Source organism: Leptodactylus fuscus, chromosome 7 (genome assembly GCF_031893055.1).
Source record: "Leptodactylus fuscus isolate aLepFus1 chromosome 7, aLepFus1.hap2, whole genome shotgun sequence".
Taxonomy (NCBI): domain Eukaryota; kingdom Metazoa; phylum Chordata; class Amphibia; order Anura; family Leptodactylidae; genus Leptodactylus; species Leptodactylus fuscus.
In genome coordinates, this window is record NC_134271.1 from 11,092,175 (window position 1) to 11,164,263 (window position 72,089).

A 72,089-nucleotide genomic window follows, 5' to 3' on the forward strand; every position below is an offset into this window, starting at 1 on the left:
AAAGGATATTTTACACAATTTTCACAATTTGCTAAAATATTCTTAGGTCTCTGCAGACCCCACAGTAAAATAAGCGGAGGTCGAGGGGAGGTGCGGAAACATAACAAATACTGATACTAAACTTCCCTCACCTCTACTGAGCTATCTAGTGTCCTTTCTCAGGTGTCTTCTGGCCTCTTCTGGCCTACAGGGTGACGTCAGCCCATGGGCAGAATGCCGAGGCATGTGATCGGATCTCAGCAGTCACTTGGGGTTTGTCTATATCATGATGGTCGTGACGTCACCAGGAGAAGTAAAGGAAGTTGAGTATGATTATATTTCCGCACCATCTCAGGGGTCCTGAACTCATACCTCCCAACTTTCGAAGAGCCGAAACAGGGACAAAATATGCGGCAAAACTTAACCCCGCCCACTTTTATGTTGACTCCACCCATTCTCATTAATTTTTCATGTGCCCCCACACAGTATAATCCTCATACAGTCACCTGTAAATTATATGTCCCCCCTCAATCTCTCCCCCAGTTTCATATAACCCCTTCATCTGTCCTCAGTTTCATGTCCCCCCATCTCTGCCCCCAGTTTCATGTCCCCTCATCTCTGCCCCAGTTTCATGTCCCCCCCATCTCTGCCCCCAGTTTCATGTCCCCCCATTTCTGACCACAGTTTCATGCTTTTCTCCCCCCTTCATCTGCCCCAGTGTCATGCCGTGTCTCCCCTTCATCTGCCCCAGTGTCATGCCGTTCTCCCCCCCTTCATCTGCCCCAGTGTCATGCCGTTCCCCCTTCATCTGCTCCAGTGTCATACCGTTCCCCCCTTCATCTGCCCCAGTGTCATGCCGTTCTCCCCCCCTTCATCTGCCCAAGAGTCATGCCGTTCTCCCCCCTTCATCTGCCCCATTGTCATGCCGTTCTCCCCTTCATCTGCTCCAGTGTCATGCCGTTCCCCCCCTTCATCTGCCCCAGTGTCATGCCATTCTCCCCCCTTCATCTGCCCCAGTGTCATGCCGTTTTCCCCCCCTTCATCTGCCACAGTGTCATGCCGTTCTCCCCCCTTCATCTGCCCCAGTTTCATGCCGTTCCCCCCCTTCATCTGCCACAGTGTCATGCCGTTCCCCCCTTCATCTGCCCCAGTTTCATAGGCCCCCTATACTATGTTCCCCTCAATGTTTAACACAATCAAATACTTATACTCACCTTCCAACGCTCCCCCGCAGCTCTCTCCGCTCTCTTACTCCACTCGCACAGACATCATCACATAACGCCTACACATGCTCCTCCGTCCTCCAGACGCCAATGAGTTGAAACCGGGACATACCTCCCGCCAACCAGTACTGTGGGACAGGACACCGAATCCATGAATGTCCCACAGAAATCGGTACGGTTGGGAGGTATGTGAACTGACCCCGGTAGTACAATTTCCAATTCAGACTAAGCAAAACTGGTGGTCAAACCTCGCTATATTTGTGAAATGAATCTCGCAACATTCACCCATCTGTCCTTGTGTTATTCAATAGCACTCTAAGGGTTAAAGGGAGTCTACTATTACAGTGACCGTATCTAAATTGTGTCCCTGTTCAAATGGTTTACACAGACCCTGTAAGTAGGACACATACTGTGCATTTCTCCAACCCTCCCCTAGTTGGCGGTATAGTACTGTGCATAAGTTCATAGCCTGCTGTTATACCATCTCACCTCTCGATGGCAGCATCCTCACACATTTGGTTGTGTTTCGTTTTAAGCAAAATTTCTGTAATATTAATAAAAAATAATAATAATCTCAGGTCGGTGAATGTATAAAATAAATAAAATGCTAAAATCGTCAAGGCTGATGAGGTTCACAGAAATTTCTATTTTTATTAGACACACATAGACTGATATCGTATTTGATGGAAAGTCGTGAATATGATAATGACCTGCAATAAATCCAAAAAAAAGTCACATCCAGACATGACCAAGGTTAGGGCAGACACATCAGTTGTTGTCAGCAGGGCAGGCATTTGGCTTACAGATTATGTTGATGGCCGTCTGTACTTTATACTGTAGCTCTGCTCACAGGCTCTTTGCTGAGTATGGAAGCCGTAGACATTGTCAGCCATTTTGGAGATTATGAAGAGCTGTCTGTGGCCACCTGGTCAATGATGCGCTGGGGTCTGTATACTGGTTTGGGTCTGGACTGCAGTTAGTATTCTAGTCTGTATACATGTGAGTCTGGTGTTAGTAGGCTAGAGAGTAATGGTCTGGGGTCAGTATACATGAAGGTCTGCATACCTGCCAACCATCCCGATTTCTGCAGGACATTCACAATTTCGGTGTCCTGTCCCGCGGTCCCGGTCGGCGGGAGGTATGTCCCAATGAATCTGGACATGACATCTGGGGGCAGAGATGGGGGACATGAATCTGGGGGCAGAGATGGAGGGGACATGAATCTGGGGGCAGAGATGGGGGGACATGAATCTGGGGGCAGAGATGTGGGGACATGAATCTGGGGGCAGAGATGGGGGGACATGAATCTGGGGGCAGAGATGGAGGGGACATGAATCTGGGGGCAGAGATGGCGGGACATGAATCTGGGGGCAGAGATGGAGGGACATGAATCTGGGGGCAGAGATGTGGGGACATGAATCTGGGGGCAGAGATGGAGGGACATGAATCTGGGGGCAGAGATGTGGGGACATGAATCTGGGGGCAGAGATGGGGGACATGAATCTGGGGGCAGAGATGGAGGGGACATGAATCTGGGGGCAGAGATGGCGGGACATGAATCTGGGGGCAGAGATGGGGACATGAATCTGGGGGCAGAGATGGAGGGGACATGAATCTGGGGGCAGAGATGGTGGGACATGAATCTGGGGGCAGAGATGGGGACATGAAACTGGGGGCAGAGATGGAGGGACATGAATCTGGGGGCAGAGATGGGGACATGAAACTGGGCGCAGAGATGGCGGGACATGAATCTGGGGGCAGAGATGGAGAGGACATGAAACTGTGGGCAGAGATGGGGGACATGAATCTGGGGGCAGAGATGGGGGACATGAATCTGGGGGCAGAGATGGGGGGACATGAATCTGGGAGCAGAGGTGGGGGAACATGAATCTGGGGGCAGAGATGGGGTCATGAAACTGGGGGCAGAGATGGGGGGACATGAATCTGGGGGCAGAGATGGAGGGGACATGAATCTGGGGGCAGAGATGGAGAGGACATGAAACTGTGGGCAGAGATGGGGGACATGAATCTGGGGGAAGAGATGGGGGACATGAATCTGGGGGCAGAGATGGGGGGGACATGAATCTGGGAGCAGAGGTGGGGGAACATGAATCTGGGGGCAGAGATGGAGAGGACATGAATCTGGGGGCAGAGATGGGGTCATGAAACTGGGGGCAGAGATGGGGGGACATGAATCTGGGGGCAGAGATGGAGGGGACATGAATCTGGGAGCAGAGGTGGGGGGACATGAATCTGGGGGCAGAGATGGAGGGGACATGAATCTGGGGGCAGAGATGAGGAGGACATGAATCTGGGGACAGAGATGGGGGGACATGAATCTGTACACATAAAGGTCTGCATACCTCCCAACCGTCCCGATTTCCGCAGGACATTCACGATTTTGGTGTCCTGTCCCGCGGTCCCGGTCGGCGGGAGGTATGTCCCAATTTCAACTCAGATCTGCGTCCGGAGGAAAACTGGGGGCAGAGGAAGGGGGGGGGGGACGGCATGAATCTGGGGGCAGAGATGCGGGGACATGAATCTGGGGGCAGAGATGGGGGGGACATGAATCTGGGGGCAGAGATGGGGGGGACATGAATCTGGGGGCAGAGATGCGGGGACATGAATCTGGGGGCAGAGATGGGGGGGACATGAATCTGGGGACGGAGATGGGGGGACATGAATCTGGGGTAGAGATGGAGGGGGGACATGAATCTGGGGACGGAGATGGAGGGACGTGAATCTGGGGGCAGAGATGGAGGGGGACATGAATCTGGGGGCAGAGATGGAGGGGACATGAATCTGGGGGCAGAGATGGAGAGGACATGAATCTGGGGGCAGAGATGGAGGGGACATGAATTTAGGTGCAGAGATGGAGGGACATGAATCTGGGGGCAGAGATGTGGGGACATGAATCTGGGGGCAGAGATGGAGGGACATGAATCTGGGGGCAGAGATGTGGGGACATGAATCTGGGGGCAGAGATGGGGGACATGAATCTGGGGGCAGAGATGGAGGGGACATGAATCTGGGGGCAGAGATGGCGGGTCATGAAACTGGGGGAAGAGATGGGGACATGAATCTGGGGGCAGAGATGGCGGGTCATGAAACTGGGGGAAGAGATGGGGACATGAAACTGGGGGCAGAGATAGAGGGACATGAATCTGGGGGAAGAGATGGGGACATGAAACTGGGCGCAGAGATGGCGGGACATGAATCTGGGGGCAGAGATGGAGGGGACATGAATCTGGGGGAAGAGATGGGGACATGAAACTGGGCGCAGAGATGGCGGGACATGAATCTGGGGGCAGAGATGGAGAGGACATGAAACTGTGGGCAGAGATGGGGGACATGAATCTGGGGGCAGAGATGGGGGGACATGAATCTGGGAGCAGAGATGGGGGACATGAATCTGGGGACAGAGATGGGGGGACATGAATCTGGGAGCAGAGATGGGGGACATGAATCTGGGGACAGAGATGGGGGACATGAATCTGGGGGCAGAGATGGAGGGACATGAATCTGGGGGCAGAGGTGGGGGGACATGAATCTGGGGGCAGAGATGGAGGGGACATGAATCTGGGGGCAGAGATGGGGGGACATGAATCTGGGGACAGAGATGGGGGGACATGAATCTGGGAGCAGAGATGGGGGACATGAATCTGGGGACAGAGATGGGGGGACATGAATCTGTATACATAAAGGTCTGCATACCTCCCAACCGTCCCGATTTCCGCAGGACATTCACGATTCTGGGGGCAGAGGAAGGGGGAAGGGGGGAACGGCATGAATCTGGGGGCAGCGATGGGGGGACATGAATTTGGGGGCAGCGATGGGGGGACATGAATCTGGGGGCAGAGATAGAGGGGGACATATAATTTACAGGTGACTGTAGGAGGATTATACTGTGTGCGGGCACATGAAAAATGAATGAGAATGGGCGGAGTCAATATAAAAGTGGGCGGGGCTTTGTCCTTCTTTTAGTTCTTAAAAAGTTGGGAAGTTTGGGTCTGGTCTAGAATCTGTATACTAGAGGTTAATGGTCTGGGGTCTGTATACATAAGGGTCTTGTCTGGGGTCCATGTTCTTTTTGGTGTGGGCTGAAGGGTGACAGCTACCTGACAGCCCACGTGGCTTTTCTGATTGTCTTCATTCATCCAATGGCTTCAGGAATGTAGATATATGATATATTATTATTATTATTATTATTATTATTAATTATTATTATTATGTCTTCCTAGTTCTGACCAATTCTGTAACAGGGAACAGCAGATTCCCATCATTCAGCTCCATCGCCTATAAAAAAAATGTTTTGTTTTTCTCAATAAAGCTTTACTACTTCAAGTTCCCGCGTGTCTGGGAGTTGTAGTCCAGAGTCCGCCCACAAGAGCGCTCTGCGCGGAAGCTCTGACTACAACTCCCGGCATGCACCGCGCGGGTCTCATGTTCCGCGTCTCTGCCAGTCCGATCGCTTAGAGTTCACTTTTGCTGGCGATTAGATTTTAGTTTCATCCATAAATCGTCCGGTTTTGCGGGTTGGTCGGCTGTGGTCGGCGGCCGGGATGGAGTCGGATCCTCTCCTGGTGTCTGGGGAGAGGAGCTGGTGTGTAGACCCGGACTTCAGTAACCAGGACCGGCAGCAGAAAGCCAGGACCGGCTCGTATTCATCCATAGCGTCCTCAGGAGAAGCCAGGGGCCCCATCAGTGAGGAGCCCAATGGTGAGACTGACCACTAGGGGGAACTGACACTAACCATTGTGGGTGGGGGGTATTGCCTCTGATCACTTGTGGGGTGGTGGGGGGGTATTGCTTCTGACCATTGGGAGGGGGGGACAACTGCCTCTGACCACAGGGTGTGGTGGGGGTAATGCCTCTGACTACTGCATGGGGGGGATACTGCCTCTGGTCACTCGGAGGGGGCTACTATGCACACCCTGTGTGTTATGTAGGTGTGGCGCTGTTTGTGGCAGATTGCAGCCGTGTTCTGACCACAATCTTCTATCTCTCACCATCAGTGCTCTCTCCCCTTCACAAGACGCCCCTACCCATCACACATATAGGAACTTGCGTGCTATTGACACCCAGCACCTCTCAGATACTCTACAGTCCTCCCTGTCCCCCATCTCTTCAATCTCCTGTCCCAATCTGGCCACCAGTCACTATAATGAAACCCTCAAAAATGCATTGGATGAGGTTGCTCCCCCCTCCACTCGTAAAGTCCCACATAGGAGGCAGCAGCCCTGGCACACGCCACAGACACGATTTCTTCAGCGCTGCTCTAGGTGTGCCGAACGTCTCTGGAGAAAATCACGCTCACCTGCAGATTTCCTCCACTTCAAGTTTATGCTTAAAACATATAGTTCTGCCCTTCACCTCGCCAAACAAGACTATTTCACCGCCCTCATCTCTTCTCTCTCCAGCAACCCTAAAAGGCTTTTTGAAACCTTTCACTCCTTACTCACACCCAAGGTGCAGACGCCATTCACAGACCTTAGTGCTGATGACCTGGCCATGTATTTCCATGATAAAATTGATAAGATCCGTCAGGAAATTACTGCCCAAGCCCCAGGTGGCATTGACTCCCACACCTACGATAGTACTGTTCCCCTCACCAGCCGCACTTCAGACTGCCCATTCTCATCTTTTGAACCTGTCACAGAAGAGGAAGTCTCCCAGCTACTTTCTTCATCTCGCCCCACAACCTGCAGTAGTGACCCCTTCCCCTCACACCTTCTCCAATCTCTGTCCCCTGCTGTCACTATTTACCTTACTAAAATATTTAACCTCTCTCTCTCTTCTGGAATCTTCCCATCCTCCTTCAAGCATGCTGTTATAACCCCGCTACTGAAAAAACCCTCCCTGGACCCGTCCTGTGCTGCTAACTATCGACCTGTCTCTAACCTCCCCTTCATCTCTAAACTTTTGGAACGCCTGGTTTATTCTCGGTTAATCCGTTATCTCTCTGCTAACTCTCTGCTTGACCCCTTACAATCTGGTTTCCGCGCTCTGCACTCTACTGAAACGGCTCTCACAAAAGTCTCTAATGATCTACTAAAGGCTAAATCCAATGGTGACTTCTCTCTTCTTATTCTTCTGGACCTCTCTGCAGCTTTTGACACTGTTGACCATCATCTCCTCCTCACTATTCTCCGCTCAGTCGGCCTCATGGACACTGCGCTCTCCTGGTTCTCCTCTTATCTCTCAGACCGCACTTTCAGTGTATCATTTGCGGGCTCTGTTTCCTCCCCTCTTTCCCTTGCTGTTGGGGTTCCTCAGGGCTCAGTCCTAGGCCCCCTGCTCTTTTCTCTCTACACAGCCCCCATTGGACAAACCATCACCAGATTTGGCTTCAGGTACCATCTTTATGCTGATGACACCCAATTATACACATCTTCCCGTGACATCACCCCTGCACTCATACAGAACACCAGTGACTGTCTCTCTGCTGTCTCTAATATCATGTCCTCGCTCTATCTGAAACTAAATCTCTCTAAGACTGAACTACTACTGTTTCCACCATCTAACAGATCTGTCCCTGATATATCCATTGCAGTCTCAGGCCTTACTATAACTCCTAGGCAGCAGGCCCGCTGCCTCGGGGTCATATTTGACGCAGACCTTTCCTTCACCCCTCATATTGAATCACTCGCACGTTCAAGTCACCTCCACCTCAAAAACATCTCCAGAATACACCCTTTCCTTACCAGAGATACACTAAAGACACTTATTGTCTCTCTGATTCATTCTCGCCTTGACTACTGTTACTCCTTACTAATCGGTCTTCCCCTCACTAAACTCTCCCCTCTACAATCTATTCTGAATGCAGCGGCCAGGCTCATCTATCAGGCTAGACGCTATAGCGAGGCCTCTGGTCTGTGCCAGTCACTACATTGGCTGCCTATTCATTATAGAATAAAATATAAAGTTCTCCCCCTCCCCCACAAGGCTCTCCATAATGCCGCACCTCCCTACATTTCTTCCCTCATCTCTCTCTACCGCCCAACCCGTGTTCTCCGCTCACTCAATGACCTAACACTTACATCCTCTATTATCAGAACCTCCCCCGCTCGTATACAAGACTTCTCCCCAGCTGCACCACTTCTCTGGAATCCTCTACCCCGGACAATCAGATTAACTCCCAACTTCTACAGTTTCAAACGCAAACTAAAGACGCATCTTTTCAGACAAGCCTATCACAATTCCTAATGCACAAAATTGTCTGAACACTGTATAAGCAATGCCGCCCCTGCTACCTCTTGTGTCACCCCCTCTACCTCATAGATTGTAAGCTCTTTTGAGCAGGGCCCTCAGTCCCATTGTGTGAAATGACGTTCTTTGTTATGTATGTCTGTATCTGAACCCTATAAATTGTACAGTGCTGCGGAATATGTTGGCGCTATGTAAATAAAATGTATTATTATTATTATTCTTCGTATCTCACTGAATCCAAGTGCTATCTGCCCATGGCCGCCCTGACAGTAGAAGGTGCGGAGGGGCCGTCCTGTATAACGGGGCTCCTGTATGACCACGATAACTCTGAGCACCCCCTGGTTATTAACCCTATGTGCTCCTCTGTAGTAACCGGTGGGGATTGTCCTTTGTGCGATTACCTGCACATATATTAATGTATAAAGTCTCGAGGATGAGTAACAGGCCGGTGACAATGATGGGAGTCGCAGTCACTGCCGGCCGTGTCTCACAGGATTCGGATGTAACACTTCTGAGGACTCAGCGGGCGGCCATATAACAAGGCGTTACAGGGATCACTCATAGGTTACTTCGCTACAATGTAACAGAGTGGAACTCCGGCTGTAGACATCACTGAGGATGGACTGGATACAAATGTAGCAAAGTCTCAGCTGTGGCGTGTTGGCTATATGCAGAACTTTCTAACCGTGCGATGTGCATGAGGTCCTAAAGCAGCAGCGGTGTGCATGAGGTCCTAAAGCCGCAGCAATGTGCATGAGGTCCTAAAGCAGCAGCGATGTGCATGAGGTCCTAAAGCAGCAGCAATGTGCATGAGGTCCTAAAGCAGCAGCGATGTGCATGAGGTCCTAAAGCCGCAGCAATGTGCATGAGGTCCTAAAGCAGCAGCGGTGTGCATGAGGTCCTAAAGCAGCAGCGGTGTGCATGAGGTCCTAAAGCAGCAGCGGTGTGCATGAGGTCCTAAAGCAGCAGCAATGTGCATGAGGTCCTAAAGCAGCAGCGATGTGCATGAGGTCCTAAAGCGGCAGTGGTGTGCATGAGGTCCTTATGTCTTGTTACCATTCACTGACAGCAGGAAGTAATCCAGTAGACAGTGCTGCACTAGTGTTCCGTGTAATAGACGTGTCGCTGGTATGTTTGGTCAACTCAACAAACAGGAAACTGAAACCAGAGAGAAATAACCTATAACATTCTATATCTCCAGGGACTGTGGATGAAAACCTGTATGTGAACCAAGCCGTAGTGTTCATAGAAGACGCCATCCAGGTAAGGAGACAAATCACTGGTGACCTTCAGAGCTGAAATCTACTGGCATACCTTGTCTGTCTGTACCTGCACAGAACTGCCTCAGGCTGGCTTCACACTTGTGCTCGGTTTCCATTCCGGGATTCCGTCCCACGTTCTACTTGAAAAATACGGAGAGAAAAGTCCTGCAAGTCATACTTTTCTTTCCACATTTTTCGGGAATAAACCTGGCGGACCCCGTTATAGTGTATAGGGTCTGCAGGATAAGTAATGTAATGTATGTACACAGTGACTGCACCAGCAGAATAGTGAGCGCAGCTCTGGAGTATAATACAGGATAAGTAATGTAATGTATGTACACAGTGACTGCACCAGCAGAATAGTGAGCGCAGCTCTGGAGTATAATACAGGATAAGTAATGTAATGTATGTACACAGTGACTGCACCAGCAGAATAGTGAGCGCAGCTCTGGAGTATAATACAGGATAAGTAATGTAATGTATGTACACAGTGACTGCACCAGCAGAATAGTGAGCGCAGCTCTGGAGTATAATACAGGATAAGTAATGTAATGTGTGTACACAGTGACTGTACCAGCAGAATAGTGAGCGCAGCTCTGGAGTATAATACAGGATAAGTAATGTAATGTGTGTACACAGTGACTGTACCAGCAGAATAGTGAGCGCAGCTCTGGAGTATAATACAGGATAAGTAATGTAATGTATGTACACAGTGACTGTACCAGCAGAATAGTGAGCGCAGCTCTGGAGTATAATACAGGATAAGTAATGTAATGTATGTACACAGTGACTGTACCAGCAGAATAGTGAGCGCAGCTCTGGAGTATAATACAGGATAAGTAATGTAATGTATGTACACAGTGACTGCACCAGCAGAATAGTGAGCGCAGCTCTGGAGTATAATACAGGATAAGTAATGTAATGTATGTACACAGTGACTGTACCAGCAGAATAGTGAGCGCAGCTCTGGAGTATAATACAGGATAAGTAATGTAATGTATGTACACAGTGACTGCACCAGCAGAATAGTGAGCGCAGCTCTGGAGTATAATACAGGATAAGTAATGTAATGTATGTACACAGTGACTGTACCAGCAGATAGTGAGCGCAGCTCTGGTGTATAATACAGGATAAGTAATGTAATGTATGTACACAGTGACTGCACCAGCAGAATAGTGAGCGCAGCTCTGGGGTATAATACAGGATAAGTAATGTAATGTATGTACACAGTGACTGCAGCAGCAGAATAGTGAGCGCAGCTCTGGAGTATAATACAGGATAAGTAATGTAATGTATGTACACAGTGACTGCACCAGCAGAATAGTGAGCGCAGCTCTGGAGTATAATACAGGATAAGTAATGTAATGTATGTACACAGTGACTGCACCAGCAGAATAGTGAGCGCAGCTCTGGAGTATAATACAGGATAAGTAATGTAATGTATGTACACAGTGACTGTACCAGCAGAATAGTGAGCGCAGCTCTGGAGTATAATACAGGATAAGTAATGTAATGTATGTACACAGTGACTGCACCAGCAGAATAGTGAGCGCAGCTCTGGAGTATAATACAGGATAAGTAATGTAATGTATGTACACAGTGACTGCACCAGCAGAATAGTGAGCGCAGCTCTGGAGTATAATACAGGATAAGTAATGTAATGTATGTACACAGTGACTGCACCAGCAGATAGTGAGCGCAGCTCTGGAGTATAATACAGGATAAGTAATGTAATGTATGTACACATTGAGTGTACCAGCAGATAGTGAGCGCAGCTCTGGAGTATAATACAGGATAAGTAATGTAATTTACTTAGTTTTAAAGCGGTTGTTTGGGCACAGTAAGTTACCCTGTAACCCACTTTTGGGCCCTCCCTCTGAATGGAGTGACTGGTCAGATAACTTGCATTCATTACATTGTCACCAGAGCGCGGTGTTTCGGCTGACCCCTATGTCTCCTGTGTTACTCTTTCGTGCTTTATATATCCCCGTAAGGCGCAGGATACCAATATTTACTCATCTGATGTGCAGCCCCTTATGTTTTCCATATTCCTGTGATGACATCATTCACGTCGCCCCCTGGGGTCTTTTCTGTACCAAAATATTCCAGTAAACAACAAGAACAACTTGTGACTGCAGATGTGACAGGACGGGGGTTTATTTCAGTCTTTCCCACAGTTTTGTTGAGTTTATCGGACAAAGATCTTTTGTTGTGGGTGAATTGAGGTCTTCAGCTAAACCTCATACACGTCGGTCAGCTGGTCCTGCCATATCCCGGCTGGTCATCCTCCTTATTCCTTACCGTGACTACAGACGGTCGTGTGTAACTTTGTATCTGGCCTTGATTGAAATGTTTCTGTTGCTTGTGCGGCTCCATTGTTACAGACTACAAATGTAACCTCTGTAGTCGGATCCTGTAGTCCTGTAATAATTTGCCTCCTGTGTTCCCAGTTGGCTGTAGGTTAGTATACGGGGATGATGGAGACCTATAGGCCCCCCATAATGTAATATAATGTACTCACCTTTGTGTTTTCAGTACCGCTCCATAGACCATCGCGTTGACCAGAACTCCCTGCAGCTCTATCGATGGTATTACGCCGACCTGTGCCAATGGTGAGCAGCGGAACGTCATCATGGGGGATCATACTTTGCAGCAAAAAGGAAGTTAAAGGGGTTTTTCCAATCTTAATAATTGATGGCCTACCCTTAGATCAGCAGGGGTGCATCACCTGGCACCTCACCGATCAGCTGTTTTGGTGATCACTGCGGCATCTTCACTATTTACCAAGCACAGCGCCATACAGTATTTAGTGGCTGTGCTTTGTATTGCAGCTCAGGATATTCGCTTGGATGGGACTGAGCTGCGAATGTGAAGGCACCTGGCCAGCTGATCTGCAGGGGTCCTGGTTGTCAGACACTTGCTGATGACTTTTTGTAAGGATAGGTTATTCAATGTAAAAGTCCTGGAAAACGTCTTTAAAGGGGATGTCCCAAAATCAGTCATCACCTATTCTATGTGTAAGTAATAAGTGTTCGTCCACTGGGACCACCAATCACAAGAATGGGTAGTCTATGGGACTGTACTGTAGTCTGCGCACCCAAGTGACCAATGCGTCGTTCAAACAGGGCGTGTTGTGATCAAAGACGTATTGCCTAATTGTCGTGATTGTGACCATCCCCTTTAATTAAGGCTGTTCTTTCTTCTTAAGGATCTTAAACCTGACGATATTTGTGAACCTGGCCTTGGCCTTTGTGGAGGAGCCATCCTCCCTGACCGCGACCTCAGACGTTCGCTACCGCGCGGCTGCCTGGGAGCCTCCGTGTGGACTGACGGAGAGCGTAGAGGGCGTCACGTTTCTGCTGTTTATTGTGGATCTGTCTGTGAAGGTAAGAGTGGAGACAGCAGGAGACCCCCGCCACGTGCCCGCTGCAGGAAAGCCTCGCCCGTCCCTTTAAGACTGAGCCTGGCCCCTTGTCTTCTACCACCAATAAATTAAAGGGGTTTTCGAGGACTAAACATATTGATGACATATATCATCCGTATCAGATGGCAGAGGTCTCGCACAGTTTCAGCACTCTGGAGGACACTTCATTGAGTCCCAGGTGCAGCGCCGTATAGTATATAGTGGCTATGCCTGATATTACAGCTCAGTCCCATTCCCAGATGGGGTCCTATAAGAATCCCTTCCACCTCACAGTCCATGTCCCATCACATCCATCTTATGACCTATTTGCAGCCCAGTCCCATTCAAGGAAATTGTTCTGAGCTGCAATACCAAACACAGCCATTATACATCCTATGGCGCCGTTCTCTTCTGACATCTGGTCAGTGGGGGTGTTGTGTGCCAGACCCCTGCTGATCTGCTATTGATGATCTGAGACGGGTCTCCCCTTCTTCTAGTAACACCAAAGCTTTGGCCGTTGACCTGATGACACAAGCCTGACATGGTGCACGGACCCCCTATGATTGGGGTTGGGGGGTTGCAGCTCACGTACCTTCCACTGACTTCTCACTGACCTATAGTTAGAGGTGGAAAGTCCCTTTAAATGTTGTAACTTTGTATTCAAGGAAGTAAAGTGAGAAAAAGAAGAAGGGAATGTTGTGTATTTATCGTAGTATAAAAAAATTATTTATTTTTTTTAATTTTTTAGAGTTACTTGTTTGGTTGGACGGAGTTCATGAAGAACAAATGGCTGCTCGGTTACCTGCTGGTCCTGGCGGTTTCCATCACGGATTGGACGGTGTCCCTGTGCCTCATGTGTAGAGAGGTAATGTATCGCCAGGGCGCTGTGACATGACGTGTCTACTCCTCATACCAGAGCTCCGCGCGGGGACAAGGGTGCGGCACGAAGAAGAGTCAAGTGTAAACTGGTTCCAAATTCTTAGAGACACTTGTAGGGTCAAGGAAACGGAAGAGAAACTACTGGATACATTGACTGCACTCTTAAAGGGGCTTTCCAGGATGGACCATCAATATATGTGGTGGAAACCCCCTTTAGTCCAAGTGGTTGACACCCCCCACCCGAAATAAGAGTCCGCCCGATCAAAAATGTTCACTATTTTGATTAAAGGGGTTGTCCAGGTTTAGGACATAACGGGTGCTGGAAGCGGCGCCATATAGCTGATCGGCCTGGGGACCAACTCTCGGGATAGCTTAATCTCGCCGCCCCTTTAACTCTGCAAGGACAGGTACGCTCGTGCAGAGTTAATTGCCAGTCGGCCGGACGTGTGTCATTGATGGGCGGTCACCAGGGTGCAGCTCAGAGGACAAGACTGACATAAAGCCGCCCGGCCCGTCTGCACGTAATAATCACCTGATTTTATTTCTTAAGGGGGTGAGAATCCGCCGCCTGCTGCGCCCCTTCTTTCTTCTCCAAAACTCCTCTTTGATGAAAAAGACTCTGAAATGCATCAAGAGGACCCTACCGGAGATGGGCAGGTAGGAAGCTGTCAGGGGGCATTCGGGGGGGCAGGGTGGGGCATTCGGGGGGGCAGGGTGGGGCATTGCACTTGTCTGAGGAAATTTGACTTATGACCCAGCTTTCCCAGAATCGGATATATCCAAGGAATGTTTAAAGCTAATATTTAATCTAAAATGAAGTTTGCAAACACTCTGGTTACAAATCTCTACCTAAACCCGTGCAGACTATATCACCTGGCCATGAGTGACTATAGGTCAGCAAGAAGATGGTGCAGAGGAACACATGGCGGCGGGATCAGACTACACAGAGTATATCCAGTGTAGTGGCCGCTTTAGGTGCATTTTGATCATCAGTAAATCTGCCCCCTTGTGGTTGTGTTTGCTGTTTGTGTCTAATACCCGGCTTTGTTTCCTGACAGTGTCCTGCTGCTCCTGGCTTTGCACCTCTGTCTCTTCACCATGTTTGGTATGCTGCTGTTTGCTCATGCAAAGGTAACTACATTACTAATGAGAGGGGGGGGCTTCACCTCTGTCCTATCAACTGTTCCCCACCTGCCACCACCGCTAGACAGCCTGTGCCCCACCTGCCACCGACACTAGACAGCCTGTGCTCCACCTGCCACCACCACTAGACAGCCTGTGCTCCACCTGCCACCACCACTAGACAGCCTGTGCTCCACCTACCACCGACACTAGACAGCCTGTGCTCCACCTACCACCGACACTAGACAGCCTGTGCTCCACCTACCACCGACACTAGACAGCCTGTGCCCCACCTGCCACCGACACTAGACAGCCTGTGCCCCACCTGCCACCGACACTAGACAGCCTGTGCCCCACCTGCCACCGACACTAGACAGCCTGTGCCCCACCTACCACCGACACTAGACAGCCTGTGCCCCACCTACCACCGACACTAGACAGCCTGTGCCCCACCTACCACCGACACTAGACAGCCTGTGCTCCACCTGCCACCGCCACTAGAAAGCCTGTGCCCCACCTGCCACCGCCACTAGAAAGCCTGTGCCCCACCTGCCACCACCACTAGACAGCCTGTGCCCCACCTACCACCGACACTAGACAGCCTGTGCCCCACGTGCCACCACCACTAGACAGCCTGTGCCCCACCTACCACCGACACTAGACAGCCTGTGCCCCACGTGCCACCACCACTAGACAGCCTGTGCCCCACCTACCACTGACACTAGACAGCCTGTGCCCCACCTGCCACCGACACTAGACAGCCTGTGCCCCACCTACCACCGACACTAGACAGCCTGTGCCCCACCTGCCACCGACACTAGACAGCCCGCTGCTGCCACCGCCACTAGACAGCCTGTGCTCCACCTGCCACCGCCACTAGACAGCCTGTGCCCCACCTGCCACCGACACTAGACAGCCCGCTGCTGCCACCACCACTAGACAGCCTGTGCCCCACCTGCCACCGACACTAGACAGCCTGTGCCCCACCTGCCACCGACACTAGACAGCCTGTGCCCCACCTGCCACCGACACTAGACAGCCTGTGCCCCACCTACCACCGACACTAGACAGCCCGCTGCTGCCACCACCACTAGACAGCCTGTGCCCCACCTGCCACCGACACTAGACAGCCTGTGCCCCACCTACCACTGACACTAGACAGCCTGTGCCCCACCTGCCACCGACACTAGACAGCCTGTGCCCCACCTACCACCGACACTAGACAGCCCGCTGCTGCCACCACCACTAGACAGCCTGTGCCCCACCTGCCACCGACACTAGACAGCCTGTGCCCCACCTACCACTGACACTAGACAGCCTGTGCCCCACCTGCCACCGACACTAGACAGCCCGCTGCTGCCACCACCACTAGACAGCCTGTGCTCCACCTGCCACCGCCACTAGACAGCCTGTGCCCCACCTGCCACTAGACAGCCCGCTGCTGCCACCACCACTGGCCTCCTTAGCTCATGACCTCTGTGCTCCATGCTGATGGGAGTTGTAGTTCTGTCCCTACAAGCCGTATAATTAGATGATAATGACGGCCTTCGCTCCTCGTGACTCATCTCTGTGGTTACGTGACGTTGCGTTACTTGATGACTTGCAGATTCTCTTGGTTCTTTCCTGTGCTCCATGTTCTCGGCTCTGACGTTCCCTATAATGTGTTTTATCTGCGCCTCGTGGTGCCAGTGTGGCAGTGCGAGTGTTAATCATGGTGCCCACCTCCTCCTCATCTCTGCCGCTTGGTGCCATTGGTAACGTTTACGCACCCCATAGCCTTAGATCACCAGCTCCTTGGAACGTAAGACGAGGACCCGCCACTGAGTCGAGTAGGCCGGATTATCAGAATCTCTCACGTTTCTTCTGGTCGCCCCTGGAAACCGACAACGTTGGTGTCAGAGTTGAACTACAAGGTCACATGTCTGACAACAAAGTGGAGAGAGTTCGCGGTCTGTTGCCGGGGGCAACCAGCAGAAATTTGAAGGTTTCTCTGAAGATCTCCGCATTGGTAGACGTGCTCCTCAGGGTTATATGTTCTTCACCAACACTTGCTCTTCTTTCTGTGTAGGTTGACAACCTTCTGCTCTCCTCTGTTGTCAGGACTAAGCTCTCCTCTATGTAAGCACCTCTCTCTTTTTTTTTTTCTTTCGTTTCTGGGGTTTCGGCCTTTGGTCTCGTTTCCTCTTCTCCTGGGCCTGATCCACGCGGTGTCACTATTTGCCGTCCATGTCTTTGCTATGTCTGTATTTGCTTCTAGGGGTCTAAGGTGGACGACGAGTGGTTGAGATACTTTCGCAACCTGCCGGACTCCCTGACCTCGCTCCTGGTGCTGCTGACCACCGCCAACAACCCTGATGGTGAGCTGAGGGGTCTTAGAAGGAGCCACGTAGGGTATATGGCTAACACAACGTCGTCATGTCCTAGTCCTGACTATAACCAGCGGTTTTTTTAGAGTTTGGGGTGGGATATATTTTGGGGTACCTGCAATCCAGTAGATTGGATTGTGCTCTAAGCCAGCAGATTTGGCGGAAATCGCTTCCTGTGATGCTGATTGGCTGAAAGCTACTGACAGGCCACTCCCACAAAGCTCCTCCCTAAGTGCCTTTCATGTTGTGGCCCTGGGAGCTGTATAGGGCCAGATTTCATGTATTTAAAGGGGTGTGTGATGGACCCATGTTATGTTACCCTCATTCACTGCAGGGTAGCCAATAGGAAAAGTGTTCGGCCCTGATGGTCAGGAGAGGAGTAGAGACTGCAGAAAAAGGGGCAATATTGTCAGAGGGGGAAGGAGACTGATTCTGTGAAGAGTCTCTGCAGTACCTGACAGTATAACGGAGGATATTCTTACTACAGGGGACGTGAGAAGGGGCTATAGTGTCAGCTGTCAGAGGGGGAAGGAGACTGATTATGTGCAGAGTCTCTGCAGTACATGGTGGTATAGCTTAGAGTATTCTTATTGAAGTAAAGTAAGAAGGGGCCATATTGTCAGCTGTCAGAGGGGGAAGGAGACTGAATCTGTGCTGAGTCTCTGCAGTACATGACAGTATAGCTGAGGATATTCTTACTACAAGGGACGTGAGAAGGGGCTATATTGTCAGCTGTCAGAGGGGGAAGGAGACTGATTCTGTGCAGAGTCTCGGCAGTACATGGCAGTATAGCTAAGAATACTTTGAATACAGGGGAAGTAAGAAAGGACTATTCTCAGAGGGGGAAGGAGACTGATTCTGTGCAGAATCTCTGCAGTACATGGTGGTACAGCTGAGAATATTCTTATTGAAGGAAAGTAAGAAGGGGCCATATTGTCAGCTGTCAGAGGGGGAAGGAGACCGATTCTGTTCAGAGACTCTGTAGTACTTGGCTGTATAGCTAAGAAGACTCCTACTGCAGGGAATAAGGAGGGGGCATATTGTCAGGTGTCAGAGGGGTACAATTGTACAGAACGTTTATACTGACCCGCAGCTTTCTTGTCCTCCCACGGCAGTGATGATTCCCGCCTATTCATTCCACCGGCTGTACTCCCTCTTCTTCATCATATTCACAGTCATAGGTAAGTCGTCTGTTTTGATTTCAGCTGTGTCAGTAAATCCTGATTTCTTATCTTCCGTCCATCAATGCCAATCACAAGTCTGTTCTGTGTTACAGGGAGTCTCATTCTGATGAATTTGCTGACGGCCATCATATACAATCAGTTCCGCGGTTATTTAATGGTGAGCTGGTGACTTTGTGTTTTCTTCTCTCACGTGGTCATTTTGTAGATTTAAAAGTAACGTGGTGTTTTTTCCTGCAGAAACAGAGCCACACGTGTCAGGTTGTGTGTGATATTGCAGCTCAGCCACATTTACTTCAGTGGTGCAATACCATAGTCAGCCTGTGAGCAGGTGGGGCGCTGTTGTTGGAAGAAAGCAGCCATGTTTGTATAATATTGGGTTAGTTTGTGATTGTTTTTTCTTACTTATCTCCAGAAATCTGTCCAGGCGTCTCTGCTCAGAAGAAGATTAGGAATTCGAGCAGCGTTTGAAGTACTTTCCTTTTATAGGGAAATCTCATCCGGCGGCCGTGACCAGGCGTAAGTGGATATGTGTCTGTCCGCCTGTCTCTCGTATTCTTCTGACCATGTTATTTAGGTGGTGATAGAAAAACAGAACTCCCTTCTAAGGGCTGAGACTCTTCCGAGATGGAGCCCAAAATAAAATGGGAACACCTAAGTCTATACTGTAGGGGTGAATGGACGCCTCAAAATCTAGTTCATGGGGCAATTTAGGAGGCGGCTTATCTCCATTGTCTATGCTATGCCTCCTCTCTGTTGTCTAGTTGTGCCCCTTCTTCTCATTCTTGTCGCCTGTGCCCCTTCTTATCCTTCTCATCGCCTGTTCCCCTTCTTCTCCTTGTCGCCTGTGCCCCTTCTTCTCCTTGTCGCCTGTGCCCCTTCTTCTCCTTGTCGCCTGTGCCCCTTCTTCTCCTTGTCGCCTGTTCCCCTTCTTCTCCTTGTCGCCTGTTCCCCTTCTTCTCCTTGTCGCCTGTTCCCCTTCTTCTCCTTGTCGCCTGTTCCCCTTCTTCTCCTTGTCGCCTGTTCCCCTTCTTCTCCTTGTCGCCTGTGCCCCTTCTTCTCCTTGTCGCCTGTGCCACTTCTTCTCCTTGTCGCCTGTGCCCCTTCTTCTCCTTGTCGCCTGTGCCCCTTCTTCTCCTTGTCGCCTGTGCCCCTTCTTCTCCTTGTCGCCTGTGCCCCTTCTTCTCCTTGTCGCCTGTGCCCCTTCTTCTCCTTGTCGCCTGTGCCCCTTCTTCTCCTTGTCGCCTGTTCCCCTTCTTCTCCTTGTCGCCTGTTCGCCTTCTTCTCCTTGTCGCCTGTTCCCCTTCTTCTCCTTGTCGCCTGTTCCCCTTCTTCTCCTTGTCGCCTGTTCCCCTTCTTCTCCTTGTCGCCTGTTCCCCTTCTTCTCCTTGTCGCCTGTTCCCCTTCTTATCCTTGTCGCCTGTGCCCCTTCTTCTTCTCCTTATCACCTGTGCCCCTTCTTCTCATTCTTGTCGCCTGTGCCCCTTCCTCTTATCCTTGTCGCCTGTGCCCCTTCCTCTTATCCTTGTCGCCTGTGCCCCTTCCTCTTATCCTTGTCGCCTGTGCCCTTTCTTCTTCTCCTTGTTGCCTGTGCCTCTTGTCCATCTTTGCTCCCCCCCCCGTCATTGTCCTTTTTCCTAAAATTCGTCCACCTGCTTTAAATGTAACTGCTCAGAATTTACAGCATGTGGGGAATTTCAGCCAATCTGCGCCATGTTTTGGTCACTTATACACCACATTGAGAAGTGGCCACCAGTAACAGACTCCTCACTATCCATGGTCAGGCCGTCACTGCTCACTGTCGTGTCCGCTGACCTTCTCTTTCCTTCAGGGCTTGTGTTGACAGCGAAACGTTCATTAAAGTCTTAGAGAAGGTCAAGATGGACGGTTACTGCAAGCTGGCGATCATCGCGGTAAGGGCCGCTCGTGTTTTTACTTCCATTTTGGATTTCGGCTATTTCCGTCTCGTAGATCGCTGTAATCTTTGGTGATTCTTTACAGCAAGCAAAACGCGTCAGCGGCGTCATCCCTGCCGAGATCTTCCAGAAGCTGTTTGACGAGCTGGACAAGGATCCCATCCGGCAGGTATACGAATTATTCTATCTGATTCTGGGAAAGCTGTGTGAGTGGCAATATGTCATTACAGTGACCTCCTACAGTGTCACCAAGCTTTACCAGACTCCTGAATGGCAGATAGTGGCATTGTCTCGCGGTTCGTCCTCTTCTGTGTTGCGCAGGAGCTGTGAGAGCGAGGCCTTGACTTTTGCATGAAGCAGAAGACATATGAATGTACTTTCAGAAACAGCGCCACTCTTATCTGTGGTTGTGTCTGGCAATGCAACACCAAATAGCACTGAGCTGCAGTACCGGCCACCGCCTGTAGTGCTATATGTAATACCGCCGCCTCTTTAACGCTCTGTGTTGCGTCCCCTTTTTCCTAGCACCCGCCCCGACCCGTCTATCAGTCCAGGTGCCTTCAGATCTTACAAATCATTGGCAGCCATCGATACTTTGACTACCTGGGGAACGTGGTGGCTTTGGCCAATCTCATCTCCATCTGTGTAAGTAAAAGCGGACACTTATAGGTCTTGTGACAACCCTAGGCTTAGGCCCGTGACCTTAAATTTGGGAACGTGGTCTTCAAGGTGTTTGATGTCTTCACAGGTCGTCTTAATGGTTGATGCGGAGAAATCCGGGGGCGATCGAGATGATTTCTTCTTGGGCGTACGTATCTGTAGGGTGAGCGCAGAGGCTGCAGAGAGTACAGGGCTGATCCTTACAGGTTCCTATTGTTCTCTGCAGGCTATAAACTGTTTCTTCATCCTCTACTACGTCCTGGAGATGGCCTTGAAGGTTTTCTCCCTGGGGATTAAGAACTACATCTCCTACCCAAGCAACATTTTCGATGGCATCCTCACATTCATCCTCCTGGTAGGTTACTTACCCCTCTCGGTATTTTTATAGTACGTAAATCCGATGATTGCCAACAAGCCGGCATCTTGGACAAATCACAGCGCAAATTCTATTACAAAGTTGGATAATTTCATTATCTAGTCAATCGGTGACTTTATTTGCATAGGAATTGACATCCCCTTTAAGAGGGTTGTCGCGTGCTATGATCTGCTTGCTGCATCTCCTGACTACTCGCCAAGCACAGCGCCGTACATTGCATAGTGGCCATGCTTGGTATTGCAGCTCCATGCATTACAATGGCCATTTGACCACAGGCCTGAGTAGGGGAAGTGGCGCTCAATATCGTAGTCCTGGAGTAGCCCTTTAAATAGGATCTAGTAACAGATAATAACCAGTCTCTGTTGTCTTTAGGTTTTGGAAATTGCCACCTTTGCGATATACAGCTTCCCGCACCCCGGCTGGTAAGTTCTACTTGATGAACTGCTTTGCCATAAGTCATCACTGCTGCAAAATTCCCATTAAGATGCATTGGGGTCACTGCGAATGTCAACCCCTTAGAGCACCTGTTGGGTGATGGGTCATAGCTATAGTCCTAGATCTCAGTAGTGTAGCCCTGTAATGGAGGGGGGAGACCCGCTGATATGGTGTTTCTGTTGCAGGAAGCCGGACGTGCAGGGGCTGATGTCTCTCTGGGAAATGGTCCGTCTGGTCAACATGTTCATAGTCTTCCGATTCCTCAGGATCATCCCTAATATGAAGGTGAGTGTGAGGCCGGCGTGGTGGCGGTGCCGCCATCTCTTGTTCACTTCTATTAAAGGGGATGTCCGGGAGTTGGTGTGCGCCACCGATGTCTGGTCCGTTAGTCCTGCGCCGTACGAGACCACTGAGACCAATCAGCAAAGGAACCGCGGACATCACTTACATACGACACTGGTTCCTTTCCTCAGCGGTCACGTTCGGCGCTAGTCTCACAACAGACACTGGACCAAGACGTCTTCTGATGGACACGCTCTGCAAAATCACGCATGTCCTCCTGAGTGTCTTCCTTCCCATCGGTCATGTGAACCATTATCATGGAGCATCCTCCAGCTTCTCAGGCTTTGGTGACTGGTCCAAGGTTTTGTAGGGCCGCGGGTCTGACTATATCCATCTGTAGTAACTCTATTCTCCCTCTTTTGTAGGTGATGGCGCTTGTGGCGGGCACTGTGCTGGATCTGGTGAAGAACTTGCGAGCGTTTGCCGGCATCCTGGTGGTAATTTGAGTGCCTGTGTATGTTCTAGTATTGCCTATATCCTCCACTAGGGGGAGCTCACTATATACTGTCTTATTAGTGACTTCAGCTATGCAGTGAGCGCCCTCTAGTGTATATAGAGGTATGACACTATAATTGCAGCTCTGACCCCTCCATATACCTTCTACAGAGGTTTTCCTGTTACAAAGCTCCAGATCCTCTGCTGCGGGTCACATATAGTAGAGTAAGATGGCAGAGCCGTCCTAGTAGAACTGATGCTTCATATATTCCTGGGCTGTACGTGACACCCGTAAGACCCAGATGACTAAACAAGAGGAAGATGAGACCCCACGGACTGTTATACCCCAAATCAACCCCTCCCCCCCCCCCATACCCACCACTCCAACTCGCCCCCCCCCCCCCCTTCACTTTACTAGCTTTGGCAATGCCAAATATCTATATGGGCGTGCCAATAAAGCCGATTTGATTTGATATGCAGTCATACCTGTACCCAGTGACTTCACCTTATATTTCGGCCATTCTCAGCGTTCCCCCCTCCCCCCCGTACGTGGTATTTTTTCCGTGCCCTGATATTCGTTTCCTCTCTTTAGGTCGTCTACTATGTATTTGCTATTATCGGTATCGACCTGTTTAAGGGAGTCATTCCGAACCCTAGAAATACGAGGTAGGTGCGGGGGTGCATCACGTATCATTGATTTATAGCGTATTAAGGGGTTAACCCCATAATGTAACACAACGCTATAGGATATACCATTATGGATCCATAAGGGGCTGACCTGTGTGCCCCCCTCCCCCATCAATATTGAGTATAAAGTGGTCACGGGTGTAGATTTGGTGCTGCTTCCCCTGCATGGCTTTGCCTGCACAGTGGTTGTCCTGCCATGACCTGGGGAGGGCGCTGTGCGGTGAATGGAGGCAGCTGCAATACTCTGCAATACTCTGCATGGATGACTGGCTGGGAATGGAGGGGAGCCCAGGGATAGAGGGTAAAAGAGACAGAAAGAGGCCTCTGCAGCTATTAGTGAGTTTTCTATCTCGCCCCAAGTGCTTGATTCCTATCACTATCTGCTGCTGAGAGTTACGGAGCAGAATCTCCTGTTTTCTCCATGTGCCGTCTATAGGTTACATCATAGCATCCAGTCTCATTTTTTTAACCTCTTCCTGCCTGTAATTTCAGTTCCTTTGACGAGGGCTCCAGCAATGAGTCGCTGCTATGTGGATCCTACGAGCAACTGGAATATTGGCCTAACAACTTTGATGACTTTGCGGTACGTTCTGTGCAACCTTTAGGCGGTGTCCTGCTCGTCAGGATATAGGTTTGACATATCGACCGTTCTGTGTTTGCAGGCGGCCCTGGTGACCTTATGGAACGTGATGGTGGTGAATAACTGGCAGGTGTTCCTGGAGGCCTACGCCAGATACTCCAGTCCGTAAGTCCTCGATATGTCTTACAAGGGGGGCAATAAATCTGCATCATGTTAAGATCTTAAAGGGATTGTCTCAAATTAGAAATAAAAAATAGCGCCACTTTTGTCTGTTGGCAACATAGGGTATTGCAGCTCATCCCCATTGATATGAATGTGGTTGAGCTGCAGTACCAGGCCTAGCTTATGAATAAGAGGGGCGCTGTTGAACAACCCCTTTAAGGGATTGGAGATCCTGCAGCAAAATCTGTATGTTAAGAGGCTGCAATCTGTGATGTAGTTCACCGCAAATCTGCAGTGTATGAACTCTGCTCAAGGGTTAATGAGCAGCAGCGTCAGGACTGAGGGCTTTACTTGTTGTCCCATCAAGGACCCCTGTCTAGATCTTGATTTTACAGGCAGTTCTCCATGAGAAAATAAGAATGCAAATGATGTCCCTCTGTTATTCCTCCTGGAAATGTAAGAACAAATTGACAACTAGTTTTTACCAGTTGGGGGGAGGGTGTTTTGACGCACTCTTACACCCCTCAATAATGGCTGCCGCACTGCAAGGACGTTCCCAGGTTTCAATTTATTCATACATTTCCAGGAGGAATAACTGAGGGAATGCACAAGTCGGCCTTCTAAGAAAAGATGATTCAGAATCTTAGTAAAGTAGACCTGTCAGAGCAGATGGGTCTCCTTTACTGCAATGATCTTGAGGATGACAGACTGCTTATGTTCCTCTGTACACACGCTTGGCACGCGAGCAGGGTGGACTTTCTATAGAACGGCTCCGCACCCTGTTCAATATGCAGAAGTGCCTTTACATTGTGTAAGTTGTGTATCCACTTCCAGGAGGAGCGACTGCAGAATTGTGACTTGTATTTCCTCTGGTAATTGATTAAACAAGGTTACAATGTATCAGGTCAGTGTCCCATTGTCATACAGTCTGCGGTGTCTGCTGGACCCTGAATTTCCTCTGGAGGGTCCGTTGGATATTTAGCGCCCCCTGCCCTGTCTCTAGTGTGCTGACAGTCATCTGATGGTGATTGGTCTGCTCATATTTTTCCCCGTAGATGGTCAAAGTTGTACTTCGTGGCCTGGTGGATCGTCTCATCGGTGATCTGGGTCAATCTGTTTGTCGCGCTGATCCTTGAGGTGAGTGACTGTAGCCTGGGTGGGTCTGTTTAGTAATTCAGCGACCCCCAGCGTGCATCCTGGTGTCCAAGGTAGTGAAGGGGTTAATGTCATGGTCATGGGCAATAAAGGGGGTTAATGCAAGGACCTCTAGTGGTATAGGACAGTGGAAGGGTTAACTTCACTACTAGGGTTGTGAAGGGGTTAATGTCATGGCTCCTGTTGGTCATGGGCAATTAAGGGGTTAATGTGAGGACCTCTAGTGGTATAGGGCAGTGCAGACATCAATGCAAGCATTCCTGGTGGTCTAGGGCAGTGGAGGTGTTAACTTCAGTGCTAGGGCTGTGAAGGGGTTAATGTAAGGACTCCCAGCGGTCTAGGGCTGTAAAGTGGTTCATGTGATGACTTTTGGTAGTCTTGGGCGGTGGAGTGGATAATGTAGGCTATTTGGTGGTCTACAGAAATGAGGGGGTTAATGTAAGGTCTCCTGGTGGTCTAGGACAGGGAAGGGGTTCATGTCATGATTCCTGGTGGTCTCGGGCAGTGTAGCGGTTAATTTAGGATATCTTGTGGTCTCCAGCAATGGAGGGGTTAATGTAAGGATTCCTGGTGGTCTAGGGCAGTGAAGGGGTTAATGTTGGACCCTAAACTAGCAGTCGTAAGGTCGGAGTCCTTGTCACCCTTCACAATGTATTGTATAGGAGGAGACGCTCTGCGGGCCGGAACGTGGATACAATATCGGCCTCTGTTCGCCCTTCTGTAGAATTTTTTTTTTTTTTCACTTTCAGATTTTTTTTTTTTTGTTTTTTTTTACATTTCTGTTTATACTTTAGAACTTTATCCACAAATGGGATCGCAGTTATCGCAACTCGGAGGCGCTGTCTCCATCTCAGCAAGTAGAGTACCACATGACGGTCCAGCTCATGTTCCGGTGAGTTACATTGTGGCAGGTGGGGGCGCTCTCCGCTATAGATAATCCCATCTTGTTAGAAGGATCCCCTGATGATCGGTGAGTCTCGTTATGGAGATCTCTCCGGATCACCTCTGTTGTGTGATCAGTTTCCCTGCAGCGCCTCCAAAGGGTTAATGAGAGTGTTACCGGTAGGGCGCCAGCCAATCGCTCCAGGAGCCCACCTGACAACTGGTGATGTATCCGCAAGATAGGTGATCAGTGGGGAGCTGACACCCAGACCCCACAAGGATCAGCTGATACAGTGGGCAGGGCTATTACTTAAGTAGGAGGAGCCTGCACACTCTCCCCATCCACCATAATGGCTTCTGGTAGGACAACTGATTCATGGGGGGGGTGAGTCTGAATGTTGGACCCCCACAGATCACATACTGATGCCCTGTCCTCTGGATAGATTATCAGTATGAAAAATCCATTTGGGGCTAGAAAACCCCTTTAAGGCCCAAACAGTCTCAGCCCTTACAGGGTTAAAGGGGTTGGTGGCCGCCTCCTTCTTACGATTCATCACTAGATAGGCGACCAGTATCCGGTTGGTGGGGAGGGGCCAATATCAGGACCCCACTTCAATCAGCAGATTAGACCATCTCCGGATGCCAGACGTTACTGCTGTGGGCGGGGCAAGTAATAGGCACAGAGCTGCAGTACCCTGGGCTACCACTATAGATTGGATGGGGCTGCAACTCTGTGCCTATTACTTATATAGGAGCAGAAACGGCTGGGTCAGCTGATCGGTGTGGGTTCTGAGTGTTGCACCCCCACTGATCAGATACTGAGGACCTATGTTGTGTTTAATAGAAGACTCGTGTCCGACCATGTGGTAAATACGATGCAGATTTTGGGCGCCTCATTCATGTGATTCATCCCACTCAACAGGGGCAACCTGGAGGAGCCGACAGACGAGGAGCTCCTGGAGCGCCTTCACCATCACCCTCATCTCCACCTCTCCAGATGACGCTCGCCCTGGACGGGTCACTTGACATAAGTGGATCTGGACAATCGGGAATAAACCACTCAAAGCTGCCAAACCAAACCTGCTGCTGAGTCTACACAAGGTCCAAAGACTGCTCCGTCTTGTAGGCTCCAAACCAAGACGTGACGTTCTGTTGAGAGTTCTATCTTACATTTAGTCTCAGCATCCATTCTGTTACTTTGTCGCGATTACACTCTAAAGGGATTGTTAAAGTGTGGCTACTTCCTTCGAAAACAGTGCCATGCCTGTGCTCAGGTTGTGTGTGGTACTGCAACTCTGTCCCATTCATCTCAAAGGAGCTGCAATACTGGGTACAACCAATGGGCAGCGCTGTTCTTACAAGAAGGCAGCCATGTTTTTGTAGTTTTGGACAATCCCTTTAATCTACAATAGGTGATAGACATATTGTGGGTTTGCAGTGAATCGCAATCATCCCGGTGCGGTAGAACGGATACTTGTGAGCTGGTCGTGTTAAAGGTAACATTCCTTCCTGGTGAAAAGGTGGAGACACATTGGTATGGATTTAAAGGGAGTGTCACCAGCCCCCCAGCATATCAACCCAGCTTAGTAGATAGATAGGTTAGGGTCTCCTGAATCTAATGGCGTTTTCCCCTGGTGAATCGTTGTCTTTGTTGCTGAGATATCGCTGTTTTTGTCATATGCAAATGAGCTCTTTGCAGCAATGGCGTCACTCAAGAGGTAACTTGCAACGACGATAACTTGCCAGCAGAGGCACCGATTCACGAGGGGAAAACGCCGTTTGATTCAGGTGACCCTAACCTAGCCATCTGCGGGTCTGATTTGATATGTTGTGTCCTGGTGACACACTCCCTTTAAGCTGGCCATAGAAATTACATTTTGGTTGCCAGATGAGCCAACAATGTAAAATCTATGGGGACTGGTGAATGGGGATAAGTGACCCAACTGTCTGTTTTCGAGATGAGCAGCCTCATCCTGAACTTTGGTCTAAACTGATACTTTGCAATGCCTGAGGGCACCACCCCTGTTTACAGGTTGTTTGTTGTACTGCAGCTAAGCCCCATTGGTTCCACGGAGCTGAGCTGCAATACCAGATGCAACCTGACAACATAAATGGCGCTGTTTCTGGAAGAGAGCAACCACGTTTTCCTTATTTCTCACTGTCCCTAAAACAATATTTTTGTCTTAATTTTTTTTTTTGTTAGATTTTATGCCTTCAGATTTTGTCGGATCCTCCAGATTTTATACTTTAGTATTTTACTGCCTACACTTTATGGAGTTAAAGGGATTGTCAGGGGTGTAGGGAGAGAGCTCATGCACCCCAGCACCAGCCGTGCCATATTTTCCCTATGTATAGAATCTTATATATTCAGTTTGACTGCCTTCAAAACAGCGCCACACCTGTGTGCAGGATGGTTGTGGTATTGCAGCTTTGTCACATTCGCTTCAATGGAGCGGCGCTGTAATAACAGACATAACCCATGCACTGCCAAGCATTCGTTCTGCCACTCCATGCATTATCTACGGTAGTGCGGGAGATATATCTGAGTGAATGAACCGGCAGAACACATTCTGGGCCCCTGCTCTATCAGAACGGGGTAACCGAACCTTTGTTCTCAGGATCGTGGGGGTCTGACTTCACGGACCCCTAGGAAGCTTTCCCCTACCCTGTTGATAGGGAAGAGCCTCTAAAAGGTTCCTTTAAAGTGGGATATGCTTAGTGCAGGGCTTTAGGGGGCGGTGGTTGAAACAAGGATATAAAGAAAAGCCTCCCTGTTAAGCTCCACCCCCGAGGAACCCCACATTAAAAATAACACCAGTTTTTCAGCTCTATTCACATGTTCCTGGGGAAGAGATTGCAGATTTTGTTTGTTCTTGTTTTTTGCACTTTATTCAACACTTTTCTTAATTTTAACCCTTCTTAAAAATTCGAGGTTCACGCCGGGGGAAGTTCGGTGATAGAAAAGTGTTGTGTCCTCCTAAGTTATTGCACAGTGAGGGCTGCCATGATGATTGTATACTGTTACACGGATGGATGGAGGAGAGAATTCTTTAACTTTTTGGATATGCACTTTTTATTTTTAAAGGAAAAGAGAAATAAATATTTTCAACAATTTTTTTTTTTTTTTTTTTGTGTATTGTGATGTGTTACCGGATATCAGAAAGATTGTTGTCAGCTCGTCCTTATGTCTGAGGATCCTGCAGGCTACAACCATATCAGTCTTGGTTTAGTGAGACTGTACTCGTGCCTGGGACTGCCGCCGATCAGCTGTAAGCTAGCAGCAAGTGTTCAGTTTCCCTACAGTGCCACCACAGGAGAAGTGAAGTATTACATAGTGTCCAATGAAATCAGTGTGCTGTGTCATGGAGACTGAGCTACAGTACTACGGCGCTGCCAACGATGGATCCTTCATTTACAGTGACAACTTGGCAATGCTGATCAGTGGAGGTGCTGGGTGTCGGACCCCTACCGATCAGATATCGATGACCTCTCCTGAGGATAGGGTGTCAATATAATGTGATGTCTTAGCCATGATGCAGGTTAAGTGCAATTTCATTATGGGCCTGGCAGGGGGCAGAATAGCCTGGATGTGCAGAGTGCACGCACTCAGGTAACCTCGGAGCACCTGTCAGGTTACAGCTTATCTCCCCGGCCCTGCGATTGTATCTTCACCTGCTCCTTGTAGATCCGTGTATACAGCTGCCAGGACATAAACAGCAGCAGCGGCGACCTTTGGGACTTTCATTGTGTGCCAGGCCGCAGCTATTTCCTTTGCACCTGCCTCAGTTATTTGTCCTAAGTTGTTCCCTCAATGCCAAGAAGGTGCCCTAAAGGTCAGTATTACTATTGCTAATGGTGATGGTCATCATATCGTAGAGGACGTCAGGGGGATGGGGCACTTTTACCAAAAACTTCAAAAAACAGTGCCACCACTGTCCAGTGGTTGGCTGTGGTATTGCAACTTGATCTAATTCACTTTAATGGAGCTAAGGTGCAATACCAGACACAACCTGTGAACGAGTGTGGCGCTGTCTCTTTAAAAAAAAAAAACAACAACCCCTTCTTGGAATACCTCCTCCAACGCAACGCCGCTGCCCCCCACTAATTTCTGTGTACAATTTCTACCCGATACAGTAACCAACAGTGTTCCCGAAAACTCCCCCGGTGTGTGCGTTCTTGTATTACGCCGCCACTAGACGGCCCGGTGTCCTGTATCCCACCTACAGTAATTGCTGTTTTTTCCGTGAAAAGACCGGGACAATGACTTTACTGAAGAAAGCCGGAACAAAGCTCCAAGGTGTTAAGACGGCAGAAGAAAAGGCGCAGATCAAAGTGACCGACAAAATGCCAAAAAAAAGGGAGCAGATTGTTCTTTAAACCTCGACACCTCGAGCCAAGCGCGCCATTATAGTCAGATTAGGCGAAAACTGAAAAGACTGCAATCCTGGGTGTAATTCAATCAATGCTGGCGGCGGCCGCTGCGACACCGCCACCTGCACGCCCCCAATTTCTTGTGAAACTTTGCAGGTTCATAGTTACTAGTTAAGGTGGGTCGGTAAGATCGTGGGGCAGGTTTTTAATTCTGAGCCGGCAGAGGGTGCACCTCCCTAAAAATGAGACGGACTGTGCACCTGCCGGAAAAATCTACGGCATCTTGTAGATTTTGGGGATCAATTATGCTAAATCTGATGGGGTAAATGGCCACACCCTCTTTTTAGGGAAGTGGTGCATTTTTTTGGCGCAAAAGCATTCAGGTGTAATAAATCTACCCCATGAAGCCTCTCTACGTAACTGCAACATTGGCGCAAATTGTACAAAATTTTTTGAAAGTGGCGCATGTGGCGGGATACATTTGGACACATCGATACATCAGTTTTTGGAGTCCCATAATTTTGAATGTCTTAGCCACGCCCCTTTTACTGGACGCTTTTTGAAAAGTAAATATCGATGTATCGGTTGTGACTTTGTTACATTTGACTGGTGGGCGTGGTCTGCATGGAAACAGAGATTGTTTTATATTCCTCCATTTGTGTATTGGGGCCTAAGGAACCCCAGCCTGACTGTACTGTGCTATGAATAAAAGAGGATAACACACATAGGACCACTAGGGGGCAGTAAAGCTCTGATGAATGAAACTTCTAGACTGGATATGTCACCTAGTGTGATAGAAAGCAGGAGGCGGAGTCAGGCAGATGGTGCATTCTACACACCAACAACAGGGGGCCCCTGAGTACACAAATCAGGATCTGCCTCTGACCTTACCTGATAGTGATGTCATAGATAGATAGAGAGAGAGAGATAGATAGATAGATAGATAGATAGATAGATAGATAGATAGATAGATAGAAGATAGATTGATAGATAGATAGATAGATAGATAGATAGATAGATAGGAGATAGATAGATAGAGAGATAGATAGATAGATAGATAGATAGATAGATAGATAGATAGATAGGAGATAGATAGATAGATAGGAGATAGATTGATAGATAGATAGATAGATAGATAGATAGATAGATAGGCGATAGATAGATAGAGAGATAGGAGAGCGATAGATAGATAGATAGATAGATAGATAGATAGATAGGAGATCGATAGATAGGAGATCGATAGATAGATAGATAGGAGATCGATAGATAGATAGATAGGAGATAGATAGATAGGCGATAGATAGATAGATAGATAGGAGATAGATAGATAGATAGATAGATAGAAGATAGATTGATAGATAGATAGATAGATAGATAGATAGATAGGAGATAGATAGATAGAGAGATAGATAGATAGATAGATAGATAGGAGATAGATAGATAGATAGGAGATAGATAGATAGATAGATAGATAGGCGATAGATAGATAGAGAGATAGGAGAGCGATAGATAGATAGATAGATAGATAGATAGATAGATAGATAGATAGATAGATAGGAGATAGATAGATAGATAGATAGATAGATAGATAGGAGATCGATAGATAGATAGATAGGAGATCGATAGATAGGAGATCGATAGATAGGAGATAGATAGATAGATAGATAGGAGATCGATAGATAGATAGATAGGAGATAGATAGATAGGCGATAGATAGATAGATAGATAGATAGATAGGAGATAGATAGATAGATAGATAGATAGATAGATAGATAGATAGGAGATCGATAGATAGGAGATCGATAGATAGATAGATAGGAGATAGATAGATAGGCGATAGATAGATAGATAGATAGATAGGAGATCGATAGATAGATAGATAGATAGATAGATAGATAGATAGGAGATCGATAGATAGGAGATAGATAGATAGATAGATAGATAGATAGATAGATAGATAGATAGGAGATCGATAGATAGGAGATCGATAGATAGATCCGTACAAAGTATATAAAGAGATCATGAGAGAGATAAATTGATCGACAGATTTAGACAGATAATGAGATACAAACATATGAGAAAGACTGACAGATATAAGGTAGATTAATACAGAAATCATAACCTGCGGATATAGTTAGAACATTCCTTTGATCCATCATGTTCTGACTTCTAGATATCACGTTTTATTACATTTCTCACATTTCATATTATAGTATCTTACCAAAGGCAGAGATTGACAGCAGCAGAGCTAGATAGATAGCTAAGGATGACATAGATAGATAGATAGATAGATAGATAGATAGATAGATAGATAGATAGATAGGAGATAGAGATAGGAGATAGATAGATAGATAGATAGATAGATAGATAGATAGATAGATAGATAGATAGATAGGAGATAGAGAGAGATAGGAGATAGAGAGATAGGAGATAGATAGATAGATAGATAGATAGATAGATAGATAGGAGATAGATAGATAGATAGATAGATAGATAGATAGGAGATAGAGAGATAGATAGATAGATAGATAGATAGATAGATAGATAGATAGCCAAACAAATATAAGATAGAATATTAGATACAGCATAACCTGCAGATATAGTAAGACTAAGAACACGTCTTTGATCCATCACGTTTTGACCTTCTCGCTTCACGTTTTCTGACATTTCTCACGTTCCATATTTCGGTATATCATTTGGCTGTAGCAGTTTTAGCTTCAGAGCTGCAGATCTAATACAGGCTGCAGAATTCAAAGGATTCCGCCTCTGGGTTCTTCACCGTCATTGCTCGTATAGTCCGGTCATTACTTGTGGAAATGGTATTTAACATATAGAAATATAGAAAGGAAAATATCTCGTCAACAGAAAAATATTTCCACCAGGCAATGAGCTCCAGGGTGATATGTATGTGCCCCCCACAAATAGCTCAGATCAGTATCACCACATCTCCTATGTAGCCACAGCCATGTATTCCTATTCCAATAGCAAGAGAAGGGGTTGTACACAGTGACTGTACCAACAGAATAGTGAGCGCAGCTCTGGAGTATAATACAGGATAAGTAATGTAATGTATGTACACAGTGACTGTACCAACAGAATAGTGAGCGCAGCTCTGGAGTATAATACAGGATAAGTAATGTAATGTATGTACACAGTGACTGTACCAACAGAATAGTGAGCGCAGCTCTGGAGTATAATACAGGATAAGTAATGTAATGTATGTACACAGTGACTGTACCAGCAGAATAGTGAGCGCAGCTCTGGAGTATAATACAGGATAAGTAATGTAATGTATGTACACAGTGACTGTACCAGCAGAATAGTGAGCGCAGCTCTGGAGTATAATACAGGATAAGTAATGTAATGTATGTACACAGTGACTGTACCAGCAGAATAGTGAGCGCAGCTCTGGAGTATAATACAGGATAAGTAATGTAATGTATGTACACAGTGACTGTACCAGCAGAATAGTGAGCGCAGCTCTGGAGTATAATACAGGACAAGTAATGTAATGTATGTACACAGTGACTGTACCAGCTGAATAGTGAGTGCAGCTCTGGAGTATAATACAGGATAAGTAATGTAATGTATGTACACAGTGACTGCAGCAGCAGAATATAACTTTCTCTATAGAGTGACTTTATACACGGTCGGTACAGGTAGGTATACAGTGACATCTTCTCACAGGTGACTCGGCCATAACCTATAGGACAATCCTTTACAATGACAGATATATTTGCGGGCAGGGTCGTGATGAAATAGTTCAGCTCTTGGTAATGTGCTCGTTCTGACATTCAGTAAATAGTGTAATATATAGGTTGGAGGTGATATATAATGTCATTTCTTATATTGAGCTATGTGAACAATGTGTGCGGCGGCCCCTTTAATAGGAGCGCTGCTCTTGTCACTCTGAACAATTATATCTGGTATTTGCACAGGATTAACATTTTACTGCCGGTCTCCCTCGAGACGTTGCGGCTCCTGCCAGGCTCAAGGTGCAGCTTTCGGAGGGACACCTCCAGGTCTTGTAAGTCAACGGGTTTCCTTATGCGATAACCATCGATAGGCCGGACCTGGCAAGGAGTGAAGGAGTTTTCTTCTTTCAGTAGCATACCTTGAAATGCTGAGATGGGAGAGATCAATGTGAATGCGTTTTTTGGCAAAGGGCGAAGATATTGTCTCAGCAGTGTGGGAAAATGTTTAATGCGCGAACATTTCCTTAAAATAAGATTACAAAGGAACATTATAGGTCATAGAATGAAAGCTTCCATGTTGGGCTGGTACTTCCCCGTAGCACCCATTATACCGCCACCTGACATATTGGTTCCCATGTCACTCTGGCCAGAGCTTTACTGCAACCCCATAACAGGCGGGTTATTTACTATCACCCATTATCACTCCGTAGAATCGTAATTATCATTGGATGGTGGTGCAAAAAAGAGATCAAATTATCGGTGGCAAAACAGGTAAATGGAAATGTTGCCAAAGTGACAAAGTATACAGAGATCCTGTATTATACTCCAGAGCTGCGCTCACTATTCTGCTGGTGCAGTCACTGTGTACATACATTACATTACTTATCCTGTATTATACTCACTATTCTGCTGGTACAGTCACTGTGTACATACATTACATTACTTATCCTGTATTATACTCCAGAGCTGCGCTCACTATTCTGCTGGTGCAGTCACTGTGTACATACATTACATTACTTATCCTGTATTATACTCCAGAGCTGCGCTCACTATTCTGCTGGTGCAGTCACTGTGTACATACATTACATTACTTATCCTGTATTATACTCACTATTCTGCTGGTACAGTCACTGTGTACATACATTACATTACTTATCCTGTATTATACTCCAGAGCTGCGCTCACTATTCTGCTGGTGCAGTCACTGTGTACATACATTACATTACTTATCCTGTATTATACTCCAGAGCTGCGCTCACTATTCTGCTTGTACAGTCACTGTGTACATACATTACATTACTTATCCTGTATTATACTCCAGAGCTGCGCTCACTATTCTGCTGGTGCAGTCACTGTGTACATACATTACATTACTTATCCTGTATTATACTCCAGAGCTGCGCTCACTATTCTGCTTGTACAGTCACTGTGTACATACATTACATTACTTATCCTGTATTATACTCCAGAGCTGCGCTCACTATTCTGCTGGTGCAGTCACTGTGTACATACATTACATTACTTATCCTGTATTATACTCCAGAGCTGCGCTCACTATTCTGCTGGTACAGTCACTGTGTACATACATTACATTACTTATCCTGTATTATACTCCAGAGCTGCGCTCACTATTCTGCTGGTGCAGTCACTGTGTACATACATTACATTACTTATCCTGTATTATACTCCAGAGCTGCGCTCACTATTCTGTTGGTACAGTCACTGTGTACATACATTACATTACTTATCCTGTATTATACTCCAGAGCTGCGCTCACTATTCTGCTTGTACAGTCACTGTGTACATACATTACATTACTTATCCTGTATTATACTCCAGAGCTGCGCTCACTATTCTGCTGGTGCAGTCACTGTGTACATACATTACATTACTTATCCTGTATTATACTCCAGAGCTGCGCTCACTATTCTGTTGGTACAGTCACTGTGTACATACATTACATTACTTATCCTGTATTATACCCCAGAGCTGCGCTCACTATTCTGCTGGTGCAGTCACTGTGTACATACATTACATTACTTATCCTGTATTATACTCCAGAGCTGCGCTCACTATTCTGCTGGTGCAGTCACTGTGTACATACATTACATTACTTATCCTGTATTATACTCCAGAGCTGCGCTCACTATTCTGCTGGTGCAGTCACTGTGTACATACATTACATTACTTATCCTGTATTATACCCCAGAGCTGCGCTCACTATTCTGCTGGTACAGTCACTGTGTACATACATTACATTACTTATCCTGTATTATACTCCAGAGCTGCGCTCACTATTCTGCTGGTACAGTCACTGTGTACATACATTACATTACTTATCCTGTATTATACTCCAGAGCTGCACTCACTATTCTGCTGGTACAGTCACTGTGTACATACATTACATTACTTATCCTGTATTATATTTTGTGCTACAATCTGCAGAATTCTAAAATTGTTGTTAAATTTGCAGCGAAAGTTGCCAAATCTGTAAGAGGATCCCACACCCTTACCATACCTTACCGTGTAGACCTCTGCCTCTACGTTGTATATTACATCTCAGACCATGAAACTAACATCCAAGATCTCATGCAGACCTTGAGCCACTAGAGGGCGCCTTATCACTGGTCATATAAGTGTCTTCTCCACAATCACTCCTGAGAACCCAAAGATCTTAGTATTGGAGGTGACAACATTACTGCCCCCCCCCCCCCCCCTTCATGGTAACCTACAACCAGTCTGGTGTCTTTCTAGTCTGTATCCATGATGTCACATAGGTCTGCCCCAGTTATGGATGAGACCGGTACCAGTGCAGATTTCAGGACATCGACTGGCACTGGATTCTGCCACCCGACGGTTCACTGTTGCCTTTGATGCTAAAGCCAAATTAGAGGGGGGGCATCGCCATGTCTGTGCCAAGTATAATGGGTGCAATGACAGGCTCTTTGTCTCCTTAGACGTGTGCCAGGCCTATAATTGGCAGGGTCTCTGGATGGCTGGAGATCTGGGCGGGGGAGGGTTCATATCATCATTGCCAATCATCATCAATCACTATCAATCATCATCAATCACTATCAATCATCATCAATCACTATCAATTCTCAGTCATCATTTCTGCCTATCCAGTTTCCATATGTTCTGGCGTTATCGTTATCGTGTTTAGTCATTGACGCCGCCCACGTGACCGCTGGGAACCAATCAGAGACCTGATGATGTCAGCGAGAGAGCCAAACGACGCCTACAACGCCCGGGGATGCCGCAACCGAGCCCAGAAAAGGTAAGTAGGTGTTTTTTATTTCCATTTTTTTTACACCCCCTCCCCGTCCTCTGCATGTTATAATCTGGGGTATGAACAGACCGTGCGGTATAACAATCGCGAGAAATATTCGAGAAACAAATCTTATAAGGGTCGACTATCCCTCATCCTAGGGGACCAGGGATCACTGGAGGTGGGTAGGGAGCGGGAGATGATCCTTCCATAGCCCCAAAAATTCCCGTCGAAAGTTGCCCGGACGCACGGGGCACGGTAGTTGTTATTGTCCCAGCTGACCAGCAGCAGAATAACACTTTGCCCTCGGAGGACGTCTCGCCCGTCAACTTTTTGTAAAACTTTCTTAAAGTGATTTTTTTTTTCCCCCCCGAAAACAAAGCAATTTTTTTTTTCTTCTCCTCCACACTTCATAATGCCGGTCCACAAGCTGCCGGCGCTCTCAGATCTGGCTTTTGTGCCAAGCCTCACACAGTGAGTTTCTGCCACAACCAACAAGCTGTCAACATTTTCTTAGCTGCAAGCTTTGTGCCTTTGTTCGGTGGGCCCGCACGAGCCTTGCAGCTGGTGTTAGAAGCCACTGGAGCAGCCTGTGATCAATCGTCTGTGAAATTCCCCCTGAACAGCCATGTATTCCTCATTTCTCATCCCTAATGACGCCCGGATTCCAGTCTATTCACTGGCAGTAAAACTTTACAAGGGCTGTGTGTTGGGGCACACTGGGGCCACAAGAATAGCACGACTAATGGCTTAAAAAGCAACTGTGAACGTTAAAAATGATGGCACGCCTGGGGTCCCCCGCATAGGCTCCTTTTACGTCCCGGATAAAGCTGATTTGATTATTTTAATACAAATGCAATGGTGACAATGAGGGAACAGTTGTTAAATATAAGAATCCAATGGAGACTTGTATTTTCATGCTGAAAGTGATTCTTGGCTTCTTTGTAGCCCCTTTCGGGGGCTTTCAGATACAAAGTAACATAAATTATGGCGCTATAGGAGGAGGGGGGGTCCAGGACGGTGACCATAATGGGGGCTGCCCTATAGACACTTGTAGGAGCGAAACTTTAGTGCTCTTTGGACGTCATTGCTTGGGTCCATATTGGAGTCCGGAGCTGTTGCCATTGTTAGGACACACTCCTCCATAGTATATATTGAGGCCAACCAGGCTCCAGTGCTCGTTGTCCAGTGGGGGGTGTGCGCACCGGATTCTTCCAACATTGTGGGATATCCAGATCCCACTAACCACTGAGGCCGTACAAACGGAGACTTCGGCGCAGCCTTAGACTCCATTCCCATCAGCATTTGGGTTTCCGTTTCGGGGACTACCCGAACAGAAACCTATACGCATTAAAAAGCGGTTACCTAAGGAAACCACATGGACCCCATAGAATATAATGGGGTCCGTGTGGTTTCCATTCAGTTTCCGCACGAAACCACACAGACCCCATTATAGTCTATGGGTGTAAGCCCAGGTAACCCGAACGCAGATGTTTCCCAGGCCTTAGTTGTAAACTTCCTCTTCGAAGCCTTGGTGTTCCCAAGTATCCTCACCTTGAAGTGCTAAGAAAGACTCAAGGTGACTCTTCGTGATATCAGATACTTGCCTATCGCCTTGGTGTTGACTTTCTTAAAAGTTCACTTTTTGCAGTGCACCATGGGAGTTTACATAAAGTCGAGTAACCCGTTGATCAGAATTTCGTGACTTTCAGCTGAAGCTAACACGAAGGAGAAGGCAGTCAATTAGGACGGAGCGCCCACCATGTAAGTCATACTGAGCTTTTTATGGTTATTACTTTATGGTTGGTTACCCTTTGTAGTAAATGGGTCATCATCCCTAGTCATGTGTGATATGTGACTTAGATAAAGAGGGCTGCCCATCTCTGACCATAGTGGTCATCTGCTGAGGTTCTGCCAATCCTTGAGTTATCACCAATGCCGTAGATAAGAGTGACCTAGAAATGGAGAAGACAATGGACACAACTCTTTTTGCTTTTGGGATTTTTTTTTAGCTAGCCATACTAATTCCCAAAATCTGAGCTGAGCATGCCTATAGACTTCACTGGGCAAAGGGTAAGAGATGTTGCCAAGGGTTGAGCCGATCTGGAGATTTCAGGATCGATTTTAAAATCCAATTTCCGATCATTTTCCAGTCGATCCCGATCGTGAAACTTGCTCGATCGCCTATTGGAACCCGATCTTTTTGATCCCGATCGCTCAACCCTAGTCAATGCTTCTCTATGGGAAAAGTCACTTTTAGGGTTGAGCCGATCTTGAGATTTTAAAATCCGATTTCTGATCATTTTCCGGTCGTGAAATTTGCTCGATCGCCGATTCGGATCTTTTCGGATCCCGATCGCTCAACCCTAATGTTGCCCAATCCCTTGAAAGCTTTGACGATGCAGAAATCCAACATGACCAATCCTGTCCCCGACAACTTCTTCCCATTACCAAGAAAACCAAAAACTCTCCTTTCGATTTGTGTCTCTCTGGTTACAGACTACAAACCCTGTGTAGTCTAATCCGACCATTGTCACTTCCTCTTATTTCTGATCAACCCTTTAAGTTTGGGAGATTGACGAGAATTTGGGGACAGGTTAAGGATATACATGTTATGGGCAGACCATGCAACTGATGTGGGCCCTTGGCGAAATAGGGCCCAGTTCTGTCTTATGTAGACTGATACAATGCATGTAATCTGTTTATAGAGACGTTGAGGAGGACAAATCGAATATTGGTGCGACTGCAGAAAACCTTGTCTAAGAAGCAAAGCTTTGCACCCATTGCTCATTGGAGTTGGTGCTGGTGGGTCACCTAGAACAGCTGGAAAACAAAAAAACTGGTCCTAGTGTGAATGGAACATTCTGCCTCTATTGGAACGATGGAAAACTACTAAAACAAATCCGCGCTCTAATCTACCTCTGTATCGTATTTGCAAATGGAGTCGGGGATCCTGGTATTTTTGCTTGTTATAATCATCCTGTCCAGGTTTATATTATGGTCCTGTCTCAGCACTTATGTGGACTATAAACTTGCTAAAAGGTTCCCTAACAGATCCAAGAAAGACTGACACGGATGTAATCGTCAACACTGGAAATGTTTTTTTTTTAAGTCTATATAATATTTTATGTGATTCTATAACGTGTGACTTATGTGCCTATATAATATAAAACACCTTCAATGATAAAGTTTGTGTATCGGTCACTGGAAAACCCACGATAGGTTGACACTTCTTCTTTTCTGTAGCTTTACTGTACATTCTAAAGCAGAGTCATCTCATTATCATTAGATTATGTCTATATAATGTTGTATTTGACTATATAACATGTGATTTATGGGACTATATAATATAAAACACCTTCAATGGTTTACTGTACAGACTAGGGCAGCACAAGCAGAGTCATCTCATTGTCATTAGATTTATGTCTCTATAATATTTTATGTGATTATATAACGTGACTTATTTGACTATATAATATAAAACATCTTCACTGGTCTAGTTTTTGCATGGGCAACTAGAAAGGATTCAATAGGCTGAGTGTATCTCTTTTCTGCAGCTCACTTTTCCATTTTACTGTACAGACTAGGGCAGAACAAGCAGTGTCATCTCATTATCATTAGATTATGTCTATATAATGCTATATAACATGTGATTTATGTGACTACATAATATGAAACACCTTCAGTGGTTTACTGTAGACTAGAGATGAGCGAATAGTATTCGATGAATAGTTTCGAATACCTCCGCTCCCATAGGAATGCATGTAAGCGGCGGAACAACAAGGGGTCAAGCACCGGCCGCTAACATGCATTCCTATGGAGCGAGGTATTAGAATCTAGTATTCCAATCAACTCTACTGTACAGACTAGGACAGTACAAGCAGAGTCATCTCATTATCGTTAGATTTATGTCTTTATAATATTTTATGTGATTATATAACATGACTTATTTGACTATATAATATAAAACACCTTCAGTGGTCTAGGTTTTGCATGGGCCACTAGAAAGCATTCAGTATCTCTTTTCCCCAGCTCACTTTTCAACTTTACTGTACAGACTAAGGTAGAACAAGCAGAGTCATCTCATTATCATTAATGTTATTTCTATGTTATTTCTATTTCTATATAACATGTGATTTATATGACTATATAATGTAAAACACCATCAATAGTCTTGTTTTCACGTTGGCCTGGGGTGGTATAGATAGATAGATAGATAGATAGATAGATAGATAGATAGATAGATAGATAGATAGATAGAGCTGGTTTCAACTACAACCCCTTTAAGAGCTAAGCTTGGGCTATAAACTGTCATGGGAAATGGATTGTTGCAGCAAAAACTTCAGATGCCTATGAAACAAAACAAAGCTATAAAGTCTCATTGGCAAGTCGGACATGACTAATGGTCTTAACCACTGGAATGAGCACAATGCATCTCCATAAGAAACGCCGCTCTGACTCACACGGAGGATAAATATAGATGGAATGGATTAGCTGAAAAGGTCAATGGGAATCAAAGCTTGGCTCGAACTGGACCCTACTGGAGCAAAACCATTACAGCCCTGCTACATGGTTGCCCCGCCCCTTCCCAACCCCGTCCTGTTGGGCCAGGGAAAAATGGTCTTGCTTGAAGCCGGTCCCTGGCGGAAAAAAGGTTGGGGACCACTGGTCTAGATGATGCACAACAACAAGTTTTATCATACCCTAACAGGATAGCATGTCGGAGGGGAGATATGGGTGAGGATGTGACTGGCAATTGCACGTGTGAAGAATCTTACATGCTAGGAATTCTGGGAAAGTATATGCAAATAAGTTCTCCTTTATGGAAAAAGGGAAAACTCTTCCTCTAGTGACCCTGTACATAAAGGTAGGCTTTCCTTCAGGATTAATTACAGAATTCTTGCTGTACACATCACCACTAGGGGGAGCTATCTGCATATAGGTGTATACAGAATTAAGCTACTGTATACTTAGAGTGCCCTCTAGTGGAGCCTAAAGTTGGATGATACAATAGGGTCAGGGGAAACCTGGGCAGTGACCTCCTGGAGCAGTGTATCAGAAGAATGGAGCTGTGACCCCTGCAAAGATATATGAAGAACCCCCCTCCTCTTTGCAACTTTCACGAGGATCCCATGTATGCACAAGGAGCAGCACAATGGCCAGTCCAGCACTGCTACATCTATAGCTTTGGTAAGGAAGTGGTTAATAATTTCTGCTCCATTCACTGCTGAATAATTTGCAGGTTGTGTGTTTGTTTTGTATCTCTCCCAGAATATTCGCAGCACAGTAGCAGCAACATGACAAAAGCTATTCATCGGTGGCGGGGCGCGGCCCTCGGCTCTATGGAGGCAGCAGGACTTGGCTTCTTCTCCGTCTCCACATGTTTAAGGGGATTTCCTCCTGTCTTTCATCTTTTGCTCCCAGTGAAAGCTATTCCGGTAGAAGTTAAATAGACAGCCGTGCCTTTCAATGTGATACTGTATGAGAGTGAAAGCTCCTGGATCGGGGGGTTGGGGGACCCCCATGTGTGATATATAACTTATCATGAGCATTGTGCTAAAAACTGCAAAAATCACCTATAAGTTTCATTAAAGGGGTTGTCCTGTTCGAAGAACCGATTGGCCACGAGCCGGGATCGACCTGAATATTCCAAATTTTTCGATTCTTCTTGGGCAAACTAAAATGAATGAAAAAGGAGCCTGGAATGCAACAATGGGTTGGACGGCTCCCAAATATTTGAGGCTTTACCAAGAGGGTGCATGGTCACCAATGCACACCAGGTTCATGGAGGCCAAGTTGGCCAGTATGAAGGCACCATGTAATACCATGCGGTGCCTGCACGGGCTGAGATTCTCTCACAAGGATGTTGCAAGGTGCTGGGTCGATAAAGATAACCCCTTTAACTTTTATACCATGTCCATGCTTGCCAACGTTTTCTTTGACCCCTTCCAGCAAGACCATGCCCACATTGGAAACATGTTACACCCCCTTTTTGGGACACGAACATGACAAAATGTCCCTTTTTATGATGTGATTGGCGTATAACAACCATTGCAGCGTATCACCCAGGCCCCGGGAGTCCAAGAGGTCTTCGCTTATTCTGGACTAGGTGCAAATTTGGCCATGTCTTATCTGACCATGACCATAGTGTAGTAGATAACTCAAGACAGTGCCATAACCAATACTGTATATTAAATGGCGTTGCAAATTTGGCGTGTCACCCATGACACTTCCTGCTTGTTGACAGTGGCTGCCATTATTCACAACTGAAACTTAGGACTCAATACAAAATCTGTACCAAGGCCCCAAACTATCAATGGTCAGGGCTCAGGTACAAACACAATCTCTGCCACCCCCCTGGTTGTCTATTCTGATTACAGGTCCTTTACCGTTCAGGACCATGTGCTGCCTGGGGCAGAGATGAATGGTCGCCTGAGGCAGCGCTGAGAATCGTTGCCTCCATCCAGTCCCACGAGGCAGCAGATTTCGGTTCTGATATAACGCCTGCACTTCCTCCAGGATTTTGCTCCATCACCTTTTTTACAGCCCCTGATTCTCTGCCAGGTTTGTCTAAGCAAAGGAAATATCATCTGCTGGCAGGTTGGCGTAGGTTAGTCAGGTAGACGGTGTTCCTCATAAAACCGCACCATCCTTTCATGTGTCGTGTTTCCTCCTTATTGTTCATTCTTTATATGGTTTCTACCCACAGAAAGTTAATATTTACAAAGATATTTTAATTTTCGTTTTGAAGCCTCCGCTGGGCCAACGTGGCACAAGGCGTTTCGGCGCATTCCTGATTTCAAAGGTGTAAATGGATCTGGTTATAAATCTGTCTATATCAGATAGCTCAGGGTTCCATAGTACTGTTCTCAACATTGACTCTAACAAAGGACTCTGTCAGTAGGGGCAAGCATATTGATGGTTTCTGTCACTGGCGTATTCCTTAGTTACAAGCCAGATTTATCCACTAAACTCAGCATGGGTGGTAAGTGGCTGATAGGTGGTGGTCCGTCCATTGGAACCCCTCATAGGTCACGAAAATGGTGGTCCTGTGCCCTCTATTTGAATGGAGAGGAAGCCAAGCATGCTCACAACTGATCCATCTATAATGCTATGCTCTGTACTCTGCTATGGTCTGCTAAGTTCACACTAGAGTTGAGCGATCGGGATCGGAAAATATCGGATTCCGATTGGCGATGGAGAAAATTTCACGATCAGGATCGGCTGGAAAATGAACGAAAATCGGATTTTGAAATCTCAAGATCGGCTCAACCCTAAAAGTGACTTTTCCCATAGAGAAGCATTGACTAGGGTTGAGCGATGGGAATCGGACAAGATCAGAGTTTGGTAGGGTTGAACGATCCCGATCCGAAAAGATCCGATCCGGATCGGCGATCGAGCAAATTTCACGATCGGGATCGGCTGTTAAATGATCGGAAATCGGATTTTGAAATCTGAAGATCGGCTCAACCCTAAAAGTGACTTTTCCCATAGAGAAGCATTGACTAGGGTTGAGTGATCGGGATCGGAAAAGATCGGATTCCGATCGGCGATCAAGCAAATTTCACAATCGGGATCGGCTGGAAGTTGGATTTTAAAACTGATCCTGAAATCTCAAGAGCGGCTCAACCCTAGAGTTCGGTTTTACATTCTTCGGATCCTTTTGGGGACCCCAAAAACGGAAACCCAGCCTAACCAGACATGTTATGTCCCATGACCTTGCCATGTATGAGGCTTAGACCTTTTATACGTTGATAGAAAACAGACATGATAATCATATAAACCATATAACATAATTACATCTGCAATGTGAATGATCCTCCATTTTTCTCTGCAGTCTCCATTCTCCCTTCATCTAATACATAGGTTGATATCATCGATGATGGATACGTCACGTCCAGGTGTCACACACTCCGGTCATCAGTCACCGCACCATTATGAGATCCCCGTAATATCTTTAATACGATTTCCATGGCCCATGTACAAACCAGCGACACGGTAAAATGTGTCCTATGACATGAACTCATCTCTCTGACAGGTCCCCGAGATGGATGGGTCTGAGCTCCCGTATAACTGCATCAGCAGACGACCGGCGAGGCGAGGAAAACTGATAAAGGAGCTGATAGTGGAGCAATAGTGGAGTATCAGGGGCGAGCAGGTGCATCCGGCAATAAGGGCAGCTGGGCAAACACTGGCAGGACTCCTAATGATGTTTTCCTGCTCATCAATTGGTTTTCGAGGATCCATATGGTAATCTGATTGTAGAGAAATGTCAGTCCATTAACAAGAAGTCATTCGGAGAGGTAATAAAGCCGCGGGGGCTGTAAAAAGTCTCAACTGATAGAATGCACAGGTGGCAATGAGGGTCAACACGTTGCAAGACACAAATGTATGGAGAAGGAGTGAGACGTAATAAGTATTCTATAGGGATTTATTATAGCACCTCGGGGTCCGCGTAGTGCCCAGGGTCAAGGGCATGGAGTGTACCATCAGGTGAATCAGGTATACCAAAATGCTTTGAATATTTTATGGTTGTGTGTAGAGATGGGCGAACCTTCCAGGTTTGGGTGGCTCGGGTTCCTGATTCGTTCCGGGTCGAACAAGTTCGGATAGAACCGGAAGTGAAATTATTAAGCTGTAAGGGAGTATTAAAAAAAAACCATTTAAACTCACCTCTCTTTTAGAGATGAGCGAACAGTAAAATGTTCGAGGTTCAATATTCGTTTCGAGTAGCCCCTCAATATTCGACTACTTGAATCGAATATCGAACCCTATTATAGTCTATGGGGGGAAAATGCTCATTTCAGGGGTAGGTAACGTTCGATCAAATTATACTTACCAAGTCCACGAGTGAGGGTTGGGCTGGATCCTCCGAGAAGTCTTCACCTTGCGGCATCCCCGCGGCGTCTTCCAGGTCTTCATTCACTCTGCCAGGCATCGGGCCTGGGCAGAGCCGACTGCACATGTCCGCACTACAAGCGATGCCTGGCAGAGTGAATGAAGAGCCGGAAAACGCCGCGGGGAAGCTGCACGGAGAAGACTTCTAAAGGTAGGAGAAGAACCAGCTTTGATTGGCCGACTGTATAGCATTCGGCCAATCAATGCTGGTTCTGCATCGAACTTTTACATTCGAACAGCGAGTGGTACTCGATCGAGTACGAGTATTTCGAATACCGTAGTATTCGATCGAATACCTACTCGATCGAGTACTAGTCGCTCATCTCTACTCCCTTTACCTCTTTTGGGTCCCCTTGTCGCATCCGACGCTCTCAGTCTCCTCAGCAACATCATGCACCTAGGGTCACCACTAGGGTTGAGCGATCGGGAACGGATTCCAATCGGCGAACGAGCAAATCTCACGATCACGATTGGAATTCTGATTCTGATCTTTTTAGGCGGGATCGATCTCACATTAGTTCCCACAATGCTTGGCTACTGGCCAATCATTGTGAATAAAGCTAACATTAGGGTTGAGCGATCGGAATCTGGAAAGATCGGATCCCGATCGGCGATAGAGCAAATTTCACAATTTGGATCGGCTGGAAAATGATCGAAAAACGGATTTTAAAAACGATCCTCAACCCTAGTCACCACTGAGGCCTGACGCCGTGTTAGAGTCATGTCACCACTGTGGCCTAATCAGCAGTGACCCCGGGTACATGATGTCACCAGGAGAGTTTGTTCGAGACGAATCCCCAATTGTTCGGTTTCGTTAAAAAACTGGAATATTCAGGTGGAACACGACTTGCGACAAAGTGATTCTCCCATCTCTAGTTGTGTGGTTGGTTTTGGTGCCCAACTGGGATTAGATAAAACTCATTATTATAGGTTTATTGGCTGACCCATCTCACTGTGTCAAGATTCATACAGAAAGGTTGACTGGAGTGGATAATATATCCATCGGATTAGTAACACATAAACCTTACATCATTGACTCACTCATATTCCCTACAGATTCCTAGTGGGAACGTAAATCCATACCAATTTTTTTTATCTCCGCAGGCCACAAAAGTCATTGTTCTCCATGTTCGAGAAGACATAAGAGATTCTATAATCCTTTAATCTTCATGGGTGTGAAAGCCATTAGTGTAGAGGATTTCATTTCATTCTGTGTCATACAACACCAGGATGAACAACATTACAAATGCGCAGCAATCACGCACGTAGGGAGCAAGATCGACAAATTCAAGACGAGACACTTGGGTTTTCTTCTCTTATGAGAATTTCTGACCAAAATGGAAGATCGTCCATATCTTAGTAAATCAGAAGCCACCAAATGTTTTGTCATTCTGATGAATTCACTTACGTAGATATTGGAATCTTTTTGTCTTGTTACAACGGCTAATTTTTGAAAAAATTTTTCCAAGATTATGGGAGAGCAACCAAAACCAAAGAAAAATGAGTAACGTAGTAGGAGATGTTCAAACTATGATCACTGAGTAGAAGACAAGTTCACACTTGGTTGTGTTGTACTAGATTGTAGAGGTATGACTTCTCTTAAGAAATTTTAGATGATCCAATGACCAAGTGAACAATCGATGATGTCGACCTAATGGAACTGTTTGGTCCATATAAAGGTAGATGCAAATAAGTCAAGATTGATGTTGATGTTGTTGATCAGCAATTGTCCCACCCAAGCATTGACCTGTACAATGGACCTTTAGTTGGCTTGTACAATGAAAAATTGGGGCCAGCCTGATACAATGTTCGGCCTGAAGAACAGTGCTCGCCCAGAAGATGACAGAAATTTCTTTAATAAAAAATGGAACAGCACAATGACATGTTTGGAGCCATCCAGGCCGGTGACTGTGCACTTGAGGAAGGACTACCATATGTCCGAAATGTGTTAGGCTGTTCCATTTGTTATTAAAGAAATTTCTGTCATCTTCTGGGTGAGCGCTGTTCTTCAGGCCGATCATTGTATCAGGCCGGCCCCAATTTTTCGTTGTACGTTCCCGTTCGTGTAACGGTCCTGCAGCTGCTGCCCTCCACCTTATTCTACATACCCTGGACTTGCTTGCTCTCAGGGCTATTTGGGTTGTTGTGACCTCCTCACAACCCAACCAGGTGAGCAAGCACTTGTCTCTACATTTAAACCACATTTTCTTCCAGTGGTAATACACGAGGATCGGCTCGGTGTTGTTTGTTTTTTGCCTTTAGTTGGCTTGGACCTTTTATCCGATCTACCAAATTTGTTTCCTTCTGGTGGTCAACCCAAGGCCTGGTTTTCAGAAGAGAGTAATGGCAGCAGCAAGGAGACTCCTCTCAATACACTTGGGTAGCTGTAGTTGCCCGTCACCAATCTTGGACTATTGGGGCGGTAGCGTGGACAGTATTAACAAACCACTTCCTTGGAAGAAGGGGGCTCAAAATGGTCTAAAGGTAGTTGGACACAGTAGACTATTTGGGCCGATTTTCACATTGTAGTCAGCGGCTGGCTTGTTAGATGATGATAACAACTGGTGGAGGAAAAGGCGTTCAAGGGGAAGAGTAGGAGGAGGGTACGTCTGGTCCAGGGATTGGTGTGCACAGTGGTTGGAGAGTAAGGTAGACGGTAGAGCAGCTTCTGAAGAAGCGAACTGTAGAGGTTGGATGTCTTCCATCTGCATTGTTGCATGTTTGGGTGTTTTTTTACTTCTTCTTGTACCTAAACTACTTACGGCAAAGGTCTCCATGGTTGTCTCACTCTTTGTCCACCACTTCTTGTATGTTACAGCACGACTGGCCAATCATCAAAAGGGTATTGGATGTTTGGCTAAGCTTCTTATGGACTATCCTGGGGATGTTGAATTTTGATATTCTCCATCAGGAAGCGGGATACTCCCTATATGCGCATTTGGCCAAAAAACTTGCGTTTGTGGGAATCCAGAGGAATCAACGAGTTATTGAAGGTGTATGACCAACTATATAAGATCTCTTCAACAGTGTCCCAGCTTGTTCTACCTACCGCGTTGGTGCCAGGTACGGTATAATCCCACTTTCCCTGTCTTTCCGAGTCATGTCTTTGATGCACGAGGTATCACTAACACTATTTGTGTGTACAGGAAGGGCTGAACAGGCCACCGAAGCTTTCATATGCTGATATTTAGACTATGAACTCAAGCAGAAGCGGATCCGACTTTGTTCTTCCGAGCTTTTGTTTTCTTAAGTTACTGTCATAATACCCTCATTGTGTTTGCATTGGTTTATTCTGTGTGTAAACAAATCTCCGCGACCATTTGTTCTCTCGCCCATCGGTATCTTTCCTTGCATCTGATTGAACTTTTTGAACAATGTAAAACATTGTCTTTATCATGTGAGATACGGTCTGATAGGTCATCGGGGCAAGATTCTGCAAAGGGCAGGCTGTTATTTGATTCTTTCTCACTTCCTTTCACTTGAATATTTACAGAGGAAAATCATCACGGCAGATGAGGGTGCGCAATATTCCAGAATTGTTTTCGGAGAACCCACAGGATGTGTGTGTAATAAGACCACGCGCCATACAAAAACTATTTCTATATTTAGTGCTGCATGTGGGCTCAACGTAAACTTCTGCTACATGTAAGGGGTAAGGTCACCTCTAATGAGCCCAAGGTGACCCCACTTTGTATTCTTAAGGTTCATCCACCTGTTTCATTTGCTGTCCGAACCGTAAGTACTATTGTATTATTCAGGGGTCTCTTGTTGAGGTGCGGAAACATAACCAGCACTTATACTCACCATTGCTCCCTTCAGAGTTCCCTGTGGTCCTCTTCAGGCGTCTTCCAGCCTCATCTAGCCTCATGGGTGATTGCACAGGCCCAGTAGGACCAATGAGGTCAAACCTTATTTCGAGGGGCTCCCCAACATCCTTAGAGAGCTGACAAGTTTGATAAAATTTCCAGAAACCCCCTTTAACGCTTCTGAGAGGACCTTACCGGAGAGAAACCAAATGTCTGCTGGTGACTAGGGTTGAGCAATCGGGATCAGAAAAGATCGGATTCCGATCGGCGATCGAGTAAATTTCACAATCGAGATCGGGATCGAGATCGGCTGGAAAATGATCGGAAATTGGATTTTAAAATCGATCTTGAAATCTCAAGATCGGCTCAACCCCAAAAGTGACTTTTCCCATAGAAAAGCATTGACTAGGGTTGAGGATCGGGATCGGAAAAGATCGGATTCCAATCGGCGATTGAGCAAATTTCACGATTGAGATCGGGATCGAGATCGGCTGGAAAATGATCGGAAATCGGATTTTAAAATCGATCTTGAAATCTCAAGATCGGCTCGACCCTACTGGTGACCTGTATTCTGCCAACCATCTTGTATCCTGACCTGATATTTATCCCCCTATAGTCATACTTGGTGAAGGTTTCAGACCTAAGAATAGGCCATCAATTTGTAGCCTTGGACAGCCCCTTGAAGGTCCCTCTGGTCATATAAGGGTTAAGAAGACATTACCGGATCCCCAAGACTATGGGACCATTCCTGTTCAACAGAAGAGCACAGTATGTTCATGATAATGTTTGTAAAATCGGTAAAATTTTAACATCTCTCATTAGGGTTGAGCGATGGGGATTGGGAAAGATCGGATCTCGATCAGCGATCGAGCAAATTTCACGATCGGGATCGGTTGGAAAATGATCGAAAATCATATTTTGAAATCTCAAGATCGGCTCAACTCTACTGTATATATAATAGACAATTAGGTTTGAGCAATCGGGAAAGATCGGATCCTGATCGGTGATCGAGCAAATTTCACAATCGGGATCGGCTGGAAAATGATCGAAAATCAAATTTTGAAATCTCAAGATCGGATCAACTCTACTGTATATATAATAGACAATTAGAGTTGAGCGATCGGGATCGGGAAAGATTGGATCCCGATCGGTGATCGAGCAAATTTCACAATCGGGATCGGCTGGAAAATGATCGGAAATCGGATTGTAAAATCGATCCTGAAATCTCAAGATCGGCTCAACCCTACCTCTCATCCATCTTTGACCTGTGATTCTCCAGTTTTTGTGCCACAACAACTCCCAGCATGCTCTAACGAGAGAACGCACCAGGAGAAGTTCAAGTTGGGATATTTAGAAATATTACAAAGGTTTTGTGTGGATTTTACCGGTTTGAAATCAGTTGCAATTCCCAAGGCGAGATATCGACCTGAAGCTATTTTTGTACGTCTGTCATATATCTAATTTGGGTGGAGGGGATGAGTCCTTCTTTTCACAGCAGCCTCACACCCACTCATTGAATTTAGAAGGGACAGTTTCCAAGACATCACAGCATTAGCCGGGGAACCTGCTTTGTAATCAAGCCATTAAATGATAAAGAGCCATATGATTGCCCTAAGGCTGCAACGTCTCTGGCACCTGAACGAAAACCGTGAGAGATGTAACTTAATTGGTGAGAGATTATTCTGTGGATCATCCCTTATCATGTTCTGAAGAAACCCGTCATCTCAACAGGGCTGGTATGCTGCAATTTTATGGATTTATTGGTCTATAGAACACAAACCAATTTCTTATGTTAACTATCCTTCCTGGATGGTAAGAAAATGGGTCTTGACCAAAGAGGCTCCAGACAAGGTCCCATCATTACAAGACATGTCAACATGACACTGGAAACAATCTTAACCCATAGCGAATTCCCATAAATCTCTTTCACTTGATAGACTATCAGGTCACAGTGGAAATGCAGTCCAATTTTAGGCAAGAATAGTCAGGTTGGACTGGCCAATCAGAGTACCAGAGGATCTTGTGGTGGACCTAGGCTCTGCAACAAGAACAAACCCCAAAGATCAGTATGAAGGCAATACCAACTGGAGTTGACTTTGGGTTCAAGGTCCAACTTACCACTAAGGTCTATTCCTTATCTATCCAACCTTACAGATGATCTGTCCTGTGTGTAGAAGGAGTCCAACTTACCACTAAGGTCTATCTATCTATCCAACCTTACAGATGATCTGCCCTGTGTGTAGAAGGAGTCCAACAATGTGGACTAGATGGACTGTGAACCACAGAATTCGCCTGGTGGGCCCAAGGATCCATAATTTGACATTAACAAAACCAGGATCCTTCATGGCCCCAGTGAACAGAATTCAGAAGCCATGTGGGTTCAATGATGACCTAACTTTATAGCCAAGCATCTATTCTGTATGGAGCTTCTTAATATCTGCTGTCAAGGTTCCATACACAGAAGATGGACAGTAAATGTCGGGTGAGGGAAGGGTTGGGCATGTGGAGTTTTAACATGCCTGATCCTTTTGTTCTCAAAGATTGAAGCCTGAAGGTGAAAGCCTTGCTGCTTCAAGGGAGTTGAAACAAAGGGGTTTATATTCGGAGTTGGAGGTGACCATGGGTTGGTCAGGGTTGGACAGGACCACACATGTTTGTAGGAGCAGAAGATATAGGTTATGATAAGATTTCCTGCCAGTTAGTTCCTTCTGGCTTGCAGTAAGGTAGGGGAGACCGGTCACTATAAGGTGGCGACGCAGTTATTTTTGGGGCTAGGATTGGGGAGATCCTGGAAATAGGACACAAGGGAGAGTGAGGTGGAATACAGATTGGGTTTTATGAGTTGTGACTTCCCCCATGCTCTCTATACGCCGCCCCAATACTCTCAGACCATTCACCATTCTTGGCAAACCTCATATTTCCAAGCTGGAGTTACTTTCCCAGGTCGGAGATGCCAGCATAGTCACGTGGCAAGAAATTTTTTCTAGAATTGTCCATGATGTCATTGACATGAAATCGGATCAAGGACCCTTCCTAACACATCCCTAATGTCTTGGGATCATTCCACGTCTGCCGATTGCTAAAGGGAATGTCTAACAGTCTCATTGAACACTCTTAAATGATGGAAGATGTTTTTCATTATGTACAAGTGATAAATGAGCACGTTCAACTCCTTTTTGTTGCCTGGAGAAGGGATCTTTATTTTTGAAGTCTTCATCAAAGAATGTTTCCTATAGCGTCCAAACACCCACCTACAGGTGTCGCGAACACAGACACCTTTCAGGTGGAATTCATTGTCTGTTTGTATTTGGATTCCGTATATTGCTCAGACTGGCAGAATGGTGCAAAATCCCACATTAAATAAATTCCTGATGGATTCCTAAGACATTCCTTGAACTAAGGTAATGCTTGAAACGCGTGTGGTTGGCTTTCACCACCTATTATATTGTGTAAATACAAAAAAAAAAAATTGGAAAAAAATCAAAAAAAAAAGTTCAATCAAGTGTTCAGCATACTTCCAACTAAGTCTGGAGGGGGGTGATCAAACACAAACACGTAGAACAGAGTAACAGACATATTCTATAGAGGAGAAGGAATGCTTGTGTTGGGAGGAGAGTGGTTGGGTGTCATCTGCAAAGAGTTGGGCCCGGTTTACATTTGCGCTGGAGGCTTCATTTGGAACCTGGGTTGGAAATTCCATCAGATTTGATGAGAAAGGCGGTGCCTCCTGGAGAGCTATTATTCCTATCGAGATGTTGGATGCTCTGATAGAACTTGATGGGACCCATTTTGTGTCAACGGGGTCCAATGGGCACCAACAGCATCTAGTTTTTGAGACGCAAACCGGTTCGTAACAAAATAGGTTCATTCTGAATTTTCACCAACCTAAAATTGGAGGCTCAGACAAGGTGCAGAAACATCATAATACTCACCTTCCCTCTCCTCTCCTGGGCTTCCTTGCCATTTTCTTCGTTCATCTTCCAACCTCTTTGGGTCTCCTGGCTGATGTAACCGGAGTGCACCATCTTCATGACATTAGCACCACCCACATGACCGCTGAGGCCCAATCACAGGCTGGAGACGTCTCCTGAGACCCGTTACATCACCCAGGAGGTCGGAAGATGACAGAAGAGGACAGCAATGAAGCACTGAACACCACAAAGGAGCCCAAGAGAGGTGAAGAAGATGAGTATCAGTGTTTAGTATGTTTCTGCACCTCCCTTGAGTTACTTGTTATACTTTTGGGGTCTGAAGACCCTGAAGACAAGTCCTGTCCTAAAAAATAGCAAATATTTTCTAAATTAATGTTGCAGGGCTTGCCCATCTCTAGTAATAAACCAGCAAGAACAAATGCGTAAAACAGTGAGTGCGACTATGTAACTTTTTGTAACTTTTTTATGACTTTTTACCTTTGAGACCAGGCATCTCGTAACCGCACCTTTGGTCTATAGACTATACCCGGTATTGTGGTTTGGCCTTGTCGAAAGAGAAGGGACTAAGCTGCATTACCAGCTATAGCCTATGCACAAGAGTGGCGCTGTTTCAAGGTTACAATCAGAGGCAATCCCTTAAATGCTCTCGGCTATGTAAACCGTTTCCTAACATGCCCTTTCGATGAGGATATCCTACAGCGCGCTTTTTGATGTTTTTGTTTTCATCTTTTTGTCAGAACAAATTATCCAGAATAAGAGGATGATAACCAGAGGACGGCACATATGGATATGGGATGGGCAGACATCTGCTTCCGCTGCTTCAAAATGTTCAATATATCTGTAATCTGTTGAGTGAAATTTTCTCCTTGCCAAAAATATCCTGCCATCGCTCTTAAAGGGCCAGGCCCTCAGGATAGTCATAGAAGAACTGAGGGACTCCGCATCCTGATGCCCTAAGAGATCGGTGACTTTTTGACCTCATAAGGCTCTCTGGCCCGAGACGTCACCCAGGAGGCCAGAAGATGGCTGAAGACAACTGCGAGAGAGCCCCGGAGAGGTGAGGGATGGTGAGTATCAGCATTTGTTGGTGATCCGTCTCGGATGAACTAACATGACTGCTGTGACATATGTTGGGGGTAATGTATTATAATCTGGGGTCTCTCCAGAGGCCCAAGGGAGGTCAGTACCATTGTTATGCCCACCATAACAGTTGTCCTCACCAGGCCTTAGTCCTCCGACCTCTTTCAGCCTCTGGCTGATGTCACATCATGAAATCACCACATGTGACCACTGAGACCCAATCACAGGCCTCAGTGGTGACCTTGGGGTGCGTGACGTCAACCAGAGGCTGGAGGAGGATGCCAAGGGAATGATGGACGCCATTGAACACCATGATGATGTCCAGGAGAGGGAAGGAGAGTATAACTGTTTATCAAGTTTCACAAACCTTTCGAGTATGGGTCAAACTCTAAACATTTGAAGAATTAGGGTTGAATCTGGTTCACTCATCTTTGACCACCCTGAGGACTCAGACCTACTTCCAGGAAATCCACCGGTTGCTCTATGCATGGTGAAGTGATGTCTCAGGCTTCCTAGGCATGTGGATCTCCACCACCTAAATCACCCAGTCCCCCATCCACAGCATGTAGTCCAAATAAACATTGCAGCTGCATCCCCCTCTTTCCCTCCTCTTCCATCTCTAATACTGACTGTTTTATAGATTTTTGGCAGATTCCTCTGGGCCTATGGGATGACTTTAGATGTCGTCCTGTAGGACAATCTATATAATAACACAGGAGTGGCTGTTTGTTGTTGTTCTTGTGGTAGTCTTGATCTTTCCCATGCATGTTTTCTAAGGCTTTCTGGTCTGACTACTAACCGGTTAGGCCGTACAGGATGTTTAATGCTGGTAAGTAAACCTGGTGGGGCCAAACATCTGTGACTTGGCTTTAGCTCCTGCAATGTCGTTCCCTGCACTGGCTTCCTTATATAGCTATTTCTGGAATCAGCGAGAATATATTATTGTACTGAGCTTTATTGTGCCTCTTAAAGGGAGTGTGTCACCAGAACCAGCATATCACCCCAGCCCTGCAGATAGATAGGTTACTGTCACCAGAACCAGTATATCACCCCAGCCCTGCAGATAGATAGGTTACTGTCACCAGAACCAGTATATCACCCCAGCCCTGCAGATAGATAGGTTAGTGTCACCAGAACCAGCATATCACCCCAGCCCTGCAGATAGATAGGTTACTGTCACCAGGACCAGCATATCACCCCAGCCCTGCAGATAGATAGGTTACTGTCACCAGACCCAGCATATCACCCCAGTCCTGCAGATAGATAGGTTACTGTCACCAGAACCAGCATATCACCACAGCCCTGCAGATAGATAGGTTATAGTCACCACAACCAGCATATCACCCCAGCCCTGCAGATAGATAGGTTACTGTCACCAGTACCAGCATATCACCCCAGCCCTGCAGATAGATAGGTTACTGTCACCAGGACCAGCATATCACCCCAGCCCTGCAGATAGATAGGTTACTGTCACCAGAACCAGCATATCACCCCAGCCCTGCAGATAGATAGGTTACTGTCACCAGAACCAGTATATCACCACAGCCCTGCAGATAGATAGGTTACTGTCACCAGACCCCAGCATATAACCCCAGCCCTGCAGATAGATAGGTTACTGTCACCAGACCCAGCATATCACCCCAGCCCTGCAGATAGATAGGTTACTGTCACCAGAACCAGCATATCAGCCCAGTCCTGCAGATAGATAGGTTACTGTCACCAGTACCGGCATATCACCCCAGCCCTGCAGATAGATAGGTTACTGTCACCAGTACCGGCATATCACCCCAGCCCTGCAGATAGATAGGTTAGTGTCACCAGTACCAGTATATCACCTCAGCCCTGCAGATAGATAGGTTACTGTCACCAGAACCAGTATATCACCATAGCCCTGCAGATAGATAGGTTACTGTCACCAGACCCCAGCATATAACCCCAGCCCTGCAGATAGATAGGTTACTGTCACCAGACCCAGCATATCACCCCAGCCCTGCAGATAGATAGGTTACTGTCACCAGACCCAACATATCACCCCAGCCCTGCAGATAGATAGGTTACTGTCACCAGAACCAGCATATCACCCCAGCCCTGCAGATAGATAGGTTACTGTCACCAGAACCAGCATATCACCCCAGCCCTGCAGATAGATAGGTTAGTGTCACCAGACCCAGCATATCACCCCAGCCCTACAGATAGATAGGTTACTGTCACCAGACCCAGCATATCATCCCAGCCCTGCAGATAGATAGGTTACTGTCACCAGAACCAGCATATCACCCCAGCCCTGCAGATAGATAGGTTACTGTCACCAGACCCCAGCATATAACCCCAGCCCTGCAGATAGATAGGTTACTGTCACCAGACCCAGCATATCACCCCAGCCCTACAGATAGATAGGTTAGTGTCACCAGATCCAGCATATCACCCCAGCCCTGCAGATAGATAGGTTAGTGTCACCAGAACCAGCATATCACCCCAGCCCTGCAGATAGATAGGTTACTGTCACCAGAACCAGCATATCACCCCAGCCCTGCAGATAGATAGGTTACTGTCACCAGAACCAGCATATCACCCCAGCCCTGCAGATAGATAGGTTACTGTCACCAGACCAGCATATCACCCCAGCCCTACAGATAGATAGGTTACTGTCACCAGACCCCAGCATATAACCCCAGCCCTGCAGATAGATAGGTTAAGGTCACCCAAATCAAATAGTGTTTTTCCCTTGAAATTCGCAGTCTCCATTGCCAAATTATTGCTATTTTTGTCAATATGTAAATGACATTTTTGCATATAGACAGACTTCTCTCTGATACTGAGCAGCATTGTATACTGGAGATACTGCACACATGCTGCTCCTTATTACCCATAATACCCATCCATAGGAGAATGATAATAATGGATATCACATGTATTAAATGCACATAGACAGACTTCTCTCCACTACTATAGAATGGACATAGTATACAGACTATAATACACATATTGTGTTCCTTGCTACCCATAATGCCGAGCTATAGCACAATGATAATAATGGATATCCCATGTAGTAAATGCACATAGACAGACTTCTCTCCACTACTATAGAATGGACATAGTATACAGACTATAATACACATATTGTGTTCCTTGCTACCCATAATGCCGAGCTATAGCACAATGATAATAATGGATATCCCATGTAGTAAATGCACATAGACAGACTTCTCCCCCCTACTATAGAATATACTATATACAGGCTATAATGCACATACAGTGTTCCTCACTACTCATAATGCCGATCTATAGGGCAATGATAATAATGGACATCCTATGTAGTACATGCACATAGACAGACTTCTCCCCCCTACTATAGAATGGACATAGTATACTGGCTATAATGCACATACAGTGTTCCTCACTACCCATAATGCCGATCTATAGGACAATAATAATAACTATTGCTGCTTTGCATTCTGTTCCCATTGATCATGACATGCCAGCGGCTGCCCATCCCTAAATTACCATGAAGAAAGTGTCTGTAGGCGGGTTGGGAATGTGGTGAACGCATTGAACTGGTCGGCTCTGTGTAAAGTCAATGACTGCTTATTTACCGAGTTATTTCTAGGCCGATCCCTGCGCCACAATATGTTTTTCTAGCTGCGGAAAGTGATTTCTACAGTCAGGATCAATGGATGGAACAATGCCGCACTCATGACAGCCCTATCTCACTTTCTCCGTAATTTGGCGTTTTCGGAGAGACTCCCATCGCAGCAATTAAAGTCCTTATGTAATGTAACTCTCCGCCAGTGTCATTTTTTTTTTCCTTTCCTTTTCTTTCAAACCGTCTCATGTTTGCAATGTTTACTCTTTGGCTTTGAGATGAGTTGGATGCGAAGGTAAGCGCTATTGTTTCTTTGCCTTCCCATGGGAAAATGACATGCCTCTGGATATCTTTCAACAAATGCAATGCAACGTGGGGAGAGGAACAGTGCGCTGACTGTAGACGTTAGCAAACCTCTCCGTTGACACCTTCATTGCTGAGCATGTGAAGGACCTGGAGAAAAGAAAGCTGTGATTTCATCAGGGGTTTCCTGCACGGCTGGCATTGAATCTAAGTCTACTTTCTTTTTGACCTAAAACAGCGCCACCCAAGGCCCATAGGTTACTTCTGGTATTGCACCACATTCATGCAAACTGGGCAATACGGATCGGAAAATCCAGTCCATATATCAGTCACACTTCCTAGTCTGCTGAATAGGTTCTGATCTGGAAACCTGGCTTATGTACAGACCAGATTTTCATATGGTTTGGGCACAGTCCCTAAGCAGACCAAGGTTTGTCCCAGGGAAGGTCTGGCCATGATCCTGGAAATAGTCAAGGACAAGGTTTAAAGGAGATTTCCAGGCTTATCAATTGATGACCTATCGCTAGAATAGGTCCTCAATTGGATATCCTACACCTGAGGTCCTACACACGAGACCCCAGCAGATCAGCTGTTTGCTGCGTTCAGAGGAGTATTGCATCTCTTCGCATAAAACCAAGCACGGCCCCATTCATTGTATAGTGACAGAGCTTGGTATTGCAGGTCAGCACCATTCACTTGGATGGGACTGAGCTGCAAACAAGACACAGTGGCATGAGCTAAAGATCCTGGCTCCCCACTTACCATGTTTCATTTCTAAAAATGGTATCTTCCTATTTGTCCTGGGTGCAACAGGTGAGACCAATTTTGGTTTGCCAAGGCAGGACCAATTTTTTGTTAATGGGACTTAGCCAAAATACCATATACAGCCCATGGACAAAAGCAGTGCTGTTTGTAGAAAAAAAAAGCAGCCTTTATTTCTAATCTCACACAGCATTCAAATGCAAGTGGTGTAAAGGGTTAATCTGGCCCGAATAGATGACCCTTGCATCCTGTATGACAGGTGAAGGGATTGCCCTGGCTCCCATCCAGCCGGCTAAAAATAATCACAAGACTGAAGGTTTTCCACATTCCCTCCACATTGCTTTGATAAGTCAACGCAAGAAGAAGCTCAATTTAAAAAATGCCAAAAATGCCCCCGTTACATTGTCTGCATAATACCTGGAGGGGCCGGCTATATATACATATATGTCAAGGAAATAAATGGACATAGATGAAATTCTGCAACACTGGCAACCGGGGACGGATGTTGTTGGATGTCCCTCGGCAAAATTTATGGGATTTTTTTAGGTTGGGGCCTGTGACCAAGGAGAACAGTACAACTGGGCAATTCTACCTCTGTGGTTCAAAAAGTTCCCATCATTTATGTGTCAATGTGCGGGACAAATACAGAGCAACCTCTCCAATACATCACCCCTTTAACATGACCGCCCCCTTACCCAATCCACATTTTCTGTGATAGGTTGCAAAAAAAATTTGTAAAATTGTGCAATTTTTTTTTTGCATTTGCAGGGCACCGCCATGGGTTCTTACATAGCCCTGTTTTGTGGGAATAGAACAAATTCTAATAAGGTTGGACTGGGGCTCAAATCCAACATGGCGGATGCTTCTTTCTATCAACAACAGATGGCAAGAGATAAAGTCGGGCTCTTTCCATATGTTGGTAGGAAGTCTATGTACAGCTTAAAGAACCCTTGATAGTCCCCCCTACATGGGAGTAGTCTTTGGAAAGAAGACGGATAGGAATTGAAGTATATATCTATAGTAGGTCCAAAATAAAGACACAACTTTCATTTACCCAATATAATAATATACCCAAACCATAAAACCAGGCCCACTGTGCCCATAGGTGGATGTGACAACCTGACCCTGCTTTTGATATTATCATAATGGACCCTATTTCCGGCATTACGTATACACAGAATTAAACTGAATTGATTTTTAGAGCATCCCTTAAAGCAATCTGTTTGTCACTGCTGAGAAGCAAATGTCTTAAAGGGCCGGAAATGTTTTCTCAGTACACAAGCCACAGAATGCAAACTGAGAATTCATTCACCCTCTGGGAACAAAACCAATGAGAAATGTAAAACAAACTCATGTGATTCCTCACATTGCAAGTCCATGATCTGATGAAATACTTCCTCCTATCTTATGCAACGTGAGAAATGTCAGTGTGTACAGGATTCAAAAAGGTTCAAAAATTTCAGGTCCAAAACTGACCCCGCAACTGGCCGCCATTCTCCCCGACCACCCAGTAGGCATACACGTGTAGGTTTGGTTCAGAGCGGGTAGAAAACAGGGGAAGGATCGGACGAGATAAAATTTAACATGTCCAATCCTTTCTCTCCCCCGAGATCATCTTCAATGGGATAATTGGGGCCCCAATCATGACCCCGCATGTATATCTATGAGACCTTCATTGTCTACTATGCCCCATCCCAACCTTTTCGAACCATCCCCATCCCAAAGGTCCTTAAATCATGACCTACCAGATGTCCTCAATGGGACCCCAGACCCTTACATTGGCCACCAGACGCCTACATTGGTGCCCCAATTCCCAAGAACCTTTATAAGTACCACAGAACCCAAAAATGTTTAAGATCCCAGTCTCTGACGCCAGGTTAGGTTGTAGATGGTGATCCAACTTGGAATCCCATCTAACCCAATCATAGAGATGTTGGGTGAGTGAAGTTAGAGGCGTAACACTAGGCCCCAGGCCATAATGCAAAATCTGTACTATGCCTCCCATCTATAATGTATTGTTTATAAACTGACCTGCTCATTTTGGTAAGAGACACCTTATGGGCCCCCTAAGGCCTCTGGGCCTGGGTGTAACCTCATCCTCTGCACCCCTTAAGTTATGCCCCCGAATGGAGTGGCCACTTCTCTACCAGGAAGGAGTGTTGATTTTGTCTGTTTTTGGGAAAACTTCCTTAATTTTTGCCATAGTCTGGGTTCCAAAATGACTTGTTAAATGGAATTCCCATCACCGAAAACCTATTAGCTCCCCACAAGATAGGTGATACGGTGCGTGATCGGTGGAAGTCCAACCACTGGGACCCCAAAAAGGGATCCCAAGTTGGATGGTGCAGTAGCCGTACGTGCTGCTCCTATGGGACTGCTAAGGATAGCTCAGTATAGTGCTAGGGTAGGGGTCCATGTGAAGTGGTGACATACAAGTCAGTGCATAGAGGCGGCGCAGTGCGCGGCGGGCGGTCTGTCACTAAGACACTCGCGTTCTCAGAAGAAAACAAACATAAGGATAAAGAGGACAAACACTGACAATAAAAGAAGGGGAGATAAAAGCGATATAAAAAGAAAGACATCAGAGGGAACTGTGGGAGGAGAAGAATACGAGACATCAAGAAGATTGATGAGACCATCTCAAGAGATCACTCTCTTTGTTGCTCATGGCAGCCAATCACAGCGCAGCTTCTAGTTCTTATAGTGTTGTAGTAAAATGGAAGCTGGGCTGCGATTGGTTGTTCTGGTCAACAAGGTTGGTTTCCCTTTTTTTAGACAGTTTCTGAGGTGTCCCCGATTATGTATATTTACTGATCAACATCAAACCCAAAAGGGTTCACATCAAAATGGGGTAAACTTGGGGACATTGTAGGGGACAAGAGGATACTGTGGAGGACAGGGGGCACTGTGGGAGATAGGAGGGTACTGTGTAGGATGGACATACTGTGGGGGACATGGGAGTACTGCGGGGGAAAAGAGGGCACTGTAGGGGACAGGAGGGCACTGTGAAGGACAGGCGGCACTATGGGGTCGGGGGCACTGTGGGGGACATGAGGATACTGTGGAGAAGAATAGGGGGCACTTTGTGGGATGGGACGCTGTGGGGGAAAGGGGGCACCAATGGGGCACCAATGACGCAGGGTGGCACTGTGTGGGATTGGCGCACTGTGGGGGAAAGTGGGCACCAATGTGGCAGAGGGCAATGTGGGGACAGGAGGGTACTGTGTAGGATGGACATACTGTGGGGGACAGGACATTATGAGGGACAGGAAGGTACTGTGGGGGACATGGGAGCACTGCGGGGGAAAAGAGGGCATTGTAGGGGACAAGAGGGCACTGTGAAGTACAGGCGGCACTATGAGGTCGGGGGCACTGTGGGGGACAAGAGGATACTGTGGAGGACAGGGGGCACTGTGGGAGACAGGAGGGTACTGTGGAGGAGAAGATAGGGCACTGTTTGGCATGGGACACTGTGGGGAAAAGTGGGCACCAATGTGGAAGAGGGCAATGTGGGGACAAGAGGGTGCTGTGTAGGATGGACATACTCTGGGGAACAGGACATTATGAGGGATAGGAAGGTACTGTGGGGGACATGGGAGCACTGCGGGGGCCAGCGGGGCACTGTTGCATTCTGGGGAAATAAAGGGCGTATTAACACAAACAATACCTGCTCTCGACCTTACACCTTTAGTATTGTAGTTTGTATATTGTAGGTTATATAAAGGTTGGGACAATTAATGAAAAACTAGAAGGCAAAGATGTCTTAAGTGTTACATGGCTAGAAGAAGTCATCATGGTGGTCTGGGCTGGATGGAAAAGATGGAAAAACTGAGTGACTCCAGTCAGATGTCCTTAGCAGTCCCATAGGAGCAGCATGTACGACTACTGCACCATCCAACTTGGGATCCCTTTTTGGGGTCCCAACGGTTGGACTTCCACCGATCACGCACCGTATCACCTGTCTTATGGGGAGCTGATAGGTTTTCGGTGATGGGAATTCCATTTAACAAGTCATTTTGGAACCCAGACTATAGCAAAAATTAAGGAAGTTTTCTCAAAAACAGACAAAATCAACACTCCTTCCTGGTAGAGAAGTGGCCACTCCACTCAGGGGCATAACTTATGGGGTGCAGAGGATGAGGTTACACCCAGGCCCGGAGGCCTTAGGGGGCCCATAAGGTGTCTCTTACCAATATGAGCAGGCCAGTTTATAAACAATACATGATAGATGGGGGGGGGGGGCATAGTACAGATTTTGCATTAGGGCCTGGGGCCTAGTGTTACGCCTCTAACTTCACTCACCCAACATCTCTATGATTGGGTTAGATGGGATTCCAAGTTGGACCACCATCTACAACCTAACCTGGCGTCAGAGACTGGGATCGGAAACATTTTTGGGTTCTGTGGTACTTCTAAAGGCATCCAGTCAGGCTTTAATGGTTGTGTAATATATTATACACTCTGCCGAATGTCTATATGAACTGTATAGTGACTTCAGTGCTGGAGGCAATAATGGTCTTAGTATAGGGCTTCTTATTGTGTATTAGTATGGTGGTAATATTCAGTTGTTATGCAATAGCAGTGGCCCTTGTTATTGGGGTATTGGCCCTTCATATGGGCATATTAAGCTTCTACCCTGAGAATCTAAAAATTGGACAAGCCAAAATCCAACTGCCCTATCCATCTTTCCAACAGTATGAGTCATTGTAAAGATTCAGGACACCCCCCAGCTGGTCCCGCATAAATCGGTGGCCCATACCGCACTAATCTAATGTATACGGCCAATGTGGGTTCAAATTTTATTTTTGAAAATTTAAGAAAAATGTAAAAAATTTCCCATAGGCTGATACTCCCCTCTGTATAAGGCATTCAGCTCGGGAATGAGGGGCACTTACTCTATATGGTATATTATAATTCTGCAGCTCATTATGTTCTCACCGTCTGCATCTCCATGTCATCCTCTTTGTTCCTGTAAGTAGAGCGTATCGCATGTCCCCTACTTAGCTCTCTATCCCATAACTACTGCTTAACCTGAGGATCAAATAGAACCTGCAGCCAATGGAGCTGCCAGCTGCCAGCGAGCGCCCTGTGAATGAGCCAGTCCAAGTGGAAAACTCGCCTCGCACAAAAGGAGGCACAACTCCGTCCTACTGCCGAGAACATGGAAAGAAGAAAAAAGTCGCAGAAGCCGGGTGCTGCTTTCACCGTCCTCCCCTCCTACTTACATCTGGCGTCCATATCAGATGCAAAGGCTAGCATATTGGGAGGCGCAGACGTACAGCTGAACCCGGGGTGGGGGGGTAATAATTGGGCTAATTGACCTGTTAAAATATTAAATAGCACTCACACACAGATTGAAGGGAAGTGGTGAAGATCCCCCTGGGTGTGAGGAGATTATATGTATCAGTAATACCAGGGCTGGGGGTCGGGGGAATGTATAGTATGGTTAATACTACATCCCAATGTACCCAAACTTTACCAAGTCCGGACCCAGTATCCAACCACCAGTGGTTTACTCAACTTTCCCCATTGACAACATAGGCACAGTCAGCCGAACCAAGCATGTATGTGTCATGGGCAATATCCATCGGCCAAAGGGGCGACAGCTAGTTCCATGGACACTGTGTATTATATACCTGGGGTAAAACGTGATAGGGTTACCGTATATCATACATTATACGTAGAGAGTGGCGAACCGCACAAGTCGGGTTTGACGCGAATCTCAAATTCTTCAGTTTTCAATAACTGAACTGGGAGTTCGTCTTGGACAAACCAAAATGGCCATCGCCACATGCATGGCGGTAAATTATTGTACTCTGGGGTCAGGCCCCAGAATATCAAAGGAGGAGGCCTGGGGGAATGAAAAAAAATAAAAAAACATTCATACTCACCTTCCCTCATCGCTTTTGGGCCTCCTCATGGTGTTCACCGCTCTCCTGGTGACATCATACATCCCAGGTCACTGCTAAGGCTTGTGATTGGGCCACAGGTGTGCCCATGTGACTGCTGAGCGCCAATCACAGGCCTCAGAGGTGACCCCGGGCACATGACATCACTGAGGAGACCGAGAGACAATGTCAGACACCACACGGAGGCCCAGAAGAGGTGAGTATGAATTTATTTGTTACACCACCCCTGGGCCTCCACCTATTATACTCTGGGGTCTGAAGACACCTCAGAATATAATAATTACCTTTACATTTTCTGAATTTTTTTTTGTTGTGGGATGTCATTTTTATTGGTTCCCTTTTCTAGTACAAGTTTTTGGGAGGTTTTTTTCCACTTTTTCAAAAAATATTTTACTGTCCCACTAGGGGACTCGAACCCAGGATCGCTTGATCCTCTGTACAATATAGGACACTTCTGTATTGCTGTATATTGTACATAGACTTTAAGTGTGTAATAGGAAAAGGTCAACCAGGAGGCCATACAGAAAGAAGGTATTAGCAGTGACATCGCCGATACCCAACATGTGACCGCAGTGGTTACCTAAGCCTCGGAAATTTTTGTCCTACCGTAATCCACGTCATAATCCGCCCCCTCACAATGGTGGTCTATGGAGACCGCCAGGCTACTTTTTTCCGTGAGCAGCATGCTGCCACCGCTTCCGTGGTTCACTGAGCAGCGGCGTCCATCTGGCAGCAGCAACCTCCGAAGTCGGCCCATTCATTTGAGCCTGCTCCAGAGGGGGAAGCCACGACAGTCATGGTAGGCGGGTTTTGACCCAAGAGTGACGTGGTTCCCCGCGTCACTCTCGGTGCCAAAATCCTCGGTTCCACTCCACGTGTGAATTTAGCCAAAGGGTGCGTGCCACACAAAAGGAGGACTGGAATAGGTGAGTGCTCCTTATTTTTTATTTTATACCACTACGGCCCCCAGTTACCCTGGAAAATCCCTTTAAGAGGGCTATCAATTACTTCTATCTATCCATTAGTCTTACTCTTAGCTGCATTTCCACTCAAATATAGCTTAAAGGGGCTGTCAACATTTATGAAAAGGCCCCTCCAATACCAGGACCCCCAGCGATCAGCTGTGAATTTCAGGACAATCTGTCAGCAAGTGCTCACTTTCCATGCAGTGCCTCCACAGGAGAAGAGAAGTATTACACAATGTCTATTGAAATCAAGTATTAGATGTATATGTCTGGTCCTCCAGGGTAAGAGACGCTCTTTGTATCGTTGTGAAGCGGTGTAGCTTGCGTACAGCGTTACAGAATAGGTTGGCGACCTCTATAAAGCTGGTAATGAAATGGATTATACCTCCGAAGGGTTAAAGCCGACCCGCTGTAGGTGTCAGTCTGACGTAAAGGTCAGGTTGTCAGATACGGAGCGGCTCCCACATTCTTCAGCTCTGGCCTACAGCAATATAGCGAGGCGAACCTGATACAAAGTCCTTGACAATGGCCTCCAGTGTGTGCCGCGCTGAGGATTACCGCAGTAATAGGTTGCACAGGAAACGTTCGCAAGAAGAGCGCAATGAACTAGAAAAGAACGGCGCGCTCCTTATCGGCTGAAATAACAAATATTAACAGTGGCAGCGCCGACGCCCGGGCAAACACCAGATCGGGCGAAGACGTGTCCGTCGCACTGGCCAGCGGAAGGAAAAGGAACGCCATTTCTACGGCGACATCAAATATTTGTTTGCAGAGCAATTGAAGATTATAGGGGCCCATAAAAAGGGCCCATAAAACGTAGGCGTATCTGATAACGCCGCAGGGCCAAACCGTGCCCGGCAGATGTCCTATAGTACAAGGACGGGCGTGCGGTTGGTATACGTGCTGGTATTTACGCGCCAGTTTGTCGCAAAGTTTCCGGTAAGGAAAGTAATAAAAATAAAAAAATTCTCAGGTTATAAATGTCAAACCCCCGACATGGAGAGGGACAGATTTATCAAAATGGGCTCCAAGCCAAACTATTGACCAATCACAGTGCAGCTTTCATTTTGAAAGAACAGAATAGAAAATGAAAGCTGCGCTGTGATTGGTTGCAAGGGGCAACTAAGATAGGTTTGCTTATATACAGAGGGGATGTCCATACGCCCATAGTGGGGGGCAGCTCTGTCAACGGAGAACAATTTTAGAACTTTTGTGACATCACTGCCAACGTTAAAAGAAAGGATATGCGATGATAGCGCCAATCACGACTACAGGCTGCGTCTGGTACTGCAGCTCAGCTTCATTTGTTTGTTGCACTACCAGACACAGCCACTTGGACAAAGATGGCGCCGTGTTGGGAAAGTGCCATGGCACTGTGACCTGTCCTGAGGATTGATCTTATCCCATTATGGCGTCCCCTGATTTAGGCCCCCCGGGGGGTGATCCACAGCTCTCCGCTTTCCACTGACTACTTCAGTGTTTTGCAATAATCCCCAGTCTGCACATTAGGGGGCAGTATATGGGGTATCATCTCCTGACATGGTGAATGCAGTCTATATAAGATAATCCTTTAATCCTTTATCTTATCTTATCTTATATACAGCGCCATATTAATACCGTATACACTAAACTATTGTAGGCTGTAGTCACATACCGCAGTTGTGCAGTTGATTTTACAGGTGAAACATGTCAGATAATACCTGTAAAGAAAAGAAGCTGCACCGAAACCACATCAAAACTGCACTGTGTGAATGCCCCCCAAGTGTAGCCAGGGGTCTCTGTCCTGTGTGTGCCTGTAGGTGGCAGCATTGTGCCTTCACAGTATGGCCTCAGTGTATGAGATTAGTCAGCAGCGCATTCAGCCAGGGTGTAGCATGCGGTGTTATAGGAGGTTACTGCAGATTATACGGCTTTATATCGCCTTGTGGCCTATATACCACAGTTTATATTGTCCTGTATCCCCGCAGCTTATATATTGGAGTTTATATCGCCTTGTACCCCTATATAATCACTATATTAATAAGACTGACACGCGCACCAGCAGGATATTCGAGATATAAGTTGTATATGCCGTGCAGGGTCTCCGAAAAGCCGTACGGACATTAGTAGCGGTCAGTGAATTGTCTTTTTCGACCAAGTTAAAGGTATGTTCACACAGGAAGGATTTCCTGCTGCAATGGCGTGACATCTGGATCTTGTCAATTTAGGTTGCGGATTTTTTTTACAGCAGATTTAACCCTTTACGGGACAAAAGGAGCAGAAGGCTGAGGCCGCACATCGCGTTGCGACAATGGAGCAGACAGAAGGCACGTTGTAGGTAACATGTTCATTTTATCTATGGAAACACCGGTTAATATTATGTCTGTAGTTGAGTGACAACGTTACAATGTGGCTATAAAAACACGGTCAGGTCGCAGACGTGTTACACGTGACCTCCATTACAGTCACATGTGCGACCTGTAACCAAAATCCTTCACCATTGGATTTTCTGCGACTGTGACGTGACGTTTCCATCGCACAGTGTCGCATGTCGCATACCAGGATTGAAATTTTTGCTGCAGATCTTCTGTGCAACGTTATTCCGTGCAACATGTCACCGTGCGGCCTTAACCTGCATATTAGAGGCGGTGCGTGACAAAAGGTGGCACACGATGAAAAATTCAATTCTTTGCTATGGTGTCACCTTGTGACATGTGACCGTACGATTGTGACGAGGAACTGCGGAAAACGCCCAAGCCTAGGACCCCATGCACACGACTGAGCGTGCTCCGACATGGGGCTGAGTGGAACGCGCTCGAATGACACATGGTGTGACAACCAAGTGTCATGTGATTACATTCTCGTCTAGAAGGGCTTTCGATTCGTTACGTTCCAATGACACGGAGCCTGCTCTATAATCATCCAATCATTTGTCACAGAATATACTCACATGACACTTGGTGGTCACGCCGAGCGTCATTGCGGTGCATACCGCTGCAAACTCAGCCCCATATGGCGGTCTAATAGATAGGCAGCAGGTTACAGCTAAGGCTATAGGGCGACGTATTGCACGACACAAAGTTGCACAGAAGTGCCATAAAAATTTCAATGCCTCTCTATGGTGGCGAATTGCAACATCGCTTTTGCGTCTGCGTGCTGCCAAGGCGTATAAAGATATGAAATGACGTTGCGCAAAGGGACAAATTTAAGTGAGTGTGAAAGGGCCCTTGGTCACGTCCCACGACTATTAACCCTTGCAACGTAAACTTTAAAAGCAGCGATTCCTACAGGTGTGTCGCAGCAAAAGCCACCCGCTGCCTGTCCGTCCCGTATAAAGCTGGGTGACAACCAATAATACTTGTTTTTCGTCTTTTCTGTCCTAAGACAGCGCAGAAGTCCTTGAAGCATGGCCGCCACCTCTGTACGGGGTTACAGGTTTACTTAGTGAGTTACATTCAGGGCTGCGAACACAGAAGAACTTTCCATTCACCAGGACTCGTCTTGCACAATGGGGATGAATGAGGCACCGCAGCCAATGGCAGCTCAGCATAGACGCCGCCTATTGGCTCCTGGCTTCCCATTCACAAAAACACCTCTGTGCCTCTTTCTTCCCTTTTTCCTTCTAATCTCTGTCTCTAGTACAAGCAGGATGAAAGGGGGGAGGGGGCCTTGTCAATTATCTCCCCCCCCCCTTCCCATGTAAGAATGCCGCCTGCACACCCCGAGGAGGGAGGATTAGACTCAGAATAGTTCATAGAAATCTTCTATAGATAACACTACTGCTTTACAGCTGCTGGAACCGAGGACAATCTGCATATATCCCATAATGATATCAAGGGGCGAGGACGGAGTATTTGCATAGTAATAGACAAGGCACCGAAATGCGTCATGGACACGTTCCAAACCTGTACAACACCTATGTGTAAAGAGGCGAGCGCCTGGTAGAGACCGAGCTGCAGATTTCAAGAAACTGCATAACAATGAATGAAATCCATGATTAAAAAAAATTGACGGAAAACTCTGTGAGCTAAACATACTATTGTATCCAGTCTAGACAATGCTCTGTGAGCTAAACAGTCTGGATCGATACGTTATAGCAAAGTAAGTGAGCATTGTGCAGCTGCTGCTGATGTTTCCAGTCTAGACAATGCTCTGTGAGCTAAACATACTATTGTATCCAGTCTAGACAATGCTCTGTGAGCTAAACAGCCCAAATCGATACAATGTTGCAAAGTAAATGAGCATTGTGCAGCTGATGTTTCCAGTCTAGACAATGCTCTGTGAGCTAAACAGCCTCGATTGATACATTGTAGCAAAGTAAGTGAGGATTGCGCAACTGCTGCTCATGTTTCCAGTCTAGACAATGCTCTGTGAGCTAAACATACTATTGTATCCAGTCTAGACAATGCTCTGTGAGCTAAACAGCCCAAATCGATACAATGTTGCAAAGTAAATGAGCATTGTGCAGCTGATGTTTCCAGTCTAGACAATGCTCTGTGAGCTAAACAGCCTCGATTGATACATTGTAGCAAAGTAAGTGAGGATTGCGCAACTGCTGCTCATGTTTCCAGTCTAGACAATGCTCTGTGAGCTAAACAGCCTGGATCGATACATTGTAACAAAGTAAGTGAGCATTGTGCAGCTGATATTTCCAGTCTAGACAATGCTCTGTGAGCTAAACAGCCTGGATCGATACATTGTAGCAAAGAAAGTGAGCACTGTATAGTTGCTGCTGTTTCCAATCTAGACAATGCTCTGTGAACTAAACAGCCCAAATCGATACAATGTTGCAAAGTAAGTGAGCATTGTGCAGCTGATGTTTCCAGTCTAGACAATGCTCTGTGAGCTAAACAGCCTCAATTGATACATTGTAGCAAAGTAAGTAAGCATTGCGCAACTGCTGCTCATGTTTCCAGTCTAGACAATGCTCTGTGAGCTAAACAGCCAGGATCGATACATTGTAACAAAGTAAGTGAGCATTGTGCAGCTGATGTTTCTAGTCTAGATAATGCTCTGTGAGCTAAACAGCCGGGATAGATACATTGTAACAAAGTAAGTGAGCATTGTGCAGCTATTTCCAGTCTAGACAATACTCTGTGAGCTAAACAGCCTGTACAGACAAATACCATGAGGCAAAGTACTAGGGATGAGCAAAGCGGTTCAAAATGAGTCGGGTCCGTTATGAATTTTCCAAAAATATAGGGTTTGATCCTGAAGTTTTTCACCCATAACTCTTCCTCTCCTCTCCTCCTTCATAGCATCCGCCAGTGTCAGTGGTCATGAA

At 46.6% G+C, this 72,089-nt stretch overlaps 2 protein-coding genes across 2 annotated transcripts; both read left to right on the plus strand.

The window, feature by feature from the left end:
- The first annotated feature begins 5,677 nt into the window (after window positions 1-5,677).
- On the plus strand, window positions 5,678-27,775 carry TPCN2 (two pore segment channel 2). Its single transcript, XM_075283629.1, has 25 exons — window positions 5,678-5,921; window positions 9,613-9,674; window positions 12,209-12,285; window positions 12,882-13,059; window positions 13,825-13,941; window positions 14,506-14,612; window positions 15,014-15,086; window positions 17,335-17,434; window positions 18,559-18,624; window positions 18,720-18,784; window positions 19,040-19,143; window positions 20,456-20,537; window positions 20,626-20,709; window positions 21,066-21,185; window positions 21,289-21,348; window positions 21,427-21,555; window positions 21,949-21,998; window positions 22,197-22,296; window positions 22,719-22,790; window positions 23,381-23,454; window positions 23,968-24,058; window positions 24,138-24,220; window positions 25,273-25,354; window positions 26,167-26,264; window positions 27,177-27,775. Exons 1-25 carry the CDS (start codon window positions 5,765-5,767, stop codon window positions 27,253-27,255), a joined length of 2,310 nt encoding a protein of 769 aa, XP_075139730.1. The 5' UTR covers window positions 5,678-5,764; the 3' UTR covers window positions 27,256-27,775.
- A 12,679-nt stretch (window positions 27,776-40,454) lies between these two features.
- SMIM38 (small integral membrane protein 38) lies at window positions 40,455-40,678 on the plus strand. Its single transcript, XM_075283630.1, has one exon. The coding sequence runs from the start codon at window positions 40,527-40,529 to the stop codon at window positions 40,656-40,658; it is 132 nt and encodes a 43-aa protein (XP_075139731.1). The 5' UTR covers window positions 40,455-40,526; the 3' UTR covers window positions 40,659-40,678.
- Window positions 40,679-72,089: the final 31,411 nt, after the last annotated feature.

Bases quoted from the DNA above. Each gene is read 5' to 3' on its own strand.
- SMIM38 (XM_075283630.1), top strand. From the start codon at position 40,527: ATGGAGTCGGGGATCCTGGTATTTTTGCTTGTTATAATCATCCTGTCC.
- TPCN2 (XM_075283629.1), top strand. From the start codon at position 5,765: ATGGAGTCGGATCCTCTCCTGGTGTCTGGGGAGAGGAGCTGGTGTGTA. The intron at 20,710-21,065 runs GTATACGAATTA...CCTTTTTCCTAG, and splicing joins ACAAGGATCCCATCCGGCAG to CACCCGCCCCGACCCGTCTA. The intron at 24,059-24,137 runs GTACGTTCTGTG...CTGTGTTTGCAG, and splicing joins ACAACTTTGATGACTTTGCG to GCGGCCCTGGTGACCTTATG.